The sequence below is a fragment of the Tiliqua scincoides genome, chromosome 2, assembly GCF_035046505.1.
Source record: "Tiliqua scincoides isolate rTilSci1 chromosome 2, rTilSci1.hap2, whole genome shotgun sequence".
NCBI lineage: Eukaryota > Metazoa > Chordata > Lepidosauria > Squamata > Scincidae > Tiliqua > Tiliqua scincoides.
This window is the reverse complement of record NC_089822.1, coordinates 18,815,139-18,879,489: the sequence shown is the minus strand read 5'-3', so window position 1 is coordinate 18,879,489 and position 64,351 is coordinate 18,815,139. Positions and strand designations below refer to the sequence as shown.

Genomic DNA, 64,351 nt, shown 5'->3' with positions numbered 1-64,351 from the left:
GGAAGCTGGACTAGATGGGCCTATGGCCTGATCCAGTGGGACTGTTCGTATGTTTTAACATATTAGTTTGAGAGCTTAAAATCAATGGCATTTGCAAGTTTGGGTAAGAAGTCATAGTTCTGAACATTCTCCAGGACCTTTCCCCCAAAATCTAATTTATCATCTAGAACAGGTTCCAAAACATAGATTTTGTGAAGGTTTTCTGGCTTGTTTCATCCCTTCTAGTGAGTTTTCTACATTTGATTTGTTTGCCTTGCTTTTGAAGTTGATCCAGCTTATTCTCCTGGTATACCATGTTTTGACCAAAATGGGTGCTAAAATATTATACTGGGTATGTTTGGGGGCTTGTTTTATCACTCCCACATAGGCAATAACTTGAAATGTCAGTTCTAAGGTGTATGCAAAGCCAGCTCCACACACCAGGAAAGTCTAAGAATGACTTTTTGAATGCAATTTATTTTAACATAACACACACATCAACACCACAAATTATACAAACACAAAGCCTAAAAATGACTTTTGATTGGGTAGGAATTAACAGTTTTAAAATGGCATGAATTTAATTTCCAAAATATTGTTCTCTGTTGCTCCTAACATATCCCCCCAATTGTTGTACAATGAGTGATAACATTTAAAACTGAGTGACCTGTATAGTGTAGTAGTTAAGCACCTTATTTACAAAGTAGGATTCTTCTGCTTGGAAGGGTACCTCTGCCCATGAATTATCTGGTGTTTCAGGCAAGCCCCTCCTTCTCGATGCCCATTCGCATGCTGCAATATACAGTAATATCCTACTGGGTTGTAAGATAACACAGGTGAAGCTTTTTGCACAGTGGAAAAGGCTATACAAATATTAAGTAGTAATTAAAGGTCCATTTGGCCTTCCTGGATTACCTTGGGCCAGTTACTCTCTCAGTCTCACTTACTTCACAGGGTTGTTGTGAAGACAAAAGGAGGTACCATGTACATCACCCTGAAGTCCTTGGAGGAAGGGAGGTATAAAAATGTAAATAAATAGTGAAAGGGTAATAATAATAATAATACAGGTATTTATATACTGCCTTTCTTGGTCTTTATTCAAGACTTTATTCAAGGCAGTTTACATAGGCAGGCTATTTAAATCCCCCTTTTTTTTTACAGTTGAAAGAAGGTTCTGTCTTTCAAGAACCACAACATTCAGATGTTTCTTTCTGATCTGGTTTCACATTCTGGCCTCCATCCTCCCACACTCAGAGCAGATGGAATAACTCGGCTCAGCTTGTCAGCTGCTTCAAGGTCGCATGGTGCCAGTGGTCTCAAACTGGCGACCTTGTGGATGTTATCTTCAGGCAAATGGAGGCTCTAACCTCTAGACCAGACCTCCTGCCAGGGAGGTACAGGGAATAAGTGTACAGATACAGGGAATAAGTGTAGTGAAAGGTCTAGAACACTGATTTTCAACCTTTTTCATATCATGGCACACTGACAAGGCACTAAAATGGTCAAGGCACACCAGGTTTTTGAAAATTGACAAGGCACACCATGCTGCCAGTGAACATAAGAACAGCCCCACTGGATCAGGCCATAGGCCCATCTAGTCCAGCTTCCTGTGTCTCACAGCGGCCCACCAAATGACCCAGGGAGCACACCAGATAACAAGAGACCTCATCCTGGTGCCCTCCCTTGCATCTGGCATTCTGACATAACCCATTTCTAAAATCAGGAGGTTGCGCATACACATCATGGCTTGTACCACGTAATAGATTTTTCCTCCAGAAACTTGTCCAATCCCCTTTTAAAGGCATCCAGGCCAGTCGCCATCACCACATCCTGTGGCAAAGAGTTCCACAGACCAACCACACGTTGAGTAAAGAAATATTTTCTTTTGTCTGTTCTAACTCTCCCAACACTCAATTTTAGTGGATGTCCCCTGGTTCTGGTGTTATGTGAGAGTGTAAAGAGCATCTCCCTATCCACTCTGGACAAAATTATCCCCTGCATAATTTTGTATGTCTCAATCATGTCCCCCCTCAGGCGTCCCAAACGCCGTAGCCTTTCCTCATAAGGAAGGTGCCCCAGCCCCGTAATCATCTTAGTCACTCTCTTTTGCACCTTTGCACAGTGGGGGCTCACATCTCCCATTGGCCCTATTAATAAATGACCTTCCCCCAAATTCCCATGGCACACCTGTGGACCACTCAGGGCACACCAGTGTGCCATGGCACAGTGGTTGAAAATGGCTGGTCTAGAATATTCTTTTCATGAGTGCATTCTAGTGTTCTTTGTATCACTTTATTTAGCAGAGGCCTTTTCTATCCCAGCCTTTATGTAGCGCAGATTCAAGCCCCTTACCACAGCACTGTTAAGCCCTGACCCTGCAAAAGTCTGTTGATGGGACCAGGGCCAAGCATTCATTCTTGCTTTTTTGGAGAAAATTAGAAAGGAGGACAAGAATAAGCAAACCAAGGTGACAACACCACAGAAAGTGCTAAAGAGAAGAAACCATCCATCTGGTTTGTAGACATTGATTTTCCTTGTACCTTTCTTTTTTTTCTGGTTAAAAACAGACAGCACAGGATAGGGGATATGGGTGTTTGTGACTTTTGGGTGCTACAGAGCTCCGGATCAATTATTTTTATGATGCAGTCCTTGAATCTGCACTACACAAGTCCATGAGAGGGGGGCATTTTGTGTTCTATGTGTAAGAGCCCCGCTTAATCAGGCCACAGTTCTATCTAGTCCAGCTTCCTGTATCTCACAGTGGCCCACCAGATGACTCAGGGAGTACACAAGACAACAAAAGACATGCATCCTGGTTCTCTCCCTTGCACCTGGCATTCTAAAATCAAGAGGTTGCAAAGACCCATCACAGCTTGTAACCTGTGATGGATTTTTCTTCTAGAAATCTGTCCTGTCCCTTTTTAAAGGCATCTAGGCCACATGCCATCACCACATCCTGTGGCAGGGAGTTCCACAGAATAATTACATAACGGGTAAAGAAATATTTTATTTTGCCTCTTCAACACTCAATCTCAATTGGTACCCCCTTGTTCTGGTGTTGTGCGAGATGGAAAAATAACATCCCTCTATCCACAATATCCCTGCACCAGGGAGCACAGACAACAAGAGAACTGCATCCTGGTGCCTCCCCTTGCAGTTGGCATTCTGAGGCAGCCTACTTCTGAAACCAGGTGGTTGCACATGCCCATTATAGCTTGTAACCCGTGATGGACTTTCCTCCAGTCCAACCCCCTTTTAAAGGCATCCAGGCCAGATGCCATCACCACATCCTGTGGCAAGGAGTTCCACAGACTAATGACATGCTGGGTAAAGCCATGTTTTGTCTGTCCTAACTCTTCCAACACTCAGTTTTATGTCCCCTGCTTCTAAGGGTTGTGTGAGAGGGGAAAGAACATCTCTCTATCCATCCCCTGCATTGTTTTGTCAGCCTCAATCATGCCCCCCACCCCTAGGCGCCTTTTGGAGCCCCAAGGGCTGGCTACTTTCCCCTTCAGAAAGATCTCGCGTGCTTTACGCGGGACCCGAGTCTGGTGGTCCAGTGCAAGCCTGCATCCCCGCTTGCGCTCGGGGCTCAAGAGATGCTGAGCCTGCTCTCTTCCCAGCCCGCGGACGAGCCAACGATCAGCCCAGTCTTGCACCTGATGGCCGGTAAACGCCTCCTGCCCTGGGCATTCCCATGACCCACTCCAGCCGCAGAGCCTGCCACTCTCTGGCATCCTCCTCCTGGGCTCTGCTCCTCCTCCGCAGGTCCGCCTCGTGACGTTTCCTCCTGGTTTCCTCCTGGTTGGTTTGCCCGCGCCTGGGCGCGCTGCTTGCACAGAGGAAGGTGGAGAGGCTTTCAGTGGGGGATCTGCGCTGCGCCCCCCCCCCGTACGTCGCGTTGCGGCTCTCTGGTGTGCGAGCGACTCTCCTGCTTTGTGGTTGGACAGTGGGAGGGAGGAAAGCTTGCGTCGCTCCAGGGGCACCCGGAGCAGCTTCCCAACAGTTGCAGTGTGTAAGTAATCCTACTGCTTGGGATCCCACCCATAGCAGCTTCCTAACAGTTGCAGGAGGTGTGTGTGAGTTCAGTCAAAATTGGGATCCCACTGGTGGAATGTAGGGTGCAGTGGCCCACTTGAGTCATATATGTGGCATCCTCCTTTGGTGCATCAACATTAAATCCCCGTCTTTTTCTCCCCCCCCCCCCTTCTTTGGCAAGCCTCCTAAGGCTGCACAGTTTTGTGTTGCCTGCTCTTCTCCCTCTTCAGGCTTGCTTTCTCATCCTCATGTAGTAATAAGCTAGCTCAGGGCCCAGTCCTATCCAGTTTTCCAGTACCAGTGCAGCTGTGTCAATAAGGCCTGCACTGCATCCTTTGGTTGGGGAGGCCGTGACAGAGGCCTCCTTACCTCAGGGCTGCATTGTAGCTGCACCAATGCTGGAAAGTTGGATAGGATTGAACCCTCAGTGGTGTAGCTAGAGGTGGTGCGCCCTTTTACTTAAGCCATTTCTGCCCTTTGCATATACTCAACAGGGACCAAATGTGTACACCTGTGGGCTGTGCAAAAATAGGTTAACTTAGGTTAACAAATAAATAAATATTTCTTTCTAGATCTACTTTTTAAAGTCTGGTAAACCTTGATGGGTCCTGATAGAGCTAGGGTTCCCAACCCTCCCAGGTGGTCCATGACCTCTCTGGTGAAAAAAGAAAAAAAAATGCCCTTCCAGGAAGAAAAAAAGCCTCTGCAGCGCCAGCAACCAATCAGAGCAGCTCAGAGCCAATCAGAGCATAGCGTTTCTCCGTCTCCTGCCTCCCCCCTCCACTCCTTGTCTGTGAGTGCCCAGACAAGCAAAAGGAGAAGTGCAGGTGCCTTATAAGGTGCGCGTTTGTGCAGTCTTCTGGTTCAGCTGCATGCAGAGGTGCCCTACCGATGCTGCCTCCATTCCTTGACCCTGTGCCTTGAGGTGAGCCCTCGAAGCCTGGTTTTTCAGGAGTCAGATCAGGACTGCAGCCAGTCTGGGAAGTCTCTTAAAGGGGGGGGGGGGGGAGCTGCCACAGCAGCCTGAGGAGGGGAGCAAAGGGAGTGAGGGGGAGGAGAAGGAACAGGCTCCCAAAGGCATTGCTGGCTGGGGGGGGCGTTTCCCTGGGAGTGGGTTTCTCTGGATGTGTGTCCAGACTCCAGCTGGCCAGGGAACACAGAGGAAGGGAGTTGGAGGCAATGTGGCAGCAGGAGAGGGGAGAAACAGTATGCTCAACCCCAAACCCTGGTACCCCCTCTGCAGTTGGCAGGATTGGGCCCCCTGGATGTGCTCTTCTAATGCCCAGGGGTGGAGCAAGGGATCCAGGCAACCAGGTTTTGGCACCTCTTTTGGAGAGGGAAAAAGGCAGCACCTCTGCTGTCTTCCTGCAAGCTGCCCACCTGGGGAATAGCAATCCCAGAAGTTGCAGAACAGGCACCACCGTAGCCAAGTACAGCAGGTGCAACCCCTGACTCTTCCTCCTCAGAGAGCAGCAGCAGCTGTGTTCATGGGGAGCCCTCCCCCACCCCACACTTGGCCAGTTCCCCTATCTCCTCAGATTGCAATCCTATGCATGCTTACCTTGGAGTAAGCCCCATTGACTATAATGGGACTTACTACTGAGTAGACATGCCTAGAATGGTGCTGTTAGTCACACTGTGGCTGTGATGAACTTCTCCAGAAATTTCTCCAATCCCCTTTTAAAGGCATCTAGTCTAGACACCATCATCACAACCTGGGGCAAGGAGTTCCACAGACTAATGGCAGAGTAGGCAGCTGTTGTTTTTTGGCTGCAGCCTACCTATAGGCTTGCTCACACTCTCTTAGCTCCAACCAAAGTAGTCCACAGCTAGAGCATGACAGCAATTAGAACAGGAAGTGAAGAGAGGCATTTTCCCCCCTCAAGACCTTGCAGTGCTCATCAAAAGGACTTTTCTTCCTGAGACATGCAGCAGCCATTCTGAGATGTCTCTCTGACCTGGTGCTTCCTTCACACACATCTCTTTTCCTTCAGGACCCACCTGCCTAAATTGTGTTGAACACTTTCCTAAGGTCTCTGGACTCACAAGTGGGGGGGGGGAGCAGGGCCAGGGATGTGCAACAAAAGGAACTGTGGAGGGATGTGAGTGCTTTTTGTTGGCTCATTTAACTACCTTGCATGACTTATCTATAATCCCCTTGTGCTTACCCTCTCCCTTTTTGAGGTGTTTTTCCACGTAAACCCAAGACTTTCACAGCTAGTGAAGCAAATGCAAGCACAACCATCACATTATATTAAATAATCTTCATATGTATTACAAATTTAATTGTATTTTTTGTGTGCGGGGGGGGGTTTGCATGTGGTCCCCACCATCTCAAAATTTTGCCTTAGTGGTCCCTGAGCTCCTAAAGTTTGGGAACCACTGCGATAGAGCTTTGTTTTAAAAAAAGTGGGTCCCAGTGCTAAAAAGTTTGGGAGCCACTGCCTTAAGTTTTGTTTCATGCTCTTATTTCCAGGTTCTCTTTGGCTCAGCCTGTTTCATCTGTCGCAATGGTGCTAGAGACCTTCATGATCCTTTATGAGGATAATTCTGTAGAAGTGCATTATACAGATGGATCCAAATTGCTCCTTTCTCCTTGCGGATCTGAGTTCTTATTTGAGAAAGCAATTTCGCCTTCTGCCCATCCAATGCAGCCAGCGGAGAGGATTCACCAGAGGACACCGTTTGCTATTAGCATCTACCGGGTACATTAAAGCATTCTTTTTATAGGCAGGGTGCCAGGAGAAAAAAGACGGTGCTGTGAGATAATAAGGTGGTGTCAATGACAAGTTTTCATCATAATTCACTTGAGAGACAGTGTTGTCTTGGTAGGGGATAATTCCAAGCAATGAACCAATGCCAAGGGTTGGCAACCTTGAAGAGTAAACAATTGAGCAGTTTTTGGTTTTCATGGATTCTGTACAAAGTGGTGTTCTTTGCGTTGATGTTTTGTTCTTTTTAAATATGTACTGGTATGAGATGGCTTGCAATCTGCTGAGATGTAAAATAGCATTTGATTTCAGGGAACTTGTTCCCTTGACTACACTGAAGAGCAGGACCTCATGGCTTGATAAGAGTCTAAATACTGAACTGTGTATTAATAAAATCTTGTTTTTCCATTTTAAAGAAATTTAAATCTCACTCCTTGGTTGAGTTTGTCTGATTCTGTATTTGCCTTTCAATTACGTACCTTGGCTGGGTATTTAAAATCCAGCCTCTGTCTCTAGACCAATGATTTTCAATCTTTTTCATCTCACAGCACACTGACAAGGCTCTAAAATGGTCAAGGCACACCACCAGGTTTTTGACAATTGACAAGGCACACCGTGATGCCAGTGGGGGCTCACATCTCCCATTGGCCCTATTAATAAATGACCTTCCACCAAATTACTGTGGCACACCTGTGGACCACTCGTGGGCACAGTGGTTGAAAATGGCTGCTCTAGACAACTCAGAGCCCAATCTTACGGGCTCAAGTGCTGGCGGTATGGGTGTACTGCTTGTGCTGGGTGTTGTAAACATTCCATAAAGTACATTTGCGGAACCTGGGGAGGGGGAGTGCCATTTCTGGGCCAGTGCCATTCGGTGCCAAGCCTCAGCGCCTTGAAGATGCTGCACAGGAGCTACCAATGGTAAGTGGTACTGCCAGGCAACAGTACAGCTTTTCAGGGCAGGGCAAAAGTGGAATAGAGTGAAAGACTGGCCTGGGATGGTAATGGGACCGGCAGAGACCTCCTCTGCTGGATTCTGTGCCCCGTGTTGGGCTGCAAACTCTGACACAGGGCTTCTCAAGTCTGGGCTGGCAAAATAGCTGGCATAGACTCAAATACCCCAATTGCAGGGTCCAGGGCTTTACTTGGGGTAAGTCGACAAAAGTTCCCTTCCCTGAAGGGACCTCCAGCAGCCTTCCTGGCCCAGGTCAGTGGTAGCCATTTTGCCCTGCTATACCCAGTTCTGCCGGGGAGGATAGGACTGGGTTGCCCGATCTCTTATTTTGGTGGGGCCTGTAAAAATTAGCTTTTGGTTTGTTAAATGCTGACATTACTTTGTGAACAATTTTCATTTTGTATTTTGATTGGATGTATAAGTCTGTTAAGTAATTTATCTGTTTTTGTATGCCTTTTTATTTTTCTGTGAAATATTAAAAAGGGGGAAAGTGGGGTTGACTGAGAAATTAATAGGATGTTTCTGATGCTCTGTAAATTCAGACATACTTTTATATTCCTTTGTTTCCCCTTCAGGAACAGCTTCTGCGGGCCATAGATTTCCGGAATCAATATTCTGATCGTCCCTATTTACCTTCTGGTATTATGCCTCCTGAAAGGAAAAATGTAAGCTTTTTCTGATTAAAATTTTAGTTTTATCATGTTTTAATTTTCTTCATTTGTTAAAGCAAAAAATAAAATTTTATTTGTACTGTTTAATAGATTAAAGCTGTGGGATGGATATAAGATTCTATGTGCTGTGTGTACATGCACACAGATTCACTGAGTATCAAAATTATTAGAGTACACCACACACATCAGAAATTGAAATTTTGTAATATATAGTCAACACAATACCCACACCCTTGATCCAGAATATGAAATCTGACTCCTAATAGCAAGGGGCATTAACGAGACGAAAGCAGTAGGATGGTATGTTGGCTTATGGGAGTTTCAAACTAGCTTCAATCTTAAGGAGATAGGAATATCCAGTGTCAGCTGGGAATGTATCTCTGCTTCTCCAGTAGAAGCTGTGTTTTCTAGTGATGGTCTATCAATAAACTGTCAGAGAACAGAGTGTAACAATGGTTAAATTTGTTCTTGAAATTGCTTTGCCATATTTCTGCTTTTTTCCTTTTACAGATTATTTTTAAAGATATCTCTGAAGCCGAGTGGCCTGGTCCTCAGGTTGCTGGTGGGTTGATAAGCATGCATGACAGAAGTGTGAAAGTGTCTTCTCTAGATGGTAATGCTTGTCTCTGCTTGCCAGAGCTCCAGCAAGAGTTTACAGTGGAGTTTCTGTGCAAAGTTAGCCAAAAGCCGTTAGCACCGTTGCCTATTTTGGAGAAGAGTTGCGGGGATTCGACGAAGGATTGGTGTGGAAGATCCAGCCAAAATTTGACCTTAGGGCCAACTTCTAAGCAGCTGAGCACTGAAGAGGACGACAACGGCCACTACAGGAGCGCAGGAACCTGTAAGCCAGTGAACAAGTCTGAAAGCACTTCAACTCGAACACAAGGAGACCAAGTCTCTTGGTCTTTCCAGTGCTGTTCATCTGAATATTTTAGGATTACGCAGCATATGTCTGTGTCCTGCTTCCCAGAAGAGTGGAAGTACCCCTTTGCGTTGGCATCAATGTTTCATCAGTCACGTGCTGGAAGTTCAAGTGAATTGGAAGGAAGCAAAGATGGTGGAAATGTAGGGCAGGGTGATGTTTCTGATGAATGTAAAAAATCTAGGATGGTGACTTGCTTGCCTTTGGCTTTGCCACCCAGCTGTTGTGCTCCATACTTACACAGGTATTCATTCATTTATTTATTTTAAAAGATTCATAGCATGACTCTCTGTCGCAAAAAGAAAGCTGACAGTCTGTTTAAAAGTTGAGACTTAATTGACTAGTCAGTAGGAACGACTAGTCAGTAGGACAGCTCTTCTAAATTGCGTATACATCCTATATGATCTCTAAAATTGGGGGGGGGGAATGTATATGCTCAATAAGCTTTTCAGTTTCTGCCCAGACAGACATGATGGTCTTTTAACAGTTCCTAAACTTCTTATTGTTGTCTGGTTGCAATGCTATGCTCCTTTACCAGTAGGAAGGAGTTCAATTGAACACAGTGAGACTTCCTTCTGAAAACACCATGCATTGATGGAGCTACCCTAAAGATTAAAACCAATGTTTGAAGTATGCTTCATGGCTTCTTCTTTGGATTTAAAGTAATAGGATTTCACGTATATATTGCTTAATAAATATTCTGTTGATTTCTCTGCAGGTGGAATTTTGGTGATTTCTTCCAACTGAGAAGGGAGGAGAATATTGGACAATATTTGCACTCTCAACCAATCAAAGTTGTTTGGAATGATGGTGTCATTTACAGGTTCAAAGAAATAGATTCTCTTTCTTAAAGTGTATGTGTGTTTACCAAGGGAGTTTTAAAGGCTAGCATTTAAATTAGTTTCTGTATTTAACTTTAGAAAAATGTTGCAGGTAAACTGTTAGGACCAAACGAGATTTGAGGGCAGCAGATCCATGTGTTTGAATATGGGTCTCCTCCAGTTGGGTAGAAAGTGGGGTGTGTGTGTGTGTGTGTGTGTGTGTGTGTGTGTGAGAGAGAGAGAGAGAGAGAGAGAGAGAGAGAGAGAGAGAGAGAGAGAGAGAGAGAGAGAGAGAGATTGATTTAAACTACAAAAAAGGATAAAAGGAGCTGGATTATTTTCCAGCTCTGCTCTCTTCTGATATTGTTCCTTAGTTGAGTAAGAAAAGAGGAGTTTGCATGACATGTTGCATGGAGGTAAGCAATGGGGTGGGGGCAAGTTGTTCAAATAATGATAAATCTGGTGTTTAAATTTGATAGTCACACTCACTTTGCATGATTGAAAGATGTTTCAGTTATGAATACAATAATACAAATATACAATATTTGTATTATGTATATTATACAATATATATTATACAATATTGAATACAATACAAATTATGAACTAAACAAAATAATGGCACATGTGCTTGAACCCAGATCTGCCTCAAATGCTACCTTTGTTCTTGTATCTTCTTACTTATGTTATTAGACCCATTTACAATCCACTTATTGGATGTGATGGAAGTGCATTTGTAAGGCTATTCATATTTTTTAAAAAGTGGTCTTTCAGGTGTCTTGGTCCTAACCATTTGGGGCTTCAAAGGTAGTCTCCAACAGCTTGCAGTGTGCCCAGAACACAGCTGAAGAAGCTGAAAAGAATCCCTAACCAAGGACATATGGACCCCAAATGCACTTGAACCAATGACTGTGGAATCCAAATTATGATGAATGTGAGCAGTTTTATCTGCAACGTACTTTGCAACCCATTTACAGCAGGCAACTGAAATGCTCTACCCCACTTTGTAGATGAACAGGCCCTACAGCCCTTAGAATAGCTCCACTGGATGGCTCTCTATGGTAGCAGAGAGGCAACCTTCCTTTGCTTCCATCATTGCCGTGGAAGGGGCCAAAAATGAGCTGTGTTAATTTGGTCTCCGCATGAATTTTCCTTTACCATTGCTTCAGTTGCCTCCCCAACAGCTTCATTGTCTGCAGCTCTGAGAAAAAGCTAGAGGTTATCCTGGCTTTGCCGTTGAGGATAAGACTCTCCGGAGCAAATGCGTTGACAATAAGTGACAAGGGAAGCATTAACTTCTTGACTTGGGCAATATGCAAAAAATTACAACCTAATTCTCTATGTTTATGTTAGCCACTACAAAGTAGATCTCTGTATGTTTGCTTTAGCAATTGAACCAAGGCAATGTTTGCCTCCCTCTAAAGAGAGCAGAACTGCATACCACAAAACTTAACTTACATCAAAGACAGAACTGGATTTGTTTCAGCAAATGCTTGTCCCCAAACCTATATTTCCCTCCAAATTACATAAAGAACCATTTACTCCCATATGCACCTGCTGTTCTTCAGGAGGTACCTTTCTTTCCAGTCTGCTAATAACAGAAAGCTTTTTGTTAAAAGTTGAAGCCCAGAGAGAGGGCCTTGTGCGTAGCAGTGCACTACCTGTGGATCAGCCTCCCAAGGGTTCCTTCTCTGCTGGCCTTCAGGAAAGACTGAAGACCTTCCTGTTTGAAGCAACTTTTAAACTCTTTCTTGGCTTCATTTGTTTTGTTTTCATTTTCTCTTTATAATGTGTTGTTTACTGCCATTTGTCTAGGCAGGAGGTACGGTAAATCTTGTAAATAATCTCTTGTAAATAATGAACAGATCTCATTCCAGGTTTGGGGGTGGGGGGCTTGCAGGGCAGAATCAGCAGGTGAGAAGGTGGCACTAAACCTTTCTCCTTTCTTCCTTCAATTCGGGAAATGAGTAAGCCCAACTAGGGTAGGGGTGGGAAAATAGCCACAAGGAAAACCAATCTTATTTCTGCAGCCCTGAGTTTTTCCGCCAAGGTAATCTGCAGTTATGCTTTGAAATCTCTTGAAGTAGAAAGGCCAGCGATTGGACCTGTAAACTCCTGCAAGCAAACCATCTGCTCTACCACTGAGCTATAAAACTAGTGCGCACACCAGGATGTGTTAATCCCTTCAAAATCCCTTTTTAAGCTATGTAAATGAGCAAAACATTGAAAGATTTATCATGCCTTTCTATCTATATTAGTAAATCATAATAAACAAGTTGACCAGAAAAACCAATAGATTAGCAAACATTTAGTTTCTTGTACTTATTATTGGAAAAACAAGAATTATACTTGAGTAGCAAATCCTAAAGATGCTTGTGGTCTGCTTATATTTCCTTCTCTCTGTATTTCCTGCTCAACTGTGGGCTTTTCAATATCATAGAGCAGGGGTGTCCAAACATTTTGGCAGGAGGGCCACATCATCTCTCTGACACTGTGTGGGGGGCCAGGGAAAAAAGAATTGATTTACATTTAAAATTTGAATAAATTTACATAAGTTTACATAAATGTATTAAATGAACTTGTATGAATGAATGAAGGTCCTGCAATAGCTTAAGGCCTATAAAAGGCCTTGCACAAAGCAAGGCTGGCCTTTCCTTTGCTGCCGCTGCTGCATCACAGACGTGAAACAAGAAGCAGTGGAGGGAGCCCTCATCCCACAGCTCACATGAGAGGTCAAACAGTCGCCCTCATGCTGAGAGCAGTTGCATTGGGCCAGTGTGGGCTCCAACATAACTCTGGAGGGCCAGAGGCCCATTGGAGACTGGGGGCTCCCTGAGGGCCACATTGAGAGGTCTCGAGGGCTGCAAGTGGCCCCAGGGCCGGGGTTTGGGCACCCCTGTTGTAGAGCATAAAGCAATTGTGAGCAGGAGCTGCAATCTCTAGACCAATTCCAAATTTATTTCATAAAGTCTTACATTAGTCAATGAAACACTTAGCAGGGCTAATGATTGATAACTTTCCCATAGGTTTCTTCCTGAAACTAGCAGCATAGAAATTTACCCTGGAGATGGATCTGTTTTCAAATCGGAAGGACCATTTTTGGGGAGATATTTCACTCGTTATTCTATTCACGAAGGAACAAAACAGGTGAAATAACAAAACTTCCTTTTTAGATCTATTCTTGAATATTGTAAGAACATTCTAACACCAACATATATTAAACTGCTTTCTACAAACTCAAGTTCTCGTTAATAAACTCTTGGTCTATCTGCATCCTGGAGTGACAATAAATTATTATTATTATTAATTTAACAGTATTTATATACTGCTTTTCAACTAAAAGTTCACAAAGCGGTTTACAGAGAAAAATCAAATAACTAAATGGCTCCCTGTCCCAAAAGGGCTCACAATCTAAAAATCTGCAGGGATCTCAGGCAGAGGTCTTTTCTTGCCCTTTAATCAGATATTTTTCCACCTGTAAATACCAGCAATCCAGTGTGGCACTATCTGTAGCATGTGGTCTACTGCCAACACACAAAGGTTGAGATTATAACAGATAGGTCAACAAGCCGCTTGGTGCTCTGTATAAATTGGGTGGCTGTTTGTACAGCATAGATTATGCTTCTGTTTCTGTTGCATTTTCCTGGCCACCTGAAAGACAACAAAGATGCATAAGAACCTAATCCAACGTTTAGCATTACCAGTGAAATGGCTGCCATGTACTGAGAAAGTTTCATATCTACAGCATGACTATTTTTTCAGTTTTGAGCTCAAAATTTTCAGACCTGCAAACAGGGATGGTTGGGGCAAGAATTGGTGTCTTGTCTGCTCACACCACATTGATCCTTAACTCTATGAGAGCCTTTTCTTTACTCCTGTTGCATTGATCAGGCAGGTTGTTCCTGTTTCATTCCCCAAATTATCTGCCTTTACCCGTCAAGATATTCAGGGGACGCAAGCTGGCAGACACTCTCTCGTGAATCCTATTGGAAACCTGAAAATACTATTATTAGTTGATGTTGCACTTCTCAAGTATTAAGTACAGTACGTCAATATATTACTTGCTACCTCTTTCCTTCATTTTGCTCTGCTTTTTGATGGAGTAATTTGCACAATTGACTTTCTGCTTTACAGCCCAAAACATAAGGCAGGAATAATTTGCACCACTATCCAGGGTTTTCTCTCCCCACCTTCCATGATTACACAATAGATCTTATATTAGTCATGCCCAGGAAAAGTTGGGAGCACAATCCTAAGTGTTCCCTTACTTGTGCCTGAAGAACATATGAACAATGCTCTGTACTGAGAGGACCAAATAATGGGTCAGTCTAGCCAAGCAATGTGTCTTGTAACTGACAACATCTCTTCAGGGTCTCGCACTAAAGTTATGAACATTTTAAGAGCAGAGATGCCAGGTGTTGAACCTAGGACCTTATTACAGGTGCTTGACTTTTGAGTTACAGTCCTGTCTCCACCTTTTAGGATGCCTACAACTGCTAATCGTGCAGCCTTGCAGGTGCTGCTTTCCTGACTTTGTTTAGTTGAGACTTCTCTGGAGAATGGTGGGTCTGCCATGGCTTGCCACCCCTCAATTATGCACAGAAATTGGGAGATTGAAGCACCAAATGAACAAGTTGCTTAACCAACCTCTTGCCATTTTGAAATGACTTCCACATTTTGAAGGGCGCAAACGAGAACAGTCCTATGACAGGCAATGCTGTGAACTGCAGTATCTCCTAATTACCAGATTGGGGCTTTTGTTAGCATTTTGCATTTTGGTAAACAGCTGTCTTTTTTTTTTTGTATCACCAAGAGAGAAGAAATGATGTATTCTGTCAGCAACCTGCCACCTAATATGCCTGGGAGTGTCTATTCGATACATGTGATTATTACACAAGCAATGAGGTAAAATATTTGTGGTTCTGTATATTTGTTCAGTGTTCTTGTTCTTTGGAAAAAGCATTTGTTATGCATGATTATGTCTCCTATAGAGTGAGTGAGTGAGTGTGTGTTTGTGACCTTCCCCATCTGAAGGTTTGGGTGGACAATGAAATCAAAAAACAAGCGACAACACAGAAGAAACCTGTAGCTGACTTTCAGTGAAATTTCCCTAACCTTTCCTGACTTAGGGCCCAATCCTATCCAATTTTCCAGTGCCAGTGCAGCCATGCCAATGGGGCATGCACTGCATCCTGTGGTGGACAGACAGTCACAGAGGCCTCCTCAAGATAAGGGAACATTTGTTCCCTTACCTCAGGGCTGCATTGCAGCTGCACCAGTGCTGGATAGTTTAATAGGATTGAGCCCTCAGTCTTGAGCTACCCAAACTCAACCCAAACGGATAGGTCTTACAACTGAAAGGTCCACAGATTTGCGGTGTGACAGGTTTACAGTGGGAGGTTTTGTAGCTGGGACCCAATCACTGAGAGTGCCTCTTTTCCTGTCCTTGCAATCTTGAACCCTAATGCACTTAATTTTATATTTTTTTTATAGATGACAAGTTTAGTTAAGATTGTGTCTCTGGTGTATCTTGGAGATCTTAATGGGTCTCAAGGCTATCTCTTGTGTATAATATAACCAATCCACTTAGGGTTTTGTAAGCTATAACAAGCTCCTTGCATTGTGTCTGGAAAAGATTAGAGAGCCACTTTTGACTTTGGAGCACTGGTGTAGTGCAATATTGTTCTTAATATTGCAGTTTATAAATACAGGTTTTCCTGAAGGTGCTCAGTATGTCCTGGGCAGGAGTTTGTGCCAAAGCCCAGACCTTGGGGTTCTACTAGATTTATCTATTTATTTACCAGATCTATTTACCAGATCTTGATCTCCTTGCATATGCAGAAGCAGCACGGCTCGCACTTCCCTGTCACTCCATAACACCATCGCATCCAAAATATTACAGTTGCATCTTCCTCCACTTGGAAGAAGCTTGTGTAACCCTCAAGCAAGGAGGTGCAAAAGTGGTGTTCCAGTTTAGGTTTTGAATTGCCGTATTGCTGTATTGTACATCCGAGCAAATAAAATCTGACAACGTTGACTGTGTAAAAAAAGCCAATATATCAAGTGGAACGTTTTGCTTTCTCTACGTAGGATTCTTCAACAAAGACTTGAGGCCACGCTTTCATTAACCCATAACTGCAGCATTTGCTGCTGGAAGGTGGGTATTTAAGTGCAAATGTTTGTGAAAATGCTGACATTTTGTAAGATGTCCTGCAGATGGTGTTCTGTGTGAGGGGATCATTTTCATTTTCCGGTTTGGAAGAAGCCAGGCATATTGGTTTACTCTGATTTGCCAGCTGACTTAGGGTAATAACTTAGAGCAAGTAGCATCCCAACTAGCGCTGCTGCTGTGGGGAGCTCCCTGAACTCACTAAAGCTTCTTTTGTGAATGGAAGGAGTGTTCCTTAAGGCACCTTTCTGTAATTGGAATGCTCCTTCCATTCATGAAGGAAGCTTCTGTTTGCAGCAGGAACTCCTGGCCAGTGAAAATGAAATAAATACAAAAAGCAGACAGAAAAGCTTCCAAGTGTGCTTATATTTACCTGGTATGTTTTTGTGAAGGCTAGGCAGAAGGTCACAAAAGTAGACCACTGACATCATAGCACCTTTTGATTCTTCAGAGAATGCTGGACTAGGTGATCCTTGGACTTATCCTGCAAATATCTAGCACCTTTGTGACAGTGGAGCAGTTATCTAATATTTGCCAACTTAATTCACTTTTTTAAAAAGGCACCTCAGAATGGCACACAATTACATAGTTCTCCACTGGAAGACATACAGTGGATGTGAGGATAGTAGCATTCTAAGGGGCAGGCAAACTTTTGTCCATGATATACAGTTTTGAGAAGCAGGTGGTAACATGTGGTTATACATGAAGACAAGGGCTTGAATTCTGAAAAGAGTCATGAGTATTGTAGGAGAGAATCACGGCCTTAACTAGAGTTTCTTAGTTGATTTTTCCATAGCATTTCCTGCTATTCCAGAAACAATCCACTTTGAATTGAGCAGCAACTTGTCTCGTCAGCAGTGCACATGCAGAACTGCTGCCCATGCAGTTCTTTCTCACAAATACGTGTCCCTTTTGGCTGTCATTCAAGGTTTAGAAATTTAACTTTTTACAGAGACACTCTGAAATTCTTAGGATTTTGCACAAGGGATTGGTGTTTTTATGTTTGAAAGCTTCACTCTGATCTAGAGCACAATTAGGATCCTGCAGTTTTCCAGAGCTTCTGGTGGTTAATAAGGCCTGAAGTGGCTAATGAAGAACCAATTAATACTGTAAAGTGGTTTAATTAAACTAAACTTGGTTTGTCCTGTTTTGTTTTGTAGCAGTCCCCTGAGACAAGTGGAGGAAAAATGCCAGCTCCCTTAGCTGAAAAGCTTATTCCAAATGTAGGAAGACTCCTTGCTTATTCAGATAATAAAGTACTTGCTATTTTTCATGATGGAGTGACCCTCAACATGGTGTGGGATTTCAGTTCTTGCTGTGGAAAATCACAGGTGAGTCTCATAGGAAGCCCTGTTAGGGCTAATTCCCTCCCTGTTCCTCAGTTCCTCAGTATATGTAGGATATGTGGTGAAAGTGCAAGGTAGTGACCAGTTTAAATATGTGGGTATGCTTTCACAAGACCAGTTTTCCATTTCAAAATTGAAGGGGAAAAAAGCCTTGTGGTGACTTTTGCCCCTCAAAAATGGTCATGTAAATTGCATGGGAACTTTCTTCACAGAGCAGAGCAGCTATGGCGGGGAGGGCAATTTGGATTAGGACCATAATGGGGGGGGCCTAGGGTTAAAGTGTCTTTTCTCACATTGTGATTCCCAGTTTGAGTTCTCCACCACCACTGCTGTCTGCTGAATAAAACACAAGACCATCAGCCCTAATGTCAGACCCTAACGTAACATGTAGTTTGGCCTCAAGAGCACATGGCCTATAGGCTAAGAGAGCATACTCCTGAGGGACAGAGGCAATGTTATGAAAGACATACAGTAGCAACAGTGATCATAGTTCAATTTTTTCTCTGAGGAGTATCTCGTTGAATAGCGAGAAATGGAGCAGAGTCCCATTGACACTTATAGGACTTCTGAGGTCTACTGGATTATGTGGGAAACAGTATATAATTCCTCACAGAGAACTTTGATGGTATGATTGGCCATAGTTCTTCTTTAGACTCTTTTAGGCCATAAAACGATAGGAGGAGGAGATAAACAATGAGCCTTGGAGGAGCTGGTTGGGCTTGCATGAAAACTGGTGGGAGATTATGCAGTGATATTAACCCCCTAAGAGCGACGGAGAGTGCTTAATCTGTAGCAACGGTGGTGGCACCCAATCCAGAGGTGGAACTAGAAAACCAAATCTTAGCTGAAACGATATGATAGACAAGTAAGACAAACAATATGAAGGAAGTTTCATGGAGTATGGTGACTTTCTTGCCTTCCCCTCCTCTAGATACCTCAAGATGCTAACACTGGATGGTGTAAACTAATCTCTCCTGAAGGGACCCAGCAGCTTATCCAGATAGACAATCCTGGACCCTATGATAGGTAGGACTAGCTTTTTGAGGGGTGTTATGATAGTCTATATTCTTATAAAAGCTTCACATTCCAGTTGTTCTACCCCGTATAAAGTTGTGAAGACAAACAAAAAAAAAACCTCATATATACAGTAATTGAACAAATACAAACTTATCACAGCAAAGATGGTCTAGCAAGGTCCTCAATTCTATTCTAGCAGTTATAAAGACCATGTTTGGCTAAATCTGTTAAATGAGAATTTTTATCTATTCACTCATACAGCAAGATATTCCCAGCTCTTTTTGATAAATTCATGCCATTCATTAGAATTTGCAGTCCAATCCTGTGCATGTCTACTTGGAAGTAAGTCTTGTTGTGTTAAATGGGACTTGCTCCCAGCTAACTGTGTACACTGGGTCCCTGAATTACTAACCTATGAGTTATAGACCGCTGTGTCAGTGCTTTTGCATACACACAATAGTGCTGGGCTGACAAGAACCAGCTGTTTCGATCTACATATGTTCCAACTTCCATACAGACCTCTGGAATGGTACCTGTACAAACATAGAGGACTTAGTATATAGATTGCACTTTGAATGCATGACATTAAGGGAAACGTGTGTAAAATAAAATTCTCGGAATATCTTTCTAAGGTTGCAATCCTAAAGTGCCCTTGGGCTGGCACAAATCCCTTGCACTGGCCTGGGACTGTCACAGCATGCCATAAAGCACATTATTATTATTATCATCATCATCAGTATTTATATACCACTTTTCAACTAAAAGTTCACAAAGCGGTTTACAGAGAAAAATCAAATAACTAAATGGCTCCCTGTCCCAAAAGGGCTCACAATCAAAAAAGATGCCAGGGAATACCAGCAGACAGCCACTAGAACAGACAGTGCTGGAGTGAGGTGGGCCAGTTACTCTCCCCCTGCTAAAAAAAGTAGCACCCACTTGAAAAAAATGCCTATTACGCAATTAGCAGGGGTTAAATTTGCGCTGACTTGGGAGTCGGGGAGGCCGACGCAGGGATACATGCTGGTCTCCCTGTGCCAACTCGGGCCCCATGCCCAGTAAGTTTGCGCCAGCCTTCCCAGGCCAGTGCAGGGGTCTGGGGGTGTGTGGGAAGAGCGGGACGGAGGTGTTCTGGGGGAGGGTGGATGATCCTCTGGGCGGGCAGGTAGTAGGAGGCAGGGTCAGGATCTGACATTTATGTCAGATCCTAGCCCTGTTCCCAGGCAGCTCTGGGCTGCTCGGATTTGCACCACTGATTTAGACCCATTGGGGTTGCTGCGGTTCTACCCAAGGTAAGGGGAATTATTTCCCCTTACCTCGGGCTGGGCCACAGCCAGCCCCAAACTGGCGCTGGATACAGTGAGGCCCGCTGGCTTGCCTGTTCCAGTGCAAGTTTGGATTGCATTGTAAATTACTTTAGCAGTGAAACATTTTTCTAATGTTTATCGTGTTGGAGTTAAAAGTTCCCTTCCTTTGATGAAAAAGGTCTTCCTCTAGACTGGAAAAAGTCCTTTGAATCCAACCTATACATTTCTGCAGAGTCATCAGTTTGTTATCTTTGACATAAAGTTAAAATATGGTTGCACTTTATTTGAAAGCTGCTCTGATTTCTTTGAAAAGAAAATATTTCTTTTAAATAATAAATAGTTTAAAAAATAAGAAACTTTATTTAGGGGATGTTGCCCATTCATAACACTGATAACAAACCTCTTCCTTCCTAATGCAGGTACATCAGAACAGTGGTTGAATGGTGCAGAATCTTGGACAGAAAGAGTTATACAGACATATCACAGCCTACTGCTGAGGAAAACTGGTATTTATTTTAAGTCTCTTCTATGATTCACTAACGTAAAATGGCTTATTGAAAGACTCCAGTGGGATTCTGGAGCATCCATACCTTCTACTGGATTCATCATCTCAAATATCCTTGCAATAGCATATATTTGTATTAAAGACGCAGCATGTTCTGCCAGCCCAAGACCTTGTGTTGCCTGAGGCGGTGTGCATAATATTGTTCTCCACTCACCCTACTGATCTGTCAGCCACTGCTCCTCTGACTCCCCAGTTTGGAAAAGAAAGAGGGGGTTGGGACGGAAGACAATGTGGAGAGGAAGGAAGAGTGGTGGCTAGGGCATCAGAGTGGTAGTAGCAGCAGCAGTGGAGGCAAGTGGGTGGACAGAGGAGGGCATCATCCCACCAGTTTATGGGTGACACCTACATGCAACAGCATGGTTGGGTCAGCCCTCAGTGACAGATGTGATGCCCATTTCTTGGGATTTCTCTGAACAGGTGTGTAGTTGATAGAAGCATATTAACAGTACAAATACGGAGTTTTTCAGTGAGTTTACATTGCAGAAGGAACAGGTGTACCTTACTGTATATCCAGTGGCAATTTGAGACATGTGATCAGTGCAATCTTAAGCATTTTTTATTCAGAAGTAAATTCCACTGATACAACTGTATGCACCCTTACTTGGCACTAAAATGTTCTTAATTTTTATTCTTATATATAGGTCAGTTGATGCTGAACTTGAAAAAATAAGAAGATTCAACTGTATCCTTTTTGGGGGGATAAGTTTTGAATCCAGATAATACTTCTATGAAATGATTGTGATTTCCCCCCTAAGGCACAGAAAGCCAGTGAATACAGTACTCTTGAATCAGTATGTCATTCAATAATAACATGAGAATGTTAGAGCTACTTCACATGACCATATCCATCATGTGATAGACATTGCTTTCTTATTCTAGAGATTTTAGTGCTTGCTATATACGTATTTTGTGCCTGAGATTTCTGACTGCTATATTTGTGCATCTGTGGCAATATCCTGAAATAGCTTATGCATGTCTTTAAATCTTACTGTTGTACATTTCTTGAATTCTGCAATACCAACACAATCCTGATGCTAATGTGGGAAGATGGTCTTTTTTTCTAGTTCCTTAACAAAACTATTATAGTTTTACTGGAGAACAGCAATATTCCACTTGTGAAGACGAATCCTTCCTTCGACACAGACAGAAAAAACAATTTAAAAGAAATATTTTTAGCTGAAGATGTTAGTAAGAAGAAGATAATTGAGACACTAGAAAAAACTTCTAAAATTATAAATGATATTGATTCTCTTTTAGCTTCCTCTGCAAAATGAAACCTAGTAAACATATTTCAAATAAATAACACTGCCCCTCATTGATTCAAGTTAATGTTTTAATAACATATTTTAAGTGCAGGTTCAGACAAGACAGAATAAATTGTGCATGGGCCTGACAAAAGCGACCGTGGTCTTTCTTTGTTTTAATAAGCAATTGATGAGTGGTGTGTCTTTAATATGTCAAAGACATTATCCACTGACAACCTGAGCAGTAAGGTGTAGGATATTCAGCCACTTAATTTTGCATAGTTTCGTGGATACCAGTTTTTGGAAAAACTTTTGCAGCTGTTGGATTGGGTCCAAGTGATAAATAAGGCTAGACTTCTCCTTATCAACAGTGATTATTCTGAAACTATATGGAACTTCAGACATCATGGCAGGGAGCGAGGATTGGATGTCTGTGTTCTTGTTTAAGCTGTATTGGTTTAACTACCCTTTTCTTGTGCATGTATTTTGTTCTGAGTAGTGCTTTTTGAATAAATAAAATAATCTAAGACCCCTGCTTCTGGTCTTTGTATGCGCAAGTCGTCCAGTACATGTCTTCCCAGAAATTAGCCCCACTGAATTCAATGTACTTCTGTATAGTGTTGCAGCTGTTATTCCCCTGTGGCTTTGACAATTCTTCACATCAGTGGTTCCCAAACTTTTTAGCACCGGGTCCCATTTTTTAAAAGACATTCTATCAGGACCATCTGGATTTACCAGACTTTTAAAAAGGGAGCTCTAGAAAGAAATAAAATATTGTTTATAATAACCCAAAATAAGACCCCAACCATTTATCTCCCTATATTTACACATACTTGCAAAGTGCAACAACTGAGCTCTTTGCAGGGTGATTAGCAGCTGATCTTTCCATCACCCTTTGGCAACCTGCCAAAAGTATGGCCCAACCTTCTAATGGGTCCCAACACACAGTTTGGGAACCACTGCTCTGCATGGATCAGAATAAATTATGACAGACGCCCAAGCACACCACTATAAAACAGGCGTGTGGCAGGTGTATAGAGCACGGGCTGAAGCAATCTATCCAGCCCCCACCCCGTTATAATTGGGCGCTATCATGTTTTGAAAATATGAACAAGATTTGCACATTTTCTCTTCTGTCGTTTGCAGCTAAGGAGTTTCTATATGAGAACAAAGTGCTTGTTTCTGGCCATCCTCTGCTTAATGATGTCACTTTCTGCTTGATGACATCATCAAGCTAAAAGTGATGTCACTTCTGGCCCTCAGCAGGCACCGTGAATGCCGCCTTATGAAAACTGCACTGTTTTTCTTCAGTCATTGGCAGCCAATGAGTTTCTGTGTGAGGAAAATGTGCTTGTTTCTGGCCACCATCTGCCTGATGATGTCACTTTCTGCTTGATGACGTCGCAGTTGACCCTCCCGCAGGCGCCATGGAAGATCTGCACTCTACTGTCGTTGGTGGCTGAATGAGCTTCTATGTGAGGAACATGTGCTTGTTTCTGGCCCTCAGGTGCTTAGTGACGTCACTTCCGGCCCTCCGCAGGCGTCCTGAACGCTCACTTTGGCCCTCTGAGATGAGTGAGACAGCCCTGCTCTAGGGCCTGTGCGAGGGGGGGGGCATGAAGAGAGCCGTTGCTAGGCAGCAGAAGGGGATGGTGGGCGGAGCCCTGAGGGCCGTTTAGGGTTCCCAGAATGCAGCGCGCGAGTCGCCGGTGGGCGGGGCTAGGCGAGCAGGTGTGGGGTGCAGGAGGTACCTGAGCGAGGTGAGCGGGCCCTGGGAGAGGGGGCGAGATGCCCGGTAGGCGCAGAGAGGGGCGGCTGAGCGAGGGCGCAGAGGGCGTGAGTGAAGGACTGGGCTGCCTTCCAGCTGCAGGGGGAAGGGGAGCAGGAGTCACGGACTGCCTGTCTGTGGCTCCAGCCTGGTGTCTCCCCCACCGCAGGGGGCGGGGGTTGCACAGGGGAAGCTGCCTGGGGGGGCGGGGGTTGCACAGGGGAAGCTGCCTGGGGGGGCGGGGGTTGCACAAGGGAAGCCCCCCCATTTAGAGGAGAGCCTCTGATAGGGAACTGCTTTGCCTGCAGGAGATCCCAGGTTCATCCACAGTTAGCATCCGTTGGGAAAGACTTCAGGTAGCTGATTGCCACTTAGTATAACCACTAGGCTTCACTTCCATTTTCACAGAGTTTCCTATGCAGCAATGTTGGAAGCTTGCTTGCTGAGTCAGATCCCTGTGTCATCCTGCTGACTGACAAACAATTCTCTCTGCCTTTGGTTGAACCTGGGTTCTCCTGTGTGCAAAGCCATTCTGATACAGCTTCTGTCTGTATCAGACAGACAAAAGAAAATATTTCTTTACTCAGCGCGTGGTCGGTCTGTGGAACTCCTTGCCACAGGATGTGGTGCTGGCGTCTAGCCTAGACGCCTTTAAAAGGGGATTGGACGAGTTTCTGGAGGAAAAATCCATTATGGGGTACAAGCCATGATGTGTATGCGCAACCTCCTGATTTTAGGAATGGGTTAAGTCAGAATGCCAGATGTAGGGGAGAGCATCAGGATGAGATCTCTTGTTATCTGGTGTGCTCCCTGGGGCATTTGGTGGGCTGCTGTGAGATACAGGAAGCTGGACTAGATGGGCCTATGGCCTGATCCAGTGGGGCTGTTCTTATGTTCTTATGTATCGGGGGTGGAGGAGGATCATTGGGCCATCCACTCAGTGTGTGATTAGTCTGTGGAACTCCTTGCCACAAGGTGTGGTGATGCATCTGGCCTAGATGCCTTTTAAAGGGAATTGGACAAATTTCTAGAGGAAAAGTCCATCATAGGTTACAAGCCACAATGCGTATGTGCAACCTGTTGATTTCAGAAGTAGGCTACCTCAGAATGCCAGATGCAAAGGGAGGGCACCAGGATGCATGTCTTCTGTTGTCTTGGCTGCTCCCTGAGGCATCTGGTGGGCCACTGTGAGATACAGGAAGCTGAACTAGGTGGGCCTTTGGCCTCGTCCAGCGGGCCTCTTCTTATGTTCATCTAACTCAGTGTTGTCATTGGCAAGTAGTTCTCTGCCTGTGGTTGAACCTGGGATGTCCTGCCTGCCAAACAGTTCCTTATCAAAGGGGGAAGGGAGCTGAGGGATGATTTTCACCTGAATCTGCTATTGCCTCTTTCCAGCCACCACCTCCCTCCCTGAGTCCAAAAATGATTTACTTTTTGTGATGCAGTAATTGTTAAGTAGGTTCCACTTCATGCACACGCTAAGCAAATCATTCCCACGCTTACCATGCAATGAGCATAGTAAGAGGTTTGGGGGGGCAGGGCAGTTAGCACAAGGGTGGTGGACCACAGCTGGCAAGAACAGTGTATCAGGTCATGCCATCCCTCTGTATCTGTTGTTCAAAGTGATCTGGGAGCAGAAAAAGAGATGTGCTGTTCTAACAATTGTTTGGCAGGCGGCGTTCAACATTCAGCAGTGTATCTTCTCTGCTGTGCCTTCCCATCCACCTCACTTCCTTGCTGCTATAAAATTTCACAGCTTCTTGCTGGTATACACCAAGGATCACTTCACACATATTCTTAGGCACACTAATATAAGATTTGAATGCAACAAACATGTTGGGGAATGCATGTACTATAAGATACTTTTTCAGCATGACACAGTTGATAGTAGCCTTTTCTTGGGCATGCACTTGGTGTTTAATCTGCATTAACTGCCATGTAGCTTATGAAATGACCCCTCAATGTCAATTTAGTAAAACTGACTTTGTGCGACTCATCATGCACATGCTAATCTCATCTTCTACAGAACAGCAAGAGCTGCAAAGTGGTATCTTCTTGACTTGGTTTGGACATAATTAAAAACTATAGTTTCCCACTACATGAACGGACCCTGGAGAGCCACTTGTTGGCATGTTTCCTCCTCTGCATGTCTCCTCTGCTTGTGAAACTGGCAAGCCTGGCTTGTTTAAACCATGACTCTTGCAAAACTGGAAATGGTGGTATAACGCTGGCTTCCAAGTCCAGACATGAAACCAGAATTTGAATTTGGCTTCACATTCTGGTTTGGAAGCCAGAGTTAAACCACAGCTTTGCATGAATCACAGAGAATCACAGAGAAACATCATAGCTCTGTTATGAGCTTAGAAGGGTGTGCAGGAGTCCAGAGGTTTTTGGGTTTTGTACATGGCCTATGAGACTATGGTTCTCATTACATCTGACTTGGGCTACAATGAAAATGTATTGTGAAATGCAGAAAGGAGCTCAGCACCATACACGCACTGAGGCTGCAATCCTAAACACGCCTCGGAGTAAGCCTCTTTGAACACAATAGGACTTGTTTCTGAGTAGACATGCATATGATCATGTTGTGAATTGGGGCAGCTTGGTAGGAGTAAAACAAGGAAGAAGGCAACCTTTGTTAAAGCAGTAATGACTGATCAGAAATAGAATAATTGCTAGAAAACTATGAAATTCTGAAAAATTAGACAAGCTGAGGAAAAAGGATATTGGCATTTTGAGATGTACCCACAGTGAAAACACTGAGTAATGCAGAGTAAGAAACTTGAGGTGCTTCTAGGACACTGTTTATGTCACAAATGCCCAAAGGTAGCTTTGTTCAGTACAGTCAGAAAAATGAGACTGACTAGTTTGAGACTGACTTACTGGCTCACCAGTTTTTGTGCTTTTTTTCATCTCTTTGTTTTAAGAAAACGGATTCTCAGTGCTGGCAGGCCTTCTCATTAAGCTTTCTCTCTGATAATTGCAGAATGGCTGAAGATTTAATAGACAATGGGCCATATGTACCCTGATGGCATTTTATTTGTGGAGAGATGTGGTCAGCTATGGCATCCGAATCTGAAAAGGCCCATGCTCTTCTCCATTCCTTCAGCACACTGTCTGTTATTTCAAGCCTAGGACTGGGGATTTTCTGCTTTGTGGCAGATAGACTGCTGCAGTTTACTTTCATTCGACAAAATGACTGGCTGCGAGCGCTCTCTGATAACACTGTGCATGGTGTTGTGGGATTGTGGTCTTGGGCAATAGTGATTGGACTCAAGAAGAAAAGTGACTTTTCAGAAGTTCTTTTAGCTGGTTTCCTCTCCTCCATGATTGATGTGGATCACTTTGTTCTAGCTGGCTCTCTTTCGTTACAGGTAAGCAAAACTACATTTTAAAATGACTTTTACTTTCTTATATTCCTCATATTCAACTCTAAGACTACTTATTATTTATTCTGCACTTTGCTCCCTGAAATGGAGATGGCTAACAATCCAGTTAAAAAAATACAATGAAATAGAAAAGAACATAGATCAGATAAGTAACAACCAGCAAAAAACAGCCGCCAATTCAAACTATCCAAACAGCAAGACCAACGCACAAACACAAAAATAGCCAGAAAATTCATTCTGAGAGAGCAACTATTGGAATAAGGAAGCTAATCATCACAAAGGCTTTATAGTTGAAATCTATAGAGAAACCTCTGTGTAAATTAGTTTGTTTGCCTTACTATTACGGTTGCAAGCTTTGTCTTTAGCTGCTCTGAGAAGTTTACTTGAAGAATGAGTTATAAATTTCCTAAATACTTTCATCATTTTTACTCAGCTTACTAAACTAAAACTAAAGCTTACACATTACAGCTTGCTTTCATTTGACTGATGGCACTGAAGGTAGGCTCTCCTGATGTGTTATCTCCTTTCTACTTGTCTTGGATTTGGTGAAAAAGAAATTGTGATTTCTTTTTTCAAAATGTTTCTATTAAACTTCTTAAATACACTCAGTTATGGGACTGTGAAACTAAAGCTGTAAAATTACAAAGGCACAAAACTGTGAGAATAGCATACAACATGCACCTTGATGACCAAAGCTGCAATCTTATGCACGTTTAATTGGGAGTAAGTCTTCAGTGACATTTACTGTGAAGTAGACATGCATAGATTGCACAGTGCTCAAACAGTGGGTAGATAGGATGATCCATCCACAGTGTGGTCAAAGATATGATCAATCTTATACGCTGTACAGCACAAAGACACAGAAAAAGGAATTTCTTACCTCAGTTGAGCATGTCCCTCAAAAAAGAGTAATCTTGGTATGCTGAATGTGAATAATTCCCATTTCTGTTAGCAAGTGAACTAAAGGTAGACCAGGTACCCTGAGGTATAGCCTCAATGTATGCAGAAAGGTGTCACTTAGGAGAGAAAAAGGAGTTTCCTCAAGAGAGAATAACAATATAGTAGGTTCCTTTCTGCAGACACTGATGACTGGGAACAGAAAAGAATGGCAAAGGAATTTTCTCTTCATTCTTATTTTACACTTTCTCTACCCATCCTCTAAGCCAGGGGTGTCAAACTTGTTTCATACTGAGGGCTGAATAGCATTCAGGATGCCTGCTGAGGGCAGGAAGTGATGTCATTAGTCAGGAATTGATGTCGTTAAACAGGTCATAATAAAAAATAAGTACTTTTTTCTTACTTAGGAACTCATTAGCTGGAAACAACAGAAGAGAAAATATACAAATCTTGATCAGATTTCAAGATATGAGAGAGCCCAATTTTCACGTGGCCTGCCCTTTCAACAGTAACACCACAGTACTGCTCAGCAGATAAGAGCCTAAGGCAGGATAAAAAGCTTCCGCATCCAGCCCCTGGACCTTATGTTTGACACCCCTGCTCTACTCTAATGGTTCTCAAACATTTTAGCACCAGGATACACTTTTTAAAATGACACTCTATCACACAGGTGTCAAACATACGGCCCATGGCCTGCTAGCTCCAAACATACGTCCCGCAGCCTTCTTGCTCCAACCATGACCGAAGCAGAGTTCTGAGGGCCGGGGATGCCGCATGCAGCATCCCCAGCCCTCAGAATGACTTTATGAGGCCTCATAAGACATTAAAAGGTCACATATGGGTTTTCGGAAATATACAGTTGATAGACTTTTGTTTACGTGAAGAGAATAAATTCAATACAGTTTATGTTTTGAACTTCATAGCAGTCTTTCAGGAAATACTGTCTTCTGGTTAGCTACCCTGCTTTTTGTAGGGAGAGAATGTTGTCTGTTTTATTCCAAGAAACTGGTTCCAAGAGTAAAATATTTTAAAGCAGCAGGGTTGAACTAGCTTCCTAACTCTTAGATTTTGATTAGCACATTTTGAAGATCCAACCTCTCCTTTCAAAACAGATGGGGATTCAGACTGTTTCCAGTAGATGGCACACTTCATAAAGAATATTATAGCAGGCAACTTTGCATGGTTTGTTTCTGTGCTTTTTCTTTCCCTGGGTGGCGTCAGGATTAGCACTGGCTCAGGGCGTGCTTGGCCTGGTCAACTCCAGAACCTTCAGTACCAGTAGACAATGATGGTAGTACCCAGTGCATCATCACAGGGCAAACATAAGAACATAAGAACAGGCCTGCTGGATCAGGTCATAGCCTCATCTAGTCCTGCTTCCTGTATCTCACAGTGGCCCACCAAATGCCCCAGGGAGCACACCAGATAACAAGAGACCTGCATCCTGGTTCCCTCCCATGCATCTGACATAGCCCATTTCTAAAATCAGGAGGTTTCAAGACACATCATGTCTTGTAAACCATAATGGATTTTTTCTCCAGAAATTTGTCCAATCTTTTAAAGGCATCTAGGCCAGATGCCATCACCACATCCTGTGGCAAGGAGTTCCACAGACCAACCACACGCTGAGTAAAGGAATATTTTCTTTTGTTTGTTCTAACTCTCCCAACACTCAATTTTAGTGGATGTTCCCTGATTCTGGTGTTATGTGAGAGTGTGAAGAACATCTTTCTATCCACTCTGTCCATTCCCTGCATAATTTTGTATGTCTCAATCATGTCCCGTTTCCCCCCCCCCCGTGCCTCTTTTCTAGGCTGAAGAGGCCCAAATGTCGTAGACTTTTCTCATAAGGAAGGTGCCCCAGCCCAGAAGTAATCTTAGTCGCTCTCTTTTGCACCTTTTCCGTTTCCATTATGTCCTTTTTGAAATGTGGTGACCAGAACTGGACACAATACTCCAGGTGTAGCCTTAAACCATCGATTTGTACAATGGCATTATACTATTAGCTGTTTGGTTCTCAATACCTTTCCTAATGATCCCAAGCATAGAATTGGCCTTCTTCACTGCCGACGCACATTGGGTTGACATTTTCATCGACCTGTCCACCACCACCCCAAGATCTCTCTCCTGATCTGTCACAGACAGCTCAGAACCCAACAGCCTATATTTGAAGTTTTGATTTTTTGCACCAATGTGCATGACTTTACACTTATTTACATTGAAACTCATCTGCCATTTTACCGCCCATTCTGCCAGTGTGGAGAGAACCTTCTGGAGCTCCTCACAATCAATTCTGGTCTTCACCACTCGGAAACATTTGGTGTCGTCTCCAAACTTAGCCACCTCATTACTCACCCCTGTTTCCAGGTCATTTATGAAGAGGTTGAAGAGCACAGATCCTTGGGGCACATGCTTTTCACCTCTGTCCATTGTGAAAATTGCCCATTGACACCCTCTCTCTGTTTCCTGGTCTTCAACCAGTTCTCAATCCATGAGAGGACCTGCCCTCTAATTCCCTGAACTGTGGAGTTTTCTCAGTAGCCTTTGGTGAGGGACCGTGTCGAACGCCTTCTGAAAGTCCAGATATATAATGTCCACGGGCTCTTCCGCATCTACATGCCTGTTGACCTTTTCAAAAATTCTGAAAGGTTCGTGAGGCAACTCTTACCCTTACAGAAGCCGTGTTGGTTCTCCCTCAGCAAGGCTTGTTTGTCCATGTGTTTTGAGATTCTGTCTTTGATGAGGCATTCCACCATCTTACCTGGTATAGATGTTAGGTTGACTGGCCTATAGTTTCCCTCGTTCCGCCTCCTTCCTTTTTTAAAGATCAGTGTGACATTTGCTATCCTCCAATCCTCTGGCAATGTGGCTGTTTTGAGGAACAAGTTGCATATTTTAGTCAAGAGATCAGCAACTTCATTCTTCAATTCCTTAATAACTCTTGGGTGGATGCCATCTGGGCCCGGTGACTTATTAATCTTTAATTTATCAATTAGGTCTGAAATATCTTCTCTTTTAACCTTTGTTCAACTTAATTCCTTGGTCAGGAGGGGCCGTTCAGGCAGCGGTATCAGCCCGAGGTCTCTGCTGTGAAGACAGATGCAAAGAACTCATTTAATTTCTCTACCATCTCCAAGTCTCCTTTTATCTCCCCTTTCCCTTCCTCACCATCAGGGGGTGAGGTTCCATCACCATTCTCAGCAAGCAGGGGGTGCCCACTGGAGGGCTTTTCACTAGGTCACCCATCAATCTGACACTAGCACTACCTCTCTCCCGCTCCTAAAAATGCATCTGAGCTAATATGCTACAATTGCTCATTGAAAGCCAGGACCTCAAAATCCTGGGGCATTCCGTGTACAAATGCTTTTATGCGAATGCCCGAAGTCTACGAGCAAAGGTGGGAGAACTGGAATGTCTGGTGACAAGGGAAAATATTGACATAGTGGGCATAACGGAAACCTGGTGGAATGCGGAGAATCAGTGGGATACCGCAATCCTGGGCTAAAAACTCTACAGGAGGGACAGGCAGGGGCGTGTTGGAGGTGGGGTGGCCGTTTTATGTTAAGGAAGGGATAGAATCCAGTAAAGTAGAGATTGAAGGTGGGTCTGACTCCACCGTAGAATCTCTGTGGGTTAAATTACCAAGCTTGTGCAGCGATGTAATACTGGGGGCGTGCTATCGTCCTCCAGACCAGAAATCGAATGGGGACCTTGAAATGAAGAAACAGATCAGGGAGGTGACAAGGAGGGAAAGGGTTGTAATCATGGGGGACTTCAATTATCCTCATATTGACTGGGTCAATTTGTGTTCTGGTCACGATAAGGAAACCGGATTTCTTGACGTGCTAAATGACTGTGGCTTAGATCAGCTAGTCACGGAGCCCACCAGAGGACAGGTGACTCTGGATTTAATATTGTGCGGTACGCAGGACCTGGTTAAAGATGTAAACGTTACTGAGCCATTGGGGAACAGTGATCATGCTGCGATCCGTTTTGACGTGCACGTTGGGGGAAGAATACCAGGCAAATCTCTAACAAAAACCCTTGACTTCCAATGGGCGGACTTCCCTCAAATGAGGAGGCTGGTTAGAAGGAGGTTGAAAGGGAGGGTAAAAAGAGTCCAATCTCTCCAGAGTGCATGGAGGCTGCTTAAAACAACAGTAATAGAGGCCCAGCAGAGGTGTATACCGCAAAGAAAGAAGGGTTCCACTAAATCCAGGAGGGTGCCCGCATGGCTAACCAGCCAAGTTAGAGAGGCTGTGAAGGGCAAGGAAGCTTTCTTCCGTAAATGGAAGTCTTGCCCTAATGAGGAGAATAAAAAGGAACATAAACTGTGGCAAAAGAAATGTAAGTAGGTGATACTGGAGGCCCAGCGAGACTATGAGGAACGCATGGCCAGCAACATTAAGGGGAATAATAAAAGCTTCTTCAAATATGTTAGAAGCAGGAAACCCGCCAGAGAAGCGGTTGGCCCTCTGGATGGTGAGGGAGGGAAAGGGGAGATAAAAGCAGACTTGGAGATGGCAGAGAAATTAAATGAGTTCTTTGCATCTGTCTTCACGGCAGAAGACCTCGGGCAGATACCGCTGCCCGAATGGCCCCTCCTGACCGAGGAGTTAAGTCAGATAGAGGTTAAAAGAGAAGATGTTTCAGACCTCATTGATAAATTAAAGATCAATAAGTCACTGGGCCCTGATGGCATCCACCCAAGAGTTATTAAGGAATTGAAGAATGAAGTTGCAGACCTCTTGACTAAGGTATGCAACTTGTCCCTCAAAACGGCCATGGTGCCAGAAGATTGGAGGATAGTAAATGTCACGCCTATTTTTAAAAAGGGAAAGAGGGGGGACCCGGGAAACTACAGGCCGGTCAGCCTAACATCCATACCGGGTAAGATGGTGGAATGCCTCATCAAAGATAGGATCTCAAAACACATAGACGAACAGGCCTTGCTGAGGGGAGTCAGCATGGCTTCTGTAAGGGTAAGTCTTGCCTCACGAACCTTATAGAATTCTTTGAAAAGGTCAACAGGCATGTGGATGCGGGAGAACCCGTGGACATTATATATCTGGACTTTCAGAAGGCGTTTGACACGGTCCCTCACCAAAGACTACTGAAAAAACTCCACAGTCAGGGAATTAGAGGACAGGTCCTCTTGTGGATTGAGAACTGGTTGGAGGCCAGGAAGCAGAGAGTGGGTGTCAATGGGCAATTTTCACAATGGAGAGAGGTGAAAAGCGGTGTGCCCCAAGGATCTGTCCTGGGACCGGTGCTTTTCAACCTCTTCATAAATGACCTGGAGACGGGGTGAGCAGTGAGGTTGCAAAGTTTGCAGACAACACCAAACTTTTCCGAGTGGTGAAGACCAGAAGTGATTGTGAGGAGCTCCAGAAGGATCTCTCCAGACTGGCAGAATGGGCAGCAAAATGGCAGATGCGCTTCAATGTCAGCAAGTGTAAAGTCATGCACATTGGGGCAAAAAATCAAAACTTTAGATATAGGCTGATGGGTTCTGAGCTGTCTGTGACAGTTCAGGAGAGAGATCTTGGGGTGGTGGTGGACAGGTCGATGAAAGTGTCGACCCAATGTGCGGCGGCAGTGAAGAAGGCCAATTCTATGCTTGGGATCATTAGGAAGGGTATTGAGAACAAAACGGCTAGTATTATAATGCCGTTGTACAAATCTATGGTAAGGCCACACCTGGAGTATTGTGTCCAGTTTTGGTCGCCGCATCTCAAAAAAGACATAGTGGAAATGGAAAAGGTGCAAAAGAGAGCGACTAAGATGATTACGGGGCTGGGGCACCTTCCTTATGAGGAAAGGCTGCGGTGTTTGGGCCTCTTCAGCCTAGAAAAGAGACGCCTGAGGGGGGACATGATTGAGACATACAAAATTATGCGGGGGATGGACAGAGTGGATAGGGAGATGCTCTTTACACTCTCACATAATACCAGAACCAGGGGATATCCACTAAAATTGAGTGTTGGGCGGGTTAGGACAGACAAAAGAAAATATTTCTTTACTCAGCGTGTGGTCGGTCTGTGGAACTCCTTGCCACAGGATGTGGTGATGGCGTCTAGCCTAGACGCCTTTAAAAGGGGATTGGACAAGTTTCTGGAGGAAAAATCCATTATGAGGTAAAAGCCATGATGTGTATGCACAACCTCCTGATTTTAGAAATGGGTTATGTCAGAATGCCAGATGCAAGGGAGGGCACCAGGATGAGGTCTCTTGTTATCTGGTGTGCTCCCTGGGGCATTTGGTGGGCTGCTGTGAGATACAGGAAGCTGGACTAGATGGGCCTATGGCCTGATCCAGTGGGGCCGTTCTTATGTTCTTATGCTGTTTTATCTTGTTAATATTCATTTTTCTTTTAGCTTAATCATGCATATTTGGTTTTTTACTATTTAAATGGTGGTCTGGCAGAACTGCACCAAGACTTTGACTAAGGTAGTTTCTGAAGATTGTAGTTGGACTTGGATGGGTAAATGAAATTACTGAAAGTATAGTCTTAATGTTCTATTGATTTGCAGCATGCTGCTGTTGGTTCCTGTTAGCGTTAAGGATTGCCTTGCCAGATCCAGGTGAAGAGTCATTTAGTTTATAACTGTGTCTTCGGCAAGAGACAGCCAGGTAACCCACCCTCCCACCCAAAAACGTTCACAGGCATGGGATGTTAGTAGAAATAGCCACTCTCCATTGGTTGTGATGGTGATGATGTACCATGTGTGTGCATAGTGCTTTTCAAGGGTTCAACAATCTGAAATCAAGGGAAGGGGAGGCAACAATAAATGTGGTAAGAACATGCACTTATTTTATTTACAAGTTGTTGGGCCTGGTTAAGCCTGACATTCTCTGGCATTTGATGTTTAGAATTTATTTGCTTCTGAAGTTGAACATGGCAGTTCCATTGAAAATCTACTCAAAATGGTCTGCTATCCAACAGTCAGACAGAAGAAGATAATTTCTGAGAAAATATTTTAAACGTTTGTTGTTTTGCAAATCTTGAAATTAATACAGTACTCTCTCTCTCTGTGTGTGTGTGTGTGTGTGTGTGTGTGTGTGTGTTTTCCACTTGAAACTACATCATATTGTATAAATTTTCCAGTCACTCAAAGATAAAAATTTTATTGTAAACTTACCTGCTTAGATGTTCCTCTGGTCTAGCAGAAAACCATGCTGTATTGTGCAGAACTTACCTTGCACAGTGCAGGGTGCCCTCCTAGCAATTAAGTGAAATGAAGAAAGTACAATAGATCAAACAAAATATTCCAGTATCTCTAGCAACCCATCCCAGTTGCATACAGAAAAGAATAAATAATGTCTAGTATGGTTTGATAGTGTATATACAGGTTGAGACTAATTATTCACATGGGTTCTCTTCCAAGCACTCATGTGGATGGCAAAAAACGCACTATAGCAAATCAATTGAAAAAACAAAGTTTCTTTGTTTCCTTGATTTAAAAATAGCCTTGTTGACCTTTGTGATGTAAGATAAGAGTCATTAACAAGACAATCCATCAGTCATTCCTCCAAGAGCTTACAAAGAGCTGAGAGGTACACTCAGCCCCTCCCTTGACCAATGCAAAGTGATCCCCTTTCTTTCATGTGTTCAGAGGGAAGGGAGAGGACTTCGAGAAGCATTGATGGATTCTCAGCCAGCTGCCCCCCCCCTCTCTCTCTCTCTCTCTCTCTCTCTCTCATTAACGAGGCTATTGTTAAAGGACTACTCAGTTTTTTAAACTGATTTTAAAGGGATGCATTTTTCCCCTTCTCAAGGGATCAGCATGTTCCTTCTCATTTGCAGGGGCCATTCATGTTGAGTCAAATCTGGGTATATAAAATCTGTGTATAAATATGTGTATAAAGGCTGGACCTGTAGTGCTGTTCATGTCCAAGTCTCTTCACAAATAATGAAAACATACGTATATAGACTTGCTAGTCCTAGTGTCTAAAACAGACACAAGGAAAGCACAAAAGATGGTGAGGAAGTGGAAGGAAGGATAAGCTGTGGAAGAAGGTTCAGTTATTTCAGGTATGCTGTGAGGACTGTCTCTTAGACATAACTGGCTTGATCACAGTTAGAACCATAGTAACCAAGGGCTTAATGATTATGTTCTCATGCTTCACCAGTGTCAGTGATGGCTCTATTCTGAAGTAGCAGAGGATGTTGTGGTGAATTTAGTATGGCATGAAATCTGAAGAAGTTTGGGGTTTTTGCTAATTTCTGTTGAATGCAGATAAATCCATACAGTGGCGTATGTAGCGCCATGTTACCTGCAGCGGCCATTCCCATCCCCCCGCTGTTAGCTGCTCAAAGCCATGGGTAGACCTGGCCTCCACCTTGAGATCCCCCAGTGGAGGGGCATGTCTACCTGGAATTTGAATCAACAGGTAGACACAGCCTCTGCCTCAAATTCCTCTGGGGGAGGCCAGGTCTGCCTGGTATTTGAATGCAAAGTAGGCCAGACCTCTGCATTGAGGTTCCCTACAGAGGAGGACAGGTCTACCTGGCATTCAGAGGGACAGGAAAGCTCTCACTACTTTATAGCGTGCACCTGGGGCAGACTGTCCCTCCCTTCGCCCTTGGTACACTACTGTCTCCATACATTTCCCGCTATTAGATGCCATTTTTTTCTTCAAATGCAAAAATTGCACACTGTGTTTTTCCTCTCCATAGGCTGCCCTGACACTTCCACGAAGACCATTCCTTCACTGTTCTACTTTGATTCCTGTTGTGTGTCTGATGGCAAAATTTATTATGCACCTTTTCAAGCTGAAGGATTCCTGGTGCTTTCTTCCCTGGATGCTCTTTATCTCCTGGGCTTCGCATCATGTTCGAGACGGAATTCGTCATGGCCTGTGGATCTGCCCATTTGGAAAGACTGCTCCCCTGCCTTACTGGCTTTATGTGGCTATCACAGCATCTTTACCTCATTTCTGTTCTTTTATTATGTATTTAACAGGAACCAGTGAACTGATGTCTATAAAACATGGGGTTCGAATTGATGTCTAAAAACATGCTAGATTTTGTTTGCATCACTGAAATAATTCTGAATTAGAGATGAATATAATTGCAATAGTGATTCCCTGAAGCCACTGTTGCACTTCTGGTTTAACCCATTGTTGCCTGGCCCATACGTGTACACATTTGGTCCTTGTTGCTTATATGCAACGTTGGGCAGAAATGGTTAATATCCAAGCAACCTCTTAATTAGCCTCTCCTCTCGTAAGCGTTTTCTTTTGTGGATTCCAAAACTGGTTAGATATTTTGTAAGAAATTAATAGCAGCTACTGCTCCCATCTGTGTCCTTCCTTCCTTTCTTCCCTCCCATAGTGATGGAGGGAAGAATCAATCCCTTGTGTTTTTCAGTTCTAGTTTCATGAAACAGTTAAATGCTTTCAGCTTCCGCATAACCTTTGACCTGGAGCAAGGCTCACAGAGCTGGGTACATAAGCAACCATAGGAGGAGGGTCACAGCTGGGAAATGGAGTGGCATGGACAGCCTGCACCCACAGTGCATATTTGTCTTCTAAGGATGAATCAAGTGAGAAGCATAAGATGGATTCCTTCTAGACCCCAGGTGTTGCTGGATATTAGTGATTCCAAAAGTTTTCCTGCTTCTGTCTTCTCTGCAGTAGACTAGAGCCTTGACTAATCTCCTAAGCTGAATCCATTCACTTTGAGTTGTCATATGTATTGCACTTTAAAGATGGGAGCACTATGTAGGATGTGGAGCACTACCAATAAAAATTCAACACTGCTGAGAAGAATCCAACAGCAGTGTTCTTGCACTTGGTGTACTTTAGGAGTTAGTAACTGGAAGTCCATAGCCAAAGTGCCCCCTTCCCCAGCACTGCCTGGCCCTTTTATGTTTTACACTAGAGACAAAAGAGATAAGAAACTTACATCTCTGACGACAAAATAATGGTAGCAAGCCAAGTGTTTTGTTTCTCTATTACAGAGATGTCACATGTTTAGTATTTAAAACATTTGAAAGATTATCTGGTTTTAGGATTAAGGGATGTGATCTTGCTAACAATTAAAGGAATGAAATTTATTGTTTCAGATTCCTATTTATAGTCAATAATAAAAGCATTTAAGATCTTCACTGGAATTGCAGCAGAATGCAAATAGTGCTGGAGAGGTAAATACAGTTTGAAGAGGTTTCTTTCTGTATTTTCCAATTTATTGTACAAGGCCTCTTGTACTGAAAGTACAAGCTTTCAGTGAATTTAATAGTACTTTTGGCTTACACCACATACCATTTTACAACTGTACAATTTTATTTTATTGGACGGGGGACCAGCTGTAGTTACTACTTGTCAAGCATTGCTGTAGTGCAACTGTGGTGAATGACTTCCCATGGTACTTTGAGCTATCAAAGTACAGTGAAATACAGTGGCATGTTCACAAAAGGTGAATTGACTGAAGACTTATGTGTTCCCCATTGTCTTGGCAGTTTTCCACAAGATTAATTTGTGTTTAAACTACTGTAAACATTTTGTTTAAAAGCACTTCTATAAACAATGGCAATTCTAGTTGCCAGCATTAGTTGTGGGTTTTTTTTTATAGAACAGCCTCAGTAGAGGCAGACATTCCTAGAATAAGTGCATACAAAAGTAAAGAGAGGCCTTTGTGCATTTTGTGTGTCTTATGGCTCCCATCAACAGTATCCTAGATGGTCCAAGAGAGGACCAGAGATGCAAAATGGCCAGATGTGGTGAAAACGATGCATAGATGCATAAAGACCAGTGGTTCTCAAACTTTTAGCACTGGGACCCGCTTTTTAGAATGGGAATCTGTTTGGACCCACCGGAAGTGATGTCATGACTGGAAGTGACATCATCAAACTGGAAAATTTTTGACAGTCGTAGGCTGCAATCCTACCCATACTTATCCAGGAGTAAGTCCTATTTACTATCATTGTTAAAAGCATATACAGAGTAATCTGTTAAAAGTACAGATCTGTAACATTTCCCCAAATGTAGTCACATACCTTGAAGTCTAATATATTTTTAAAAAATTGAAATGAATGGGGACCCATCTGAAATTAGCTCATGACCCACCTAGTGGGTCCTGACCCACAGTTTGAGAAATTGTAGTGGACAATCCATACTAATGCAGAAAGGATACATTTGGGGCCACAGAGTAGGGGCCAACATAGGGCCCATGTGACTTAGAATCTTGGCATGTCTATAGCTTATGTACAGAGCTCTTGTTAATAGGGGTGAAGTTGTCTGGCACTTCCTATTTTTATTCAGTGCCTTTCTACACATGACACAGTGGCAAATCTAGTGTTCACGGCTACACGTACACTTGAAAGCAACACTTAAATCCTGGTTCTCTGTTCAGTGTACATGTGTGATAAACATGTTTCAAAATGGGTATGTTTGGCGTTAAAAGAGTTGTAGCTGTGTACATTTTTAAGTGTACCCCTTAAAATTGTTACATGTGAATCAGCCCATAAGTAGAGATACTGGCATAGTGTGGAGAAGAGGGACTTGTGGGAAAAACTTGATTTTTCTGAGTCTGGCAACATCTTCCTTTATGCCTTAATGTGACTTGCATGCTTGAAAAGTTGGAGTGAGCTGTGAGGTTTTACTGATGCTTTTGGGCTTTGCACAGCATGTCTCTGTCTGTCTGTCTCTCTCGGATCAGTGAGAAACAGCGTATTGTTAAAGCATTATTTGTATATAGTTTATATCACTACAGTGAGTTTGAATGTTTAAACTTTATATTCCAATCTTATGTGTTTTAAAATTGAGAGTATCAAATGTCACTGATTGAAACCTGTAATGTCCAATGTTTGGGGCCTTCCCTAATTAGGCTTTGGGATAAAGTTAACTTCAGTCGAATTCCCAGAGACCTGTATTTCTTAAACCATTTCACTGCTATCTTTTAAACCTTTGAATGATCATACAGGTGTGCCCTCTTTATCCGTGGGTTTGGAACCTGTAGATTTGACTCAGCACAGGTTCCAAACCCATGCTGGAGGGCCTCACCTCCTGGACACCACTGGAAATGCAATATTGGTCGCATCCTGGAGGGTTTATGAGGACTATGGAGGCCATACATGGCCTCCCTGGGCCTCAAAAGGTCTTAGAAGGCCTGCCAGAAGACTTAGAAAGGCACTTTTGGTTTTAACTAAACCGGAAGTTCTAGCAGAAGGCTCCAGCAGGCCTTCTAGGTCACAGGGAGGTTGTGCGGGGTTGTAGCTCTCTTGAGGAAGCTTCTTTTAAATTGTGTAAACATGTAGGATAGAGTGTTCATACAAAGTTAGTATGTATGAGGCTGCAGGTTTTATTCCAAGCATCTCGGTTTATGCAGTGTTAGATAAAGAACTAAGAAAGGGTTCCGTCTTATCTGCCTGGTCACCCGGGCATGCAGTCCAAAGTTACAAACATCAGGAGAGCTACAAGGAATGCATAAGAACAGAAACCCTGCTGTATCAGGCCAAGAGCCCATCTAGTCCACCTTCCTATATGTTACAGTGGCCCACCAGATGCCTCTGGGAGCATTCACAACAACAAGATACCCATATCCTGTTGCAACTTCCTTGCATTTGGCATTCAGATATAGGCTACCTCTAAAACCTAGAGGTTGCATATCGTCACCATGGCTTGTAACCTGTGATGTAGATAAATCCGTCTAACCCCCATTTAAAGGCATTTAGGCTAGGTGCCAGCACAATGTCTTGTGGCAAGGAGTCCCACAGATTAATTATGTAACGGGTAAAGAAATATTTCCTTTTGTTTTTTTCACTCTCCTGCCAATCAATTTTAGCCTATGTCCCCTGGTTCTGGTGTTGTACAAGTGGGAATAGAAAGCATCTCCATTTTTTTCTGCCAGTTTTTATGACTCCATCCAAGTCATTGGTGCTCCATCTTGACATTGGTGCTCTAAATCACTGCACACTGTGTGCATCATGCACACAATGTTCTTTCCATTGTGGCTATTACAAAACCACTTCCTCCCAGCACATCACCACAGTCACTCCCACTTTTTCTAGGTGTAATTATAGCAGACTCACTTTCCTACTACACTCATCTCAAACTAGAATCTAGAACGCCTGTAAGAGTTGCTGTGGCTGACTTTAATATATGTAGATGCTTCCCTGCAGCTGCTTATCCTTCTTTGTGGTGGTGTTAATGCACAAACTGTAGGGTGGGAAAAATGGGTCATGAGGTGCTCCTGCTTCAACAGGGTGTTGTTGAGAAATAGAACCAGGAATTGTGAAGTCCATTGCCCAAATAGTTTTTTAAAAGTCAGCTTCCTGCTCCAGCTTCATTCTAGTGTTTCATATAAGGGTTCACTCTGCCCCATTCCATCTGTCCCAGACTTGAATAATATTATTTATTTCAAGACTTGCTGTTGTAACAGTTAATGATCCTTGGTTGGATGGATCGCTGTTCTGGCTCAGCATGAAACATCTTGTATGTCTGGCATGCAAATGTATAAGCTACAGCCAGACTAAGAGCTCTGTCTCCTAGGAAGTGATGGGATTTCTCGTAGTCTCCTTTTATCCTGTTGGACAGGGGTCAGCAACCTATTGCCCAAAGGCCAGGTCTACCACCTGAAATCTTGCCTATAGTCCCAGAAAGATACATCCACCTGACTTGCAATGGTTCTAAAAAAGAATTCAAGTTTGTAATTCTACCTCTGTAAGGCTTACAGTGTAAGCAGACCAAGGGCAGAAGCTTCCTTTTAGTGTCAGTCTGGGCATGTATCTCTCTAGGCCATGCCCAACTCTTTTTTCTTAGCTCTATGGCCTAATCAGGAGATTTCCCCATGAGTATCAAATATGCATGAGTTCTTTCTACTAACTCTTTCTTCTTAGCTCTGTGGACTAATCAGATTTGCGCATGTGCATCAAACACACGTGTTCTTACTGTTGACAGACCTGATGTCCAGCCCCTATTCAGAAGAAAGTTGCTAACCTCTGCTATAGGAGGTTCTTTCTACAGTATTCTTTTTTTAAGATCCAAGTGAAATCTGTCTTTATAATTTGGTTGTCAGGGAGCCAACATTCTTCCTGAAACTTCTTTTCCCAGAGTCTTTTGCAAATGCACAGAGGTTCCTTGGCAAATACATTAACATGGAAGGGATTCCCTGAAAAAGCTTGAAAAACACTACATTCATGGTTTGAATTTTACTATGCCATTTGAAAGAAAGTTTAAAGTACATAATGGGTGTATATATTAAGCCTAGATCTAGTAAACTTACCTATGCCAGTATTTTTTTTCTGGGAGGAGTATTTGTGTTTCATTTGCGATGTAGATTCTACGTAAATGGTGCATGTCAGCTGATGGTTTGAGAGTGGTGGGAAAAGGGTTGCTTCAACCTGAATCTAATAGTGTTCTGCCCTCTTCCAGGAAGTTGCAACACTTTTCATAAGTGGTACAGCAGTGTTTCAGAAAGTTGTCTGCTGTTACTTCTCCCTACTGGCTGTTTTCATACTATTCCACAAGGGCACATTTCCTTCTCAGCAAGTTATGTAGAGGTGTACCCTACTGATTCCTGCAATGGAACTTATGGTACTGGTATCACTAGTCTCTGTATTCATTTGCAGCATCTACATAGACCCGGGTCTCCAAACCGGGGGCCAGATGCGGCCTGCGGAGAGCCTCTATCCAGCCCGCAGCCAGTCTCTGATCCCCTGAGAGCCTCTGGCCCAGTTGACCAAACACAACCAGAGTTGTGCTGGTGGGGTGGGGGAATGGGGGTCCATTTAAGTGTATGTGCTTTATTTCTTGGGCTGTGTTGGAGAAATCCTGGACATTTGAGCCCATTCATTCATTTCAGTCATTCATCTAAGTTCCATCTCTAATGTATTTATTTAAATTTTAAATTTCATTTTTTTTTCCGGTCCTCGACACTGTGCCAGATATTTGATGCGGCCCTTCGGCCGAAAAGTTTGGAGACCCCTGACATAGACAATCAAGTCTGAGCTGAAACTCAAGTTTCCTGTGTTGGATTGCTAATTCTAATGCTAGGTAGTAGGTAGTTTTGGATGCAAAGGAACAATTCTGCTTTAAGCCATCTTTACTATGTTAAGCAGGAGTTTTATTTGAAGTTGCTTAGCACAATGCCAAATATCCTAGATTTATTTTATTTTTTGAATGAAGAGGTATATATTTTTCCTAAGTAAAATATTTTTGGAATGTGCTCATTGTGTTGAACAAACAGTGTTTAGTTTAATGACTGCACCTTTTGAGAGAGAGGTTCCACAAAGCATTAAGTGCAACATTAAATTTGTTATACTTATCTGATGGCCTTAATAAGAAAGAACAGTGGGTCCACACAAAAATAATACAATGTTTTGTATGTGTGTGAAGCTTTTTTTCTCTTTTTTAATGCAGTTGATACTCAGATGACCAGGAAAGTTTTCTTTTTTCTTTTTTAAATAGATGTACTTATGCATGGATGCCTTAACGCTTTCAGGTACACAGCACACAAAGCAGCACTTCGTTCAAAGCTTTTTCTTCCTGTACTTACTGTGAAATTACTATAGGATTCACTCATGCAGACAATGACAGATCATTTTTTGAAAGGTCTACATTTATCCACATAATTGTATTTCAGGTGAGCTTATGCAATCAAGATGTATAATTATGTATCTGTGTTTGGTTTCTTGAATTTAGGATCAGACATCTGTGGACTCTGTTTTCTGGATGGTTGTTTTCCTCATCTGTTCAGTGTTTTGTTGCTGTTGAATAATTGTTCTTTGACAACACAGACATAAACCCTCATAGAAGCAATTATCTGTTTAGCCTGCAAAACACCTGCTCCTTCCACCATTATCTGCAGTAGAGTAGGGTTGGCAAACCATTTCAGAGCCCAATCCTATGCATATCTACTCAGAAGTAAGTCCCATTAGAGTCAGTGGGGCTTACTCCCAGGAAAGTATGGATAGGATTGGGCTGTCAGTTCTGTTGAAGGAAAATGAACATTACACAAACCGCCATGGAGAGTAAAACTTAAAAGGCATCGCATTGGAAGACTGCCCCAAGAAGAGCTATTTTAGAAAATCTCTGGAAATCTTCTCTAACCAGGAACAGTTAGTTAAGCAAAACATACAACTTCTATTGCTTCTATTAAAAATAAGACTGATACTTCAAAGTTGTACAGACTTTTAGGATATATTCAGGCACATTGTTCTGTAGCTAATAGTAAAATAGACTGGTATGATGCATTCATTTGATCACTTAATCAACTTTTATTATTGACTTTGGTATTCTGGCACAAAATAATCACATATGTTTTGTGCAAATAAACTTCGTTTACACCATTTATTTACTATATAAGCTATTCTTTAGCCAAGATTGACTTCCAAAGCAGCTTTAAACTCCATCTTAAGGATGGTGTAGGCAAATTAGGGATTTATGATTATGTATGTGGCAAGTCTCTTCTGAGCCTTGACTTTACATCAGGGCAAAGTTACATGATAACATGTCACATAATTAATACAGAGCTTGGCTGTTAAGTTAGCAATAAAGGCTTGAGTAGGTGCAAGTACGTAAGTTTAAGAAACAATAATTATCCCTTGAAAATTGCTGTTTGATTGTAGAGCTGGCCAGGCAATAAAAACAAGATAAAGCAACCTTATCTTGAGCAAAGACCCAATGTGAAAGAAAGCTAATACATAATCAACTTGTTGCATAATTGCCCTGTGAAGTGGCTCCACTTTGTTATGTCATCGCCATAAATGAATTGATTTCTTAAATGAACATTGTACATTCTAATGGCCAAACTTGGATCTACAGTGTAATTCCACACCTTTTTCTGTGTCACTGATGCAAACCATGGGTTGTTTGTTAAGCTTTATTTATTATACTGTTTTGTATTTTGTAAGCTGCTTTGGATGCCCACTCGGGAGAAAGCAGGGTATAAATGAATAAATCAAAACCGTGCTAGTCCAAATCAGCTTTATCTGGATGTTGAATTTGCTCTCTTTAAAAGCAGTGTACATCCACTGTTCTGCAGCTTCTTGGTACCTACAGAATTGCTACCTAGCTGGTCTTCAGTATTTAAAATGACAGGAAACTGAAATGGTTCTGTGTTTTCTTTTTAATACACTGGTATATATTAAATCTTCATATGTTGTGCTATTCCTGGACCATAACTGTGAATAATGGACTGTTTGACTGCATTGTTTTCCTAGTTAACACTAAAGTGGCAGTAAAAATGTTTGACAAAAATGAGGTGCGTTGTGTATTTGTCATAGCTTAGCTCATCTTTTAACAACAGAGATCTCAAGTTTCTTCATTGCTTTCCATCTGTTAAATGCTTTATACAGTTGACAGCATCAGTTAAAGGATATTCCTTCGCGAAGACAGCTGGAGCATTTCTGTAGTTCAGCTTGCCAGATGCTTTATGAAGTAGAATAGTAGAATTTAAAACCATATTTTAGTAAATAAATAAAAATACCTGTGAAGTGAAGCATAATTTTAAGAACATAAGAATCATTTTTTTTGTTCAGACCCAAGCCATGTCATTTGGTACTTTGTTTCCAGCAATGACAAGCCAATTGCCACAGGCATGTACCTAGAAACCTATGGAAGTGGCCATCAGTGAACATTTACAAATCTGAGACCCTTGACAAATTACATTCTTTGAGATTTCAGGTGGAAAAGGCATATGTGATAAATCAATTGCAGTGTATGTTGGCCAGGAGTTGAGGATCCTTGACTAATGTGTAGGTCTGCTCTTGTTATGCCCCCAAAGCTAAATAATGATAGATAGTATTTAGCAAACAAAAAAAAAATGCCAGTTACCAGAGGTGCAGAGAGGTTTGCAAATGTGATACTTTAGCAAATGTGATACTTTTCCCTATCTGAAAATGAGAAAGTAAAAAGAAGGCTAAATCCATTGTTGCTTCAAAGATTTTTGGAAGACACTCAAGTGTTTTTTTCATAGATGAGATGACCATTTTAAAACTTCTGTAGGATATTTAGGGGATGCCTATCACAATTGGACACCTAGGACGCAATCCTAACCAGGTCTACTCAGAAGTAAGTCCTATTTTGTTCAATGGGGCTTACACTCAGGAAAGTGTGGTTAGGATTGCAGCCCTAGTACCTTGCCTAAAAATTACGTTTTCTGAAGGTTTCTTGAAAGCAGTGGGCTTCTCAGATTCCTTTGCAATGGATTGGAAAGTGCCGTTTACCCCTGTCTGGTGAACAGACACCCATCCCATTCCGCCCCCCCCCATCTGAGTTCACAGCGGACTTTAGAAAACAGCCAGTCCCTTGTTCTGTTCCATCAAAAGATTTGCTTCATAGACAACAGGTACTGATACAGGCATTAACAAGTGCAGGCATCAGCCAGAAGATTAAGGGGCTCCTAGGTTATTTTTGTTTGTTGCTATAGGCCCCCTCCCAAGGGATCATTTTAACCAAAGCAAGGAAAAAATTATGTCCTGAGTTGCCTTGAGCCCTTTCCTTGTGGGAAGCAAATATTTTAAATCAGAAGTGTCCAAACTTTTTGGCAGGAAGGTTCACATTGTCTCTCTGACACTGTGTTGGGGGCTGGGAAAAAATTCATTTACATTTAAAACTTGAATGAATGAAGGTCTCGTGATAGCTGAAGGCCTATAAAAGACCTTGTGCAAAGCAAGGTCAGCCTTTGTTGCCACTGCTGCTTCACAGACATGAAACAGCAAGCAGCTGAGGGAACCCTCGACCCACAGCTGGCGTGAGAGGTCGAACAGTCAGCTGTCGCACTGAGAGCAGTTGTATTGGGCCAGTGCAGACTCCAGCAAGTCTCTGGTGGGCCAGAGGCTCATTGGAGACTGGGGGCTGCCCATGGGCTGGATTGGGGGTGCTCAAGGGGCCGCAAATGGTCCCTGGGTTTGGGCACCCCTGTTTTAAATGAACATGTATCTAGAATCAGCGAAGTGAACAAAAAGGCTTGACTGAACCTCCCTGGATCTCTGCTGTGTTTTGCTTCTACCTGATCACTAGTCCAAGTCCACCCACCTGACTTGGAAGCAGTAAATTTGGGGGTCTGTTAAGTTTAAACCAGTCTGTAAGAACTTGGGGGGGAGCCTCCCCGAAATGAGTTTAAAAAGGAAATGACTGCTTGAGGTCAGTTGCAAGACAGTCAGTCCAAAGTCCCCCACCGCCCCTTTGCACAGATTGAGCCATTGAGACCTCAGATGACCAAATTGGAGAGGATGTGGCATCTGAAGGTTAGAAAGAAGTAGCAGCATCTCGAGTTCTTCCAGGAGCTGATGCGGCTCCAGCAAGCTAAGGAAATAAATAGTTGCAAAGAGAAAATCAGTGTCTAATCTCAATTATTTAGATCTAGGTCTTTTATCCTGAACACTGGGATCATTCTACAGATAGCTAAAAATTCCATCATGGATTGGGAGGAGGGACTAGTATGGCTTTGTGATGAAGAAATCCCCAGATTGCTGTGAGTGTGTGAGTTGACACACACACGGATGTGGCTTGTAGTTGCATTTTGCCCCAGAGCAACTGCATGTATGGGGCCGGCCTAAGTTAGAAAACTAGCTTGCTTTCTTTTGAAAGTTTCCTCTGACTTTAAGTACAGAATTTGTCTTCTGTATGAGGGGAAACGGGGCAGATCCAGAGGAGGCATGGGTGCATAGCCCCCCCCCCCAAACTGTTGTGCCAGCAGGGAAGGGCACTGGCCGCTGGGAGCCCAGGTTATCCACCTGGAAAAAGTGGCTCCAGGGGGCAGTCAGAATGGAAGCCCAGATCTGCCTGGCAGGTAGATCTGGGCTCTAAGTCTGGGCGAGAGCCCAGGTCTATCCACTCAGCAAACCTCAGCTGCAGAAGCCAAAGTTCAGTTGGGAGCCCTGGTTGACCTGGCCTCTGGAATAAAGGTCATGCTTATGGCCTTGGGCTTAGTCCCCATTGCTAGTGGCAGCAAGTTCCAGTTCATATCTGAGTGTGTTATTTGTGCTGTAGACATTACCCAAAGGCATGGTAGAGATGAGCTGTGATGAGGTGAGCCCGGTTTCTGCTCAGCATTATTCTAAGAATTGCCCCGCTCTGCTTTGAAGCACTTTAATCACTCTGAACCTTAGAACATGGAGCAGCTTTAAAGAATCTTGTACTACCTGTATTGCATATTGTCAGTGAGTATTGGTGTCCAGTTGTTCTGCCAAGTGCTTGCCATTGTGTGCTTTGTCTGCCCTTCCCTGTCAAGCGTCAAAGACTTGCACAATCCTAGCTAGCATCCAGGAAAGTGCTGCTTGTGGATCGTTTGCTAACTATGCATGTGGTTTTGGCCAGTACCATGTTGAAGAAACAGGCATGATGCTCTTTCCCAGGTTGGCTTCATGAACAAGGAGCAATATGAGAAAAGAGATGGAACTGGATCTGCCAAGAATCCAAGTCCTAAACACTCAAAACTCAAAGCAAATTTTCTTAAATTCTGAGCATTTCTGTGCTGATAGGAGAAGTATAAGGCATGCAGGTTGTTGAAATCATCTGGATATGGTTTCATGAATTGATTCTTCATGTGGAATAGAAATTAAATACTTGAGCTGCAATCCTGTACACACTTACTTGGGAGTAACTTTTATTGAATTCAGTGAGACTCTCTCTACACAGCCATGTATTGCAGTGTTAATTAACTAATTAGTATTACATTTGATAGATTAATAGATCTTATTTCTTAGTGCTGAGAATAAATCTTAATGATACTGTACTGTACTGATGGATAGTTGGAATCCATCAGAGAAGTAGCAACATTTAAAAAAGGGAACCTAAAAATAGTTAAAAAATTAATTAAAAAAATTACAAGAGCAAATGAGAAATATCTGAACACACTTAGAACATGCATGTTAAATTTTTTCACAGAATTGAAATTATGGGAGACTAGAATTAAAAAACAAAACAAACCAAAAACACTTGTCTAGAGAAACTCTCTAGGGAAAAAGAGTTTGGTAAAGTTTTTTTTTTGGGGGGGAGGGGAATTAAGATTTCATTTTAACAGCAACTAAGGGCATATTCCTAACCAGGTCTACTCAGAAGTAAGTCCTATTTTGTTCAATGGGGCTTACTCTCAGGAAAGTGTGGTTAGGATTGCAGCCAAAGACTGTAAGATATCATACAAAGAAGAGAATCCAACTAATGTGTTGTTTCAATTTATAGGCAGAAGGACTATAAGAAAAAGAACAGCATCAGTGAAAAACTGTAGCAAGTTGAGAATATAGTATAAGAAGGAAGCCTAGGAAATTGATAGCATTTTTTCATAACCAGTGCTGGTGACGGGATATCAATGTCTCAACAATTACTTGATATTAGGGGTGTTATGAATTTCTCCCCAGAAGTCATTCTGATCTTCATCATTCTCCTTCCAGAATAGAACAAGATGTCTTTGGGTTTTGTCATGCACCCAGTTTACCATTTGGGGAGCCATTAGTTCAGTGAATGCGTATATTGTTGTGTTTGTATATTCACTTTCAACATCTGATATAGGCCACATTGCAGCATGCATTGCAATCTTTTAATTTCATGTTCTTGGGTACAGTCCAGGCTCCTTCACCCCATGTTTGCTATTGTACAGAACTACTTGCCCCTTTCCCATGCATTACAAGGAGGGAACAGTTGCCAGAGCAGTAAGGGAAACCCTGTTTTAAAATGCCTGCATGCAACTGACACTTTCCAATGGACCCTAGAGGTAGTCTTGAGTCAATACATGGAGCAGCAATGTGGGGTGTGTACTCTGGATGCATCAGGCTGAGCAGCATCTATGAGCTTCCTGTTGTTGTTGTTTATGATAATATTGATAATATTAATATTTATTAATAAACAGCATTTATATACCACTTTTCAACAACAAAGTTCACAAAGCGGTTTACAGACAAAATCAAATAAGTAAATAGCTCCCTGACCCTGGGAGGGCCCACAATCTAAAAAGCAGCCACTAGAAAAGACACTGTGCTGGGGTGAAAAAGGGACAATTACACTCCCTCTGCTACATATAAGAGCATTCCTTGAAAATATATACATAAATATATATTAAATATATATTATATTAAATATAAGAGGACTCCTTGAAAAGTGCCTCTTGCCCAATTAGCAGGGGCTTTACAGGTCCAACTTGCTCGGGGAGGAAAGGCAGCAGCCCCTTTTCCAGATACTCAGGAAAAAGATTGCAGCAGGTTGCAGTGCCTTCCCCCCCCCCCCACAACTCTTGCTAGTTTGCTGCCTGTCCCAACCTGCCACCGAGAACCAGGAACGTGTGGTGACAATTTGTGCTGGTGAGACACTGAGCCCCGTGACACAGAAGGGATGTCGCTTCTAGAAGTGTCGTTCCCTTCTGGGTCACCTCTGATCACATCCAGAGGTATTCTGAGGCCTCCAGAAGGCCTTAGAAAGGTACTTGTGGTTTTACAAAGTTGTTCTGAAGCCCTTTCCAGCCCTCAGAACTACTTTGAACATGATCAGAGTTTGGCAGTCTGGGTCTGGTGAGGCTCTGGGGTCTAGTGACCACATGGCCCTCTAGTGACCACATGGCCCTGCCCAGAGCAGCTGTTTCAGTTGGCCTCATGGATGGGCTGCACAGAATAAACAAGCTAATCAGTGGGTATCCTATTCAAAATGACTGCAGAGTTGGAGTTTCAAACATTCATGACCCAACCTGATCCACCAGACAAACCCAACCCCAAATTCTGCGGCCCACCTCTCCCACCTTTGCAAGTACACTCACTGTCATCACCTCCACCACTAATGGAGGCAAATGACTCCATTTTGCTCCCCTCGCCCAAAATGGCTCCAAAGGGGAAGGCGAGGGGCCACTTGCACGGCATGTTCAGGCACCTGCAAAACCTAGAGCTCTGTCCCCCTTCTAGCTATGCCACTGGGCTGCCAAGAGAACACAGTCACCAAGTTTGTTATTCACATGCCCCAATCCCTTCAGATTCTCAGCTCGCATCATAATCTGTTTGGAAGGGTTAGTTAGAATAAATAGCTAGATGTCTTATAACATGCACCACAGTTAAAATCACTGACTGCCGGATGAGTTAATAGAGTCACCAGTGTGTCCCAACAGATAAGACACTTAGGACATGTGATACGCTTCTGTACACTTCCACATACTGCTTGTGTGAAGTACGAAGTTTAATTTGATTTTTGGACTTCTGCAGGTCAATTGCTGCAGAAGTCAAAGCAACCCAAAGTTACACAATCTTTGTGTTAGATCATCATACACCTGTATGTCAGGCTTACAGATACAAAGTAGAATCTTCATGCCCTCTCTTAACTTGGGTTTTGGTCAACCCAAGTTTGCTTGTCGAACAAACAATCCATTGCATAATTTTCAGCATTCCACAGTGACAATGACCTTCCAGGGATTAAAAACATCAAACATTTTGGCAATGAGACTTTTTTTTTCTCCCTCCTGCTTTTATTTTGCAAGGAGACAGGGAAACTTCATTGGGATGCTCCTCTTGCTGTGGGAAGGGAGAGAGAGGGATGAGTTGTGGGGAAGTCTGTCACCTCCCTGTAAAACAAGGGTGGGCAAACATTTTGGCAGGAGGGCCACAGCATCTCTCTGACACTGTCGGGGGTGGGAAAAAAATTAATTTACATTTCAAATTTGAATAAATTTAAATAAATTTACATAAATGAATACGTTAGAGATGGAATATATATGAATGAATGAATTTTACTGAGCTTATTTATAATACACATGAGAACTATCATACAGGCATGTAGAACCTGATGAGAACTATGAACTGTTTGCCACACACCTCTTGCACAGTGAAAACATACAGACCAAGCCAGACACACATGGAGACATAAGTTGTTCAGAGGCAATGGGGGGGGGCGTTTAAAATAATGCCTAGGGAAAAGCAGAAAGCATGTGGAGAGTATAAAATACCTTGCTCTAACTCAGTCCGCAGTTCACATCAGGCAGTTATGACCAGCAGTCACAGGCCAGCGTGGGCTCCAACAATCTCCAACAGGTCAGAGGCTCACTGGAGTCTGGGGGCTTTCTCTGAGCTGGATTGGGGGTCCCCAAGGGCCACAACTGGCCCGTGGGCCAGGGTTTGCCCACCGCAGCTGTAAAATAATGAGAGTTTAGTCTTGTACTTGCTATAAAGAAGATGGTTCATTGTGAGAGACAATGGGCTGGGGACACTTAGCATTTAACTGTAGCCCAGTGATCTATTCTTAAAACACTGGGTAGGGAGCGGATTACTGGAAGCAGAGATGCAGCAGGCAGGGAAGGGTTAATTAACCCTTTCTCTACACTCTGTTTTCCTGCTGGCTCTCTCCCTCAAGCCATTCTCCTCTGTAGGATTTCAAACCTCTGTTTCTCACAAGCATGCGTTTAACAGCCTGTGAGGGTGATGTTGAGCAGAGAAAGGGTTAAGCACTCTGTGCAACTCCCCTCCCAATTTAGGGCCCAAACCTATCCAATTTTCCAGGGCTGGGCTGGCGGGGTGTGCACTGCATCCTTTGGTGGGGAGACAGTCACAGAGGCCTCCTCAATGTAAGGGAACATTTCTTCCCTTACCTCGGGGTTGCTTTGCAGCTGCACCAGTGCTGGAAAGTTGGATAGGATTGGGCCCTTACCCTCCAGAAGTAGCTTTGGGTTACAGTAGATGTAATTTGGTGCCAAGGAACCACAAATCATTCCAAGACCAGTAGAGAAGCAATTTCATTTCTGTGGTGACTCTATAGCTACCTTTATTTTATTTACAAATTTATACCTCGCTTTTTCTCCCTCTTGGGCATTCAAAGTGGCATTTATGCCACACGCTGCCTGGAGCAAGGGAAGCGCTCCAGGCAGCAGAGAAGTTAGTTGGGGCGGGGGGAGGCATTCCGGGATAGGGAGGGCAGGGCAGGGCAGGAGAAGGAAAGGGCAGGACTGGCGGATTCTGCTCCACTGGATCCTGAACCCCATGTCAGGCCTTCTGACCTGAAATGGAGACGCTCAACTCTGCACTGGCAAAATAGCAGGCGCAGACTTGAGTAGTCCCATTTGGGGCCTGCACACTTATCCAAGGGAAGGGGACAAACATTCTCTCCCCCCAAGGAGACTCCGTCATCTACCCACATAATGCAGCACACAGAATGCAGCAGCAGCCATTTTGGTGCCACTGCTTGTCTGGACACCAGGCAGCTCAGGATCGGGCTGTTAGTAAGTCCTCAATCAAGATGGTGCAACTTGCTTTTAAGTAAACACACAGTGATTTGCCATGGCAAGAACACATCCTTTGCATCCTTCTGGACACCTGACATTCCAATCACACTGGCCAGAGAGCAAGGTCTGGGTGAAGCAACATGGAAGAAAGAATTCTTAATATGTTGAGAATAATTAAACTAGAAAACAAAATCTAATAGTGTTCAAATGTCAGCACCTTGTTCTGGTCATTTTTCTCAACTCTTTGTATTTTGGTGTCACCACCTGTCAGTCAGTGCAACCCGCATACCCCACACACACCCCCGCTGGTATCACCACTAACATTAACATGTATTGCCATAAGATATGCTGGCCATTGGCTTAGATGACTTTGAAAGAACATTTGTAAATGCATGGTGAACATGGTCGGTCAATGACTATTAGCCATGACAGCCAAGTAGAAGCCTCAGTGGCAGGGTGCCACTGAATATCAGCAACTTTGGGGGGGGGGGGGAGGTACAAGGATGGTTGTATGACCTGCTTGTGCGCTTCCCTGAGGCAGCTGGCTGGTCATTGCTGGAAACAGAATGCCGGAGTAGATGGGCCTCTAGTCTGACCCAGCAGGACTCTTCTTGCATTCGTATCTTGTGTCCCAACGTGAGCACATGAGAGAGAGTTAAATCCTGGGGATCACTAGGGAAGTGCAGGGGAGGGGAGTGCAAAGAGTACTGGGTGACCATCCAGGGGGTAACACCAAATTTAATGTCTATAAAATGTTATTAATACCTACAAGTATCATGCAACTCCGTTTTCTGACCTAGAGTCTGAAGATAAACTCCATGCCTTTCTGTGATAACACTCCTTCTCCCTCAGAATTGCTTGTCCCACTGGGGGGGCGGGGAGTTCCGCGAGACTCATAGTGGAGGAATGGCACTTCATCACTTTGAACAGTGGGGATGGGGCCAAGGCTGAAATACCACCCTGGGCGACACCAACCCTAGTGATACCACTCTACACAGCCAGCTAGCCACAGCTGCTGCTTTGGAGTCAGTGCTGCCACTTGGAGAAACCAGGCCCACATCTGGCTACATGGCCTGCCCTGGCCAAACTGGCAGGAGGCTGTTTGTGGCTGCAGGTCCACTATCAACACCATTTCCTGCTCTCAGTTCAGCAGGCCCCACACGATGGCTCCCCCTCCAATGAAACACTGAGCATAGGCTAAAGGGATAGCCTGCTTAGTCCAGCACATCTGGTCATTAACCCCTGGAAGGCCTGGACTGGGCTGGCTGCTGCACTCAACTGAGGGGCTCCTTGCCCAAATTTCTCCCTGCAAGGGGGCTGATAAATTTGATTTTGCCATATGGGGGTGTTAAATATTTTTGTGCCTTGGGGTGCTAGATGCCTTAGCTATACCACTGGGTTGTTTACACTGTACAATTATAACATGGTTTATTGTATCATTTATAAAATTGTTCAGTTTATAGTTCTCAGAGGAAGCAAAAAAGCAAGAATTATGTGCATTTTGAAACATAAACCCCCTTGTTTCAAGCAAGAGATGCCATTTCACATAGACCAGAGATGACCAAACTTGCTTAACATAAGAGTCACATATGATAAACTTCAGATGTTTGAGAACCCAATATTTAAGAAGCATTTAAATTCTTAAATATATTTACTCACTGCAAACATTAACACTTATGTTTTAATCCAGTAGACTGTCAAGTTATAATCGGTAAGTAATTTTAAAACTTGAAAATTTCTTACTTACCTTTTATACATATTAATTGTGATACAAAAAGGAGCTGAGCCAATGTATTTCTGAGAGCCGCGCATTATATATCAAAGAGCTGTGTGTGACCACCCCTGGCATACACTGTCTCTGAAAATCACAATTATTGGAAAAACGATAGAGAGAAGCAGCCACATTCCTTGTCACTAACAAAGTCCAGAAGCAAATAGCTACACATGCAGACCACTCCATCAAAGACAAAATAAATAAATAAATACCCACAACTCACCTCCCTGAATATACCAGCCAATGGCTACAGAACAAAAAGAATTATTATTATTATTATAGTATGCACTGCTGAAACAGAGACGCCTGCGTTGGCTCGGTCATGTTGTGAGAATGGATGATGGCCGGATCCCAAAGGATCTCCTCTATGGAGAACTCGTGCAAGGAAAGCGCCCTACAGGTAGACCACAGCTGCGATACAAGGACATCTGCAAGAGGGATCTGAAGGCCTTAGGAGTGGACCTCAACAGGTGGGAAACCCTGGCCTCTGAGTGGCCCGCTTGGAAGCAAGCTGTGCAGCATGGCCTTTCCCAGTTTGAAGAGACACTTGGCCAACAGTCTGAGGCTAAGAGGCAAAGACGGAAGGCCCATAGCCAGGGAGACAGACCAGGGACAGACTGCACTTGCTCCCGGTGTGGAAGGGATTGTCACTCCTGAATTGGCCTTTTCAGCCACACTAGACGCTGTTCCAGAACCACCTTTCAGAGCGCGATACCATAGTCTTTCAAGACTGAAGGTTGCCAACATGATAACAGTATTTATATACCGCTTTTCAACAAAAAGTTCACGAAGTGGTCTACAGAGAAAAATCAAATAACTCATGGCTCCTTGTCCCAATAAGGCTCACAATTGAAAAAGATGCAAAAGAACACCAGCAGGCAGCCACTAGAAAAGACACTGCTGGGGTTCGGAGGGCTATATGGTGTTTAGTGAAGTTGCCACATTTTTTGAGTTTAAAATGCACATATATCCACATGGAAGAACCACAATCTTTCACTGGTAATTCATCATGGAAAAAAGGCAGGGACTGGGGAAAAATAACATTAAAAAGCTTCTTTCAAAGGCATTTTATCCACTCAGAGGTAGAGAAGGGTTGGGAATCTGCCTTGTTTTCCTCCAAGCAGCACAAGTTGCCTGGTACTGGCTGAAGCCAGCATGGTCCTTTATGTCATTCATCAATTAGCCTATGCATACATATCTGGTGGGAGTAAGCATCACTGAACTTTTGCTCCCAAGATGCTTGCTACCTGGCCAGTCTTGAAGAAGTACTAGGGCCCAAATCCTAACCAACTTGTCAGCACTGACATAGCTGTGCCAATGGGATGTGTGCTGCATCCTGCAGTCGGGTGGTACTCACAGAGGACTTCTCAAAGTAAGGGGATGTTTGTTCCCTTACCTCAGAGCTGCATTGTCCCTACATCAGTGCTGGAAAGTGGGTTAGGATTGCGCCCTAGGTGGCAGAAGATGGAGGGAGGTGGAGACAGTGGCAAGGGCAATGGAAGGATGGGGGCGCACACACACACACACACACACACACAAAAGGGGGCAGAATGTGGGTAGAATGTTAGGCGTTAGCTGGCAACAATACACACCTTCTATACAAACCTGATGGTAACCCTTGTTTGTAAATGAGGAGATAGAAGTAATCCATCATGCAAAAACGTGAGTTGAGGTCAAGTGAATTAGAGTAGATGGGCAGAAAATCTATGCAGCGTGTAAATTTGGCTAAATGATGTCTCCCAAGTGCCACATAGCCACTTTTTATGCATAACAGGGCTAGGAAAAAGAAGTCCATTGTAATAGTGTGCTGGCTTCTGCATAACCTTCTGTTAATAGTAAATAAAGAAAATACTTCCTTAAAGCTCATGTTAAATAGGGACTGTCCCATGACTCCTTCCTCTTAGCAGGCAAACACTTAAATGCTCTTACGTTTGCTTTTAGAGTTTTGCAATCATGACAGAAACTTGACCTTATGAATCCTGCTGGATAGAAAGGCAGAATATTAATACTGTATATGTTGGCAACCTTCATTCTCGAAAGACTATGGTATTGTGCTCTGAATGGTGGTTCTGGAACAGCGTCTAGTGTGGCTGAAAAGGCCAATTCGGGAGTGACAATCCCTTCCACACCAGGAGCAAGTGCAGTCTGTCCCTGGTCTGTCTCCCTGGCTATGGGCCTTCCTTCTTTGCCTCTTTGCCTCAGACTGTTGGTCAAGTGTCTCTTCAAACTGGGAAAGGCCATGTTGCACAGCCTGCCTCCAAGCGGGCCGCTCAGAGGCCAGGGTTTCCCACCTGTTGAGGTCCACTCCTAAGGCCTTCAGATCCCTCTTGCAGATGTCCTTGTATCGCAGCTGTGGTCTACCTGTAGGGCGCTTTCCTTGCACGAGTTCTCCATAGAGGAGATCCTTTGGGATCCGGCCATCATCCATTCTCACAACATGACCAAGCCAACGCAGGCGTCTCTGTTTCAGCAGTGAATACATGATAGGGATTCCAACACGTTCCAGGACTGTGTTGTTTGGAACTTTGTCCTGCCAGGTGATGCCGAGGATGCGTCGGAGGCAGCGCATGTGGAAAGCGTTCAGTTTCCTCTCCTGTTGTGAGTGAAGAGTCCATGACTCGCTGCAGTACAGAAGTGTACTCAGGACGCAAGCTCTGTAGACCTGGATCTTGGTGTGTTCCATCAGCTTCTTGTTGGACCAGACTCTCTTTGTGAGGCTGGAAAACGTGGTAGCTGCTTTACCAATGCACTTGTTTAAAAAGACATAGTGGAAATGGAAAAGGTGCAAAAGAGAGCGACTAAGATGATTACGGGGCTGGGGCACCTTCCTTATAAGGAAAGGCTACGGCGTTTGGGCCTCTTCAGCCTAGAAAAGAGACGCCTGAGGGGGGACATGATTGAGACATACAAAATTATGCAGGGGATGGACTGAGTGGATAGGGAGATGCTCTTTACACTCTCACATAATACCAGAACCAGGGGACATCCACTAAAATTGAGTGTTGGGTGGGTTAGGACAGACAAAAGAAAATATTTCTTTACTCAGCATGTGGTCGGTCTGTGGAACTCCTTGCCACAGGATGTGGTGATGGCGTCTAGCCTAGACGCCTTTAAAAGGGGATTGGACAAGTTTCTGGAGGAAAAATCCATTATGGGGTACAAGCCATGATGTGTATGTGCAACCTCCTGATTTTAGAAATGGGTTATGTCAGAATGCCAGATGCAAGGGAGGGCACCAGGATGAGGTCTCTTGTTATCTGGTGTGCTCCCTGGGGCATTTGGTGGGCCGCTGTGAGATACAGGAAGCTGGACTAGATGGGCCTATGGCCTGATCCAGTGGGGCTGTTCTTATGTTCTTATGCAGAAAGAGTGTCGGAGATTGCTGAGCCAAGGTACACAAAGTCATGGACAACCTCCAGTTCATGCGCAGAGATTGTAATCTCATAGAGTTCATGCGCACTCTATGTGGGGCTGCCCTTGAAGACGGTTCGGAAACTGCAACTAGTGCAGAATGCGGCGGCCCGTGTGGTTACTGGAGGTAGGCGGTTCGACCCTGTCAGTCCGCTTCTCCAGCGGCTGCACTGGCTGCCCATTCGTTTCCGGGCCCAATTCAAGGTGCTGGTATTGACCTTTAAAGCCCTATACTGCTCTGGACCAGGGTATCTTAGAGATCGCCTGCTCCCGTACAATCCGGCTCGCCCTCTCAGGTCATCAGAGAAGGCCTTTTTACAAGTGCCGCCGCCTAAGGAGGTACGTGGGGCGGCTGCAAGAAATAGGGCCTTCTCAATAGTGGCACCAACGCTATGGAACTCCCTTCCCCTTGACTTAAGAATGGCTCCCTCTCTTGAGACCTTTCGGCAAGGCCTGAAGACCCTTCTGTTTAAACAGGCCTTCTGAGTTCTTGGCCTTTTAACATCTTTTTAACATCTTTTAATATTTTTTTACAGGCCTGATTCTTTTATGACTTGCTGCTGCTCTATGCTCTTTTTACCTATTTTTTTTTACTCTGACTGCTGTTTTTAGTATGTGTTAATATGTTTTTATTTGTTTTTTAAATTGTTTTTAATATGTTGTAAGCCGCCTTGAGTCCCTTCGGGGAGAAAGGCGGGGTAGAAATAAAGTTATTATTATTATTATTAATGCAGGGAGGTGAGTCCACATCCTGAACCATGACCTGTGTTTTCTTCAGGCTGATTGTCAGTCCAAAATCTTGGCAGGCCTTGCTAAAATGATCCATGAGCTGCTGGAGATCTTTGGCAGAGTGGGCAGTGACAGCTGCATCATCGGCAAAGAGGAAGTCAAGCAGACATTTCAACTGGACTTTGGACTTTGCTCTCAGTCTGGAGAGGTTGAAGAGCTTTCCACCTGATCTGGTCCGGAGATAGATGCCTTCTGTTGCAGTTCCAAAGGCCTGCTTCAGCAGGACAGCGAAGAAAATCCCAAACAAGGTTGGCAGGCAGTTATCATGGTGCTGCCTGCGACACTGACCACTCCCTGGTGTGCAGCAGAATGAAACTGCAAGCAAAGCAACTGTACCACACGAAAAAGGAAGGAAGACCTCGCATTGATACCAGCAAGACCCGGGATCAGAGAAAAGTGGAGGAATTTGCATGAGCACTTGAGGAATCTCTTCCAGGCCCGGCCGACGCAAATGCATCCAACAGATGGGAACATTTCAAGAATACCGTTTACAACACCGCCTTGTCCATATTCGGCAAGAAGACCAACAAGGCGGCAGACTGGTTTGAAGCCCACTCTGAGGAGTTGACACCAGTTATTGAGGAAAAGAGGAGAGCTCAAGCAGCATACAAGGCCTGTCCCAGTGAGCGCAACCTGCAGGTCCTCCGAACTGCTCGCAGCAAAGTCCAACAGACTGCCAGGAGATGTGCTAACGACTACTGGCTCCAGCTCTGTTCCGAGATACAGCTAGCAGCTGACACGGGCAACATCAAGGGGATGTATGACGGTATCAAGCAGGCCCTAGGTCCAACACAGAAGAAAATTGCCCCTCTGAAGTCTGCCACAGGCGAGGTCATCCAGGATCGGGCGCAGCAGATGGAACGCTGGGTGCAGCACTACTCTGAGCTATATTCCAGAGAAAATGTAGTCACCAAAGAAGCACTGAACAACATTGAGTGCCTGCCTGTGCTGGAAGAGCTTGACAGTGAACCAACCCTAGAAGAACTTCACGTGGCCCTGGACTCCCTTGCCTTTGGCAAGGCACCTGGAAAAGACAGCATCCCTGCTGAAGTCCTAAAGTGCTGCAAAGAGATCATCGTCACTGAGCTGCATGAAATCCTCTGTCTTTGCTGGAGAGAAGGTGGAGTACCTCAAGACATGAGGGATGCAAACATCATCACGCTGTACAAGAACAAAGGTGACAGGGGTGACTGCAACAACTACCGTGGCGTCTCTCTCCTTAGCATTGTAGGAAAGCTGTTTGCCCGAGTTGCACTAAAGAGGCTCCAGGTACTTGCAGAGAGCATCTATCCAGAATCGCAGTATGGATTCCGAGCCAACAGGTCCACCACTGATATGGTATTCTCCCTTAGACAACTGCAGGAGAAATGCAGGGAACAACAACAGCCACTCTTTATAGCCTTCATAGATCTCACGAAGACGGCCTCTTCAAGATTCTCCCCAAGATCGGATGTCCACCCAGGCTCCTCAGCATCATTAGATCTTTCCACAAGGACATGAAGGGCACTGTTGTCTTCGATGGCTCCACATCAGACCCCTTTGACATCTGAAGCAGAGTGAAGCAGGGCTGTGTTCTTGCGTCAACCTTGTTTGGGATTAATACTGTAAATACATAAATATGATGGACAAATCCAGGCCTCAAACTCAAGGCATTAGAGTTAGGTTGCATTTTAACGGAATTACAGACTTACAGCACAATCCTAGGTATGTCTACTCAGAAGTAAGCCCTCTTGAGTTCCGTGGGCGTTACTTCCAAGTAAGTGTGTATGGGACTGCAGCCTTACTTGGTAAGTTAAAACATATACCTAGCGTAATGAGGTGGGATGCCTGTACAGTAATGAGCAATTAAGACTTTGCCAATGTCTTTTTTTTCTCCTTTTTAAAGCTGACTGCATTTCAGCTAAAAGCACAGGGACCTTGTGCTTCCCATGTAGCCGTTTTTGGAAAAAAATAAAAAGACATTGGGAGTTCCAGTCATGGCACTCCAGCTTCACATCCATGTTATATAGAAAATATTTGTGCAGGGCTGGCCCATTCATGAGGCCAACTGAAGTGGTCACCTCAGGGAGCAGATTGGTGGGGAGCACCCATCTCTGCCCACCTACTTACCTCCATTGCTCCTCTTTCTCCTTCCATTCTCTGGACTGGAAATGGAAGAGGGGGACAGAGAGGAAGAGGAAACGTGGACGGGAGGAGACAGCTGAGAGAGAGTGGTGGGAGCAGAGCCTGGCACATTATCGCGTAAAGGGGGACAGCATTTGGCATGCCACCTCAGACATCTGGAGGTCTTGGCCCAACTTTGCATTTGTGCTTTACTTTTTATTCCAGATGATATAGTGGTCAGAGTGCTGGAATAGTCTGGGGATACCCAAGCCCAACTCCCTGCTCAGGCAACCTTCTTCCCACCCACTTTCCTTCAAGAGAAGGGGGTAGAGGAGGCAGCCACCTTCCACTTCAGCACTACTGCCTCAGATCGTAGTGGCAGGACTGGAGGGGAGGTGGGAGGTTTTGCTCTTGAAAAGAGGACTGCCACTGTGTAGGGCTGTACCTCATCACCTCCTCCTCTCTGCCACCTTGTCTGCCCACAGTCTGGGCAGGAGAGCTCTGGGAACAGAAGAAGAAGACTTCCTTTCCCACTCCCGGCCTCCTTCAGCCTGTTTTGAAGCATTAGTGGGCAAAGGAAGAGGCAGCAGAGGAGGAGGAGGGTGGAACCTGCACAGCAGCAATTGCAGTGGTGCTGAAGGAGAAGGTGGGCTGCAACCTCTGCCCCCCCCATCCCTGAAAAACAACATGAGCAAGAAGAAGTGACATGGGGTAGAGCAGCTGGGCAAGCAGTAGGCTGGAGGAGGAAGGAGCCATGGGTACCCTCCACTAGTTAACTCCCCCTCCCTAGTCATCACTCAAAGCATGCACTTCACCTGGCCTGGTCCTGGGTCTCATAAGAACATAAGAACAGCCCCACTGGATAGGCCCATCTACTCCAGCTTCCTGTATCTCACAGTGGCCCACCAAATGCCCCAGGGAGCACACCAGATAACAGCAGTTTCTCCTAGCAGTTGTCTCCTAGCAGTTTCCTCCTTGGCTAAAACTAGATCCTGGCTAGGGGTCATGAACCCCTGCCTGACACTTTTTGGTTGCCAACTCAAGAACTGGGTTTCAGTGCTGACACCCAGCATCCTTCTCTAAGGCACCCATGTGCACCCTCTGTGTGTTCCAGGCTTATACAGCTGGCAAGTCAGGATGCTGGATTTCCATCGGAAGAGGTCCTTTCCTCAAGGGGCCAGAGGGAGAGCACGTCTCAGATGACAAGAGACCTGCGCACTCCCTGTTCACAAGGCTAGATCAAGAGCAATGCAGTGGATCTCTTTGTCTGGCCCACAGAGCACTTCTACACCTCACCCTATGGGCCAACATACCCCTTTCCACAAAGCAGGTAATTTAAAATCAGCATCAACTTAAACTGATCAATGTATTATATGTATCTTATGGAAAATTGCTTCAGTTCTGGAGAAGTGGCCACTAAATGAAAGCTCAAAAATCTGTAATTGAGCTTTTCTTGTGTTTGTACTTTGCAAGGGGTGGGGCTCTGCATTCCCTTTCTTCCTCTCTGGCCAAGGAGGTGGCAATAGCCTTGGCAGCGTAGCTCCCTCTCACTTCCAATTTCCTTTGAAGCCTCCAACACATAAGAAGGATGAACATAGGCATTGTCCTTGCCACACTTGGAATTTTGGTAATTCACCTTTCAGAGGGTAAGTCATGTCTAACTTTCATTCATTCTGCATTTATTGAAGGACTCTCATGAAAATCTGTTCAGAAAAGAAGCTGTTTGTGTCATGACTGTGAAATTCAGATCTCTTGGTTTTGCTTTTATTTTCTCAAAATAAAATGGGAGATCGTTAACAAGTGCTTTTTTATTCATAAATACATAGGCAGTTGGACATCCACCCTAACTATTCTGGTAGTTTTGGAGGGGTGGAGGAAACAATAGTTTAAACAAGGAAGCATGGACTGGACAAAGTTCATCAAAGCAGGCTATTTGCCCCAGTAAAAGATTGCTAAAAACAACGGCAGCTGCAGCCTCCTCCATTGCCCCTTGGAAAGCAAGCCTTTGGTGAACTGATCTGGGGAAGAAAAGGGAAGCCTGGGGTAAGCCCTGCTCATCCACAGTCAACTACCACCAAGTGATGGGGTGACTGCCCTCCCCAAACTCAGCCTCAGCTGCAGATTTCTCCCTGGCATCAAGGTCAAGCTGAACTGGGTGCAGTTTGTCCTGCAAGAGTGGGGAAAAAGTAGCAGCTGCCAAAATTAAGTTTTCTACACTACTGTTAAGGATATACAATCTGAGGACCAGCAGGCTCTCCTTTCCCCCCAAAGTCACTTACAAATCCTGTCACTGTGGGTCCCCACCATTTCTTGGTAAGGCAGCCAGGGACCCACGGCCAAGAGACTTATAAAAAGTGAGTGATAAGCAGGTAACAGCAACAGACACAAGTCCTCCTTCACATAGCTGTTTGTAACTGATTCAGCTCTAATCATGCTTTTTTGCTTGTGACAATGGCCTGAAATGGGGAAGCCCATTGGTTTCAAAGCCATCTATTAAGTACACTTGAGACCAGAGGAACATCGTAATCTTTTTCTGAAAATGGACACAAATCCACAACAGTTGTGCATGTGGATCTCCCTTGTGGAACTGCAGCAAAAATGCAAAGGGTCCAGGTTATCTTCCACACAAGTGTAAAATTTGGTGTCAGACATCTGGCATTGTTTATTCTGCGTTTATCTTTTCAAATAATCACTTTATAACCTTCTCACTATGGAGAAAAGTTTGAAGTCCCGTTGATAAAGTCCTGCACTCTGTGTAGTGAAATACTAGAACCCAGAGTCTGTTGAGGCTTTCAGTGGTTCAGTTGCATAGACTTCCTGCAAGAGTCCTGCAATGCTTCTTATTCCTCCACAAGGACTACTACTCCCCGCTTTCATAACTCACCTGTCCTGAATTCAAGCAATTCCCTTCTTCTGTCCTTCTGGTCCTTCATAAAACAAAACCACAAACAAAAACACCAGCAATAAAATTTTTAACCCTGGCTTGTATACAGCAAAAGAAGCAGAGGGATACAGAGTTGGGTGATTTATGGGGTTTTTTCCCCCTGCTCACTCATTTTGGTCAAAACCCAGCAGAGAATTAAGAACATAAGCCTGATATATCTGACAAAGTTTCTTTTAACTCTCGTCACAGATGGGAATGAGTCAAGAAATGTTCCCAAATGCTTGGAATAAACAGGTTCTCTTCCAACTGCTCATTAGTGTGTCCATTGTGCCCTGTCAATGATCAGGCCATACAAAAACCTAAGAGAGTGTCATTTTGCAGAACAGGCAGGTATGTCTTACAACAGGACTTCTCAGGGCTCTGTCTTGGTGAGCCCTGTCTCAAATAACATTGAAATGTAGA

The 64,351-nt window shown here is 43.9% G+C and overlaps 2 protein-coding genes across 2 annotated transcripts; both read left to right on the top strand.

Annotated features, from left to right (window-relative positions):
* The first annotated feature begins 3,951 nt into the window (after window positions 1-3,951).
* C2H5orf34 (chromosome 2 C5orf34 homolog) lies at window positions 3,952-21,772 on the top strand. The gene is made up of 13 exons (XM_066618275.1): window positions 3,952-3,994; window positions 6,494-6,722; window positions 8,259-8,348; window positions 8,865-9,520; window positions 9,995-10,099; window positions 13,124-13,244; window positions 14,911-15,002; window positions 16,188-16,254; window positions 17,427-17,597; window positions 18,544-18,638; window positions 20,353-20,439; window positions 21,140-21,180; window positions 21,585-21,772. The coding sequence occupies exons 2-13, from the start codon at window positions 6,528-6,530 to the stop codon at window positions 21,770-21,772; spliced, it is 1,908 nt and encodes a 635-aa protein (XP_066474372.1). The 5' UTR covers window positions 3,952-3,994; window positions 6,494-6,527.
* A 1,681-nt stretch (window positions 21,773-23,453) lies between these two features.
* Window positions 23,454-39,356, top strand: TMEM267 (transmembrane protein 267). Its single transcript, XM_066616888.1, has 3 exons — window positions 23,454-23,502; window positions 26,497-26,884; window positions 36,477-39,356. The coding sequence occupies exons 2-3, from the start codon at window positions 26,561-26,563 to the stop codon at window positions 36,810-36,812; spliced, it is 660 nt and encodes a 219-aa protein (XP_066472985.1). The 5' UTR covers window positions 23,454-23,502; window positions 26,497-26,560; the 3' UTR covers window positions 36,813-39,356.
* The last annotated feature ends 24,995 nt before the right edge of the window (window positions 39,357-64,351 follow it).

Excerpts from the sequence above, each read along its gene's own strand:
- C2H5orf34 (XM_066618275.1), top strand. The coding sequence starts at position 6,528 with ATGGTGCTAGAGACCTTCATGATCCTTTATGAGGATAATTCTGTAGAA. Across the intron at positions 6,723-8,258 it reads TTGCTATTAGCATCTACCGG|GAACAGCTTCTGCGGGCCAT; the intron begins GTACATTAAAGC and ends TTTCCCCTTCAG. Across the intron at positions 16,255-17,426 it reads GCAGCATTTGCTGCTGGAAG|CAGTCCCCTGAGACAAGTGG; the intron begins GTGGGTATTTAA and ends TTTGTTTTGTAG.
- TMEM267 (XM_066616888.1), top strand. The coding sequence starts at position 26,561 with ATGTGGTCAGCTATGGCATCCGAATCTGAAAAGGCCCATGCTCTTCTC. Across the intron at positions 26,885-36,476 it reads CTGGCTCTCTTTCGTTACAG|GCTGCCCTGACACTTCCACG; the intron begins GTAAGCAAAACT and ends TCCTCTCCATAG.